Below are 60,948 nucleotides of genomic sequence, written 5' to 3' on the forward strand. Positions count from 1 at the left end.
CATTCCAATGGCCAATTACTCTTTCTGGTAAGAACTTTCTCCTCACCTCAAGCCTAAACCTCCCCTGGCACAGCTTGACACTACATCCTCTTGTTCTGGTGCTGGTTGCCTGGGAGAAGACCAAGCCCCACCTGGCTACAACCTCCCTTCAGGTAGTTATGGAGAGCAATGAGGTCTCCCCTGAGCCTCCTCTTCTCCAAGCTAAACAACCCCAGCTCCCTCAGCCTCTCCTCACAGGGCTGTTCTCAAGGCCTCTCCCCAGCCTCATTGCCCTTCTCTGGACACGTTCAAGAGTCTCAATGTCCTTCTTAAATTGAGGGGCCCAGAACTGGACACAGTACTAAAAAGAGAGAGGCTGAGAGAGCTGGGGTTGCTTAGCCTGGAGAAGAGGAGGCTCAGGGGAGACCTTATTGCTCTCTACAACTACCTGAAGGAAGATTGTAGACAGGTGGATGTTGGTCTCTTCTCCCAGGCAACCAGCACCAGAACAAGAGGACACAGTCTCAAGCTGCACCAGGGGAGGTTTAGGCTGGAGGTTAGGAAGAAATTCTTCATAGAGAGATTGGCCATTGGAATGTGCTGCCCAGGGAGGTGGTGGAGTCACAATCACTGGAGGTGTTTAGGAAGAGACTGGATGGGGTGCTTGGTGCCATGGTTTAGTTGATTAGATGGTGTTGGGTGATAGGTTGGACTCGATGATATTGAAGTTCTCTTCCAACCTGGTCTGGTCTGGTCTGGTCTGGTCTGGTCTGGTCTGGTCTATTCTATTCTATTCTACTCTACTCTACTCTACTCTACTCTACTCCAATTTCAGGTCATTTCCTCTTGTTCTATCACTTGGTACTAGGGAGAAGAGATGATCACCCAGCCTACTACACTCTCCTTTCAGGTAATTGTAGAGGCCTTCCCCATCTTTGTACCCAAGTCAGATGAAAGAAATTTGTGCACAGATTTTTGGTGGAAGCACATTTCCTGCTTTTTGTAACAAGAGAGACCAGGAGCAGAATGCCAAAGAAAAACAACTGCAAGTGACTCACTAGGTGCTTTTTCTTGCATGGTCCCAGTCCTCACAGCAGAATCCCTCCATCCTCTATCTTGACTCACTACAATTGCTTTTCACCTGTAGCATCAGCCTACCGTGAAGCATGAACTATTGTGTGTGCCAGAGAGAATGATTCTACTGGACAGACTTGGGGGGGTGGAAAAGAGAAGAAAAGGCTCAGAATATGCAAGATGATGCCATGCTGTAAAACAAAAAAACATCCCAAGGAGACGACAAACAGTAGCTCAAGTGGACAGGGAAGCAGCGAAAACTAACCACAAGCTTGTACTTCTGGCCTGGGAAAGGGAGCTGGGCTGATGTGGCATTTCAGGACAGGCCAACATCATTGCAAGCACAACACATTGTAAATGATGAAACAGAACACTTCATGGAAGCTCTGCCTCCCTTAGAGACACTGTGTAGGTCCAGGCCTTGCTGAGGCTGCACAGCAGCAACATAGCTCCACTCTGAACTCCCAAATCCACAGCTGTGGGCAGTTCAAGAATCGCTGCAGGTGAGGTGCTGCTGTTACAAACAGCAACGTTCAAGGATTTAAGCACATCATGATCAAGAGGCAGACATGCCATGCATCAAGGGGAGCAGCAGCAGCAACCCATGAGACATTGAATGGGTGTGCTGTCCCAAGGTTGCAGCCTTTAAAGCACTCCTCAGTACCTGCGGAATGAAAAGCTGCAGCAAGGGCAGCAAGAAAGCACTGAGGTGCTCACAGTTAAGGTCACTGGATGGCAATAAGATGCTCCCACTGGAACAGTAGGAAAGAGTATTTTCTTTTTCAGAATGCCCACAGACTGATTTTCTGGCCTCTCCATGCATGATTGGGGGTCTCACATTTCTGGATGATCTGGATTAGTGTGACTTTAATCTGCTGCAGCACTCATTCCAACACCAGCTCTGGCAGCAATCCAGGCAGAGGACTGAACACCCCATCCCCCCCCTACCCCCATGCTGTCTTTGGGAGCCTTCCTTTCCTCATACTCTTCATATACTCAGTGACAGAGCTTTTTCTGACTCAGAAATAAGCCTGCCTTATAGTCCTATTTCCTCTGAGAGCCTGAAAGAGTCACACAGCCATCTGCCACAGGTATCATTCTTCCCATTTTATCACATCTCCATATATCCATTACATCACTTGCAGCTCTGAAGGCAAATGGCATCCTGGGCTGCTTCAAAAGAAGTGTGAGCAGCAGACAGAGTGGTAATTCTGCCACTTTACTCTGCCCTGGTGAAACCTTACCTAGAGTACAGAGGTCTGCCCTGTGGCCCTTAGCACAAGGACATAGACCTGATGGAAAGAGTCCAGAGGAGGACCACAAAAATGATCAGAGGGCTGGAACACCTGATGAGGATTGCTGACCTGATGTCTCAGCTGGCAGTCCTCACCAGTGCAGCTATCTCAGTCTGTTGCCTATACATTAGCTGCATCATCCCTGTTACAGTATCACCAAGGTTGCTGTTCTGCAGCTTTTTGTGCTTACCGAGAGCTTCTGGGCACTGAGAGGCTTATGAAGCATCCTGCTTCACCCCAGCCTGTTCAGAGTGGAATGCTTTGTCCAGAGCCCAAAACCTGACACCATTTGTAGATGCAATGCTTCCTAGCTCTTAATGAAGAGAAAGATTTGCCTCTGCAAGCACCCAGTCCTCTCAGAATTACCCACCACGATGCGCACAAAACATGCTCAGATTCATTCCAGAGCTGGGGCTGCTATGAAAGAGTCCCTTTAGAGATAAACTAAAAGCTTGCCATCTGTAAATAAAACAATCTGCACCTACAAAGCCAGACATCTTCACTAGGAATAAAGTGCCTCAAGCCAAAGGCAATAAAATATCTCAGTAGGACTGTTGGAGTTTAAATTCTGCCTTTGAAGTACCACACAGTACTGTTGTTATGTGTGCTAATGAATAGCTCAGCATTCTCAGACTAATTAAGCACTATAAGGAATTAGAGCTGCCATGTGCCAGCCACTATTTTCTGTGGAGCCACTGGCAGTGCTTTTGCTGTAGTTTCACTCTCTGCAGCCACAAAAAATGGCCTTGCTGAGGGTTTCCACGGGAGGAGGGAAGAAAGAAAGTGGAAACAGGTGTACTGGGTAAAGAATGAAACCTCTGCAATTTATTTCTGGGGAAAGAATGAAAAAGTCTGCAATTCATTTCTGAAGAGTGCTGAGTACCAGTTTCAGCAGCAGCTAACTCAAGTCTCCAGCAGCACTCTGGGATAAGCATGTGGCAAATGAGGATCAGACAGGAGCGTGTTAGAAATGTGAGGTATCTATTCTCTAACCCCTCTTGCTCCTCTTTGTTTTGTTCATCTGAAAGAGACAAAGGCCAGAGAAAGCATTTAGGTGTACTGCAGTCAATAACAAACAATTCCTTTTGAACACAAACCCCTGCACCTCTATGCTGTCTGAAGAAAACAGACTGCACAGGACATCTTTCACAGGAGGTGCAGGGTATAACCAGGTGGATCAAAGCCAGGAGCCAAAGCCAGGATAACAGCAGAGAGAAAATAACTGTGATAAGCTATTAACAGCAGCTCAGTGGCTTCTAAGCTTAGCCTCACATTTGCCAGCAGGAAAGGTTCTGGAGACTGCTTCATTGAATGTGCTACCTTAAGCAGTACAGCCTCATTCATTTGGGCATCTGTTTCACCTGCTAAAGAGCAGCATTTTGGGTCTTGTATGGGCTTGAAGTGACATCACACTACACAGCAGTCTTGAGAACACCTTATGGAGAAGGATGTGCCTAAAGATACTAAAGCCCCTCTGCTCTTGTTTCGTTACTCTAGAGGCAGCTCTCTTGCCCTCTAAATGAACCCTCACTCTCCATTCCTCGGCTTGAAAAGCTTGTGAAGCTTTGGTGAAGCACTGCAACTTCACATCTTGTGAGGCACTGCAACTAGAGGGACAGCCTCAACCTACATGTGGTCCCTGAGACTTCAGTGGCAGGAACTGTCCTGCTCAACCTCCCTCAGCAGGAACCAAGCTCAGTAGCTTTACCCTCCACAAGCAGCCAAGTACCTCAGCTCTACCAGCTAACAAATCCAACTGTCTTTTGGAAAGATGGACACAGTTCAGATTCCAGCTCTTCTCCTCAGAAAGCCTTCCTTCCACGCACACAACCTAACCCAGTTAAAGAAGTTCTCTTTGAGAACCAGGGGTACTGCTCCCTAGTCTCTGCTCTGCAGCCTGTGCTGTTGCCATGTCCCAGGTGGCCTGTGCAGACTCAAAACAGCAGTGCTGCTGCAGGGTGCCCCAGTTTCCCATGGCAGAGCATAGTTAACCCTGCAGCAACTCTGCACCTTGAAGTCTGCTGATTACCAGTATCACAGTACAGTAGGGGTTGGAAGGGACCTCCACAGATCATGGAATTCAACTCCCCTGCCAAAGCAGGATCAGCAAGGGTAGTCCACAGGAATGCACCCAGGTGGGTTTTGAACATCTCCAGAGGAGGAGACTCCACAACCTCTCTGGGCAGCCTGCTCCAATGCTCCATCACCCTCACTGCAAAGAAGTTTCTCCTCATATTGAGATGAAACCTTCTGTGTTCAAGCTCATACCCATTGTTCCATATGTTATTACTGTGCACCACCAAAAAGAGCTTGGCCCCCTCCACTTGACACCCACCCCTCAGATATTTATAGACATTGATCAGATCCCCTCTCAGGCTTCTCTTCTGCAGAACTGCACTGGGCACCTGCCTGGGTAACAGCAAAGAAGGAAGAAGGATTAGCACACACTGCTCTTTGGGAGAAATGTAAGAACTACAACAACAAAAAACCCCAAACCCCCCTTACCCCCCACCCTCACAGCCTTGTTTGTACTTACACTCTGCTCAGTTCCAAGAAGTCTGTTTTCCACCCAGCATGCTGCTGTCAGGACACACACAGTCTCACAGTCGACTCCCATTTGTCAGGATTATTGTTTCCACCCAGAGAGATCCTGCCTCAGGAATACACATTCTCTTTACATAGCCAAGCTCTCTGCAGTAAACTAAATAACTTGCCATCACCATAAGATGAAGGTCCTTCTGCCTTTTCCCATCTCTTCCCTCCCTCCACGCTCCTTGTCAGGTCTTACTGCCTGCCAGTGTCATCCACAAGCCAGCAGGAAGGAATGCCGGCTAAGGCGCAGGTGAAATCTCTGCCTCGGAGCTTTTCTCCTTCTCTGCAAGGCTTCTGGGCACAGCCCAAGTTAATCAGGGGTCACCTGTTCCACAGAACGCCTGAAAGCTCCTGTCTCTCTTTAGAAACATGGGTTTCACTAACACGGCAAAAGGCTCAGTCGTTTCCTGCCCAGAAAAGAAACGGAACGGGTTGGCAGGGGTCTCACAGGCACCTGCAAGGATGAGCAAAGTTGTGGTGGTGCTAAAGAAGGTCAGTCACAGGCAGTTTCTGAAGAGTACAAGGAACTTGGTCCCATTTCCACCCCCACACACACCCCCAGCAACTACAGTGAGGAGCTTTCACAAAGAGCTGCAGAAGCCAGGTTAGAGAAGACGGCTCTTACATCAACCACCCTTCGCACTCACAGCCCCAGCTGCAGGTGAGTTTTCCCTCTGGTCACAGCCTGCTGCAATTTTCCTTCCACAGGGATTCTCTGGTGTCTCAGGCTTTGAGCATACACCATGGGTGCTGTCTGTGGAGCCACAAACAACAGCCACTCCCCATCACTTGCTTTCAGTGAACTCACAGGAAGCCAGTATCTTTACAATGTAAGTGTCAAATAAAATCACACTTGGCAAACAGATCTACAAATGGTAGAGGGAAAACATAGACACAGAGAAGGGAAAAAAAACAAGGATAAACCAAATGTGCATGAGCTCAGATGCCCAGGCCTTGTTTCCTTAGAAACCAGACTAAGGACAGGAAAATCCTGTAACCAACAGCAATGTCTGTAGCAGAGCATCAAGATTTCATAGTAAAGCTTTGTGCTTTAGAATATAAGCTCAAAAAAAAATACCCCCCCCCCCCCCTTTCCTCCAGATTATACAGCTGCAACACACTGACAGGAGTAAATAGTGCCTGCCTTGTGAGGTTCAGACACTGAAATTATCAGTGACAAGTGCATGGCTTGCACAATACTGATGAGCTTGTGGCAACCATGAGCCTTCCAGAGAACTGGCAAGGGGTTGCAGTGTTATCAGCACCCAGGGTAAAAAGAAAGGACTCTCAGAGAAATTATCTGCATTTACTATTCTGTGGAATCACAGAAAAAAGAAGAAGAAAAACTCCACCTACGTCTTGAACAAACAAAGGGAATTCACAAAGCAAAGGGGCTTGGTGGAAACTCCACCATATCTACAGGCCCACCTGTGGAATAGCTGCAGAACAGCCCACCAAGAGCACCAACGTGCAGCACACGTGCAAGGCTATGTCCTGAGAAGCCAGATCCTTCACCAAAATTCACAGTTTATAGTACAAAGACAGTTCTGGGGCAAGTGTTGCATGGGATGGTTACTAATGGAAATTCAAACAGAATAGAATTAACCAGGTTGGAAGAGACCTTTGAGATCATCAAGTCCAACCTATCATCCAACACCACCTAATCAACTAAACCATGGCACCAAGCACCCCATCCAGTCTCTTCCTAAACACCTCCAGCGATGGTGACTCCACCACCTCCCTGGGCAGCACATTCCCATGGCCAATCTCTCTTTCTGTGTGGAACTTCTTCCTAACATCCAGCCTAAACCTCCCCTGGCACAGCTTGGGTGGTCGGACTGCACATAGACTTCAAACAGCAAAAATCCATACTGCAGGTCTAGCATTGCATAGGAAACCAGTGAGATATCACAGTATCACAGAATATTAGAGGTTGCAAGGGACCTCCACAGATCATGGAGTCCAACCCCCCTGCCAAAGTAGGATTACCCAGCATAGTCCTCACAGGAATGCATCCATGTGGGTTTTGAAAGTCTCCAGAGAAGGAGACTCCACAACCTCTCTGGGCAGCCTGCTCCAGTGCTCCATCACCCTCACTGTAAGGAAGTTTCACCTCATGTTGAAGTGAAACCTTCTGTGTTCAAGCTTGTACCCGTTGTTCTTTGTGTTGTTACTGTGCACCACCAAAAAGAGCTTGCTCCCCTCCACTTGAAACCCACCCCTCAGCTATTTATAGACATTGATTAGATCCCCTCTCAGCTTTCTCTTCTCAAGACTAAGCAGCCCCAGACTCTCAGTCTCTCTTCATAGGGGAGATACTCAAGTCCCCTAATCATCCTCATGGCTCCCCCTTGGATCCTCTCCAGCAGGTCTCTGTCTCTCTTGAACTGAGGAGCCCAAAACTGGGTGCAATATTTCAGGTGTGGTCTCAGCAGGACAGAGCAGAGGGGGAGGAGAACCTCCCTAGACCTTCTGGCCACACTTCTCTTGATGCACCCCAGGATTCCGTTGGCTCTCTTGGTGACAAGGGCACATTGAAACATGAAACATGTGACTCCAGTAACACTGCTGTAGAATATGCCAGAGAAGACTTATTCCTGCAAGGACTCAGGCATAGTTTTAGATACACATTTGTATGTGGATGTCTCAATATGCAAAGCAGAAGAGATGGGTTGAAGAACTCCCAAACACATGGAAGTAGGAAGTTGTTTTTTTCCAGATTAGTCCTTAGACATTGCAAAGGTGATGCTGGTCCAAGGGAGCCAAGGATCTTCCCTCCTCGTGGTAGAGCTAGGGAAATTCTGTCTCAGAAAAAAAGAGAAGGGGAAGTATTTCTGACCACATTGGCTGGTCAGAGGTCTGGATCACAAGAGGATTGAATGGTCATTCAACAGGGTCTGGAGCACAAGCCCTATGAGGAGAGGCTGAGGGAGCTGGAGGTGTTTAGCCTGGAGAAAAGAAGGCTCATGGGAGACCTTATTGCTATCTACAACTACCTGAAGGGAGGTTGTAGACAGGTGGGGGCTGGTCTCTTCTCCCAAGCTACCAGCACCAGAACAAGAGGACACAGTCTCAAGCTGTACCAGGGGAGGTTTAGGCTTGATCTTAGAAAGAAATTCTTCATAGACAGAGTGATTGGCCATTGGAATGTGCTGCCCAGGGAGGTGGTGGGGTCAGCATCCCTGGAGGTGTTTAAGAAAAGGCTAGAAGAGGCACTCAGTGCCATGGTCTAGTTGATTAGTTAGGGTTGGGTGATTGGTTGGAGTTGATGATCTTGGAGGTCTCTTCCAACCTGGTTGATTCTGTGATTCATTCCTAGCCCTCTGGGCACAATCTGTGACTCTCTGGATAAAATCTTAACCTGTCAGGGGTGGAGAGTATTTGTGTCTTCAGAAATCCTGGCAGTGGCTGGAAGAAAGGGGTTCTGCCACTACTATTTCTTTAACTCAAGAGAAGGTGCCTGGTTGCCTGACAGTGCAATCCTTGAGCCAGTGGAAGCAGAAAAAGCCATGAAACCTGTTCACAAGCTGATTATTATGCAGATCAGCAATCGTTATCCTTTCTCTCATTACCTCGAATGCTTTCTGCCATCTGTTGGTAACAAACCTGCATCTGGCAGATTACCAGAGGAGCCCTAATCAATGGGTAATTGGGGTGGAGGATTGTGTGGACAATCCTGGCAATGAAAACACAGGAAAACTTACAGGGGGGGAAGAAAGTTTGCCTGTTCACCAGCCTGAGATCCCACACTCAGTGTTTGTTTCTCCTACCATTTTGACTGCATTCCCTCTTGTTGGGAAGAGCTTGGAGGAGGGGGGGACACACTCACAGAGATTTGTCTCAGGCAATGGGATGAATTATATCAGCCTCTGTAACAATACCTCAAGCAAAACGTCAATTTCCAGCAGCTTCTGCCAGCGAGTGCTGCCAGGAGAGGCACAGAGCAGAGCAAGCACCAACACGCATGAGGCTGCATTTCCACGGTTGCCTCTCAGAACCATCTGTTAATGAGACACAGAGGATGCTGCTGACTCTTTTAAGTAATGGCTCCTAATCTAGTCATTTAGTGCCTTCTGATAAGGAGTGATCAAAACACGTCCCCTGCAGTTTTTCCTCTCTCCAGACATGCATCCAGGGTCCTGCTCCATCCCACAGAGTCCTTCCAAGTCTTGATTACAGCAGCTTAGATAAAACATTTGTGTTATTCCTTTGGCTTCCAAAGGAAACAAAGCTTTTTTTTTACAACCACACTTACTGGTGCTGAGCTCCCAACAGAGACATAATGACAGATTTTCAACTGAAATTCAGAATGAGACAGATTTCTACATGTTTCGAGGAAAACAGCAGTTGGGTAGAACAGAGAAATCCAGGCAGTGCCTCCACCCAGGGAAAGCAAAGGGGAATTTGTGGCCCTGCATTCCCTTCGTCAGCTTTCTGGTCAGGCAGAAATGCTTTGAGCTGCTCTGCACACATGGAGCTGTCAAGTGACTCCCTCTGCTGCTGTCCTCCTCTGCCATGAGTACCTGGAGAGTAGGAGGTGGAAGTTTAAGTGGCCATCATAAAGACCTCTGTAAGAGTCAGACTTTGATTCACCTCTCAAAGAATGAATCAAAATAGAGGCCACATCAAAAGCATCAAAAGCAGCATTGCCAGCAGATCCTGAGAGGGGATTCTGCCACTTTGTTCTGGTGAGACCTCACCTGGAGTACTGCATCCAGCTCTGGAGCCCTCAACACGGAAAGGACATGGACCTGATGGAGCAGGTCCAGAGGAGGGCCATGAAGATAATCAGGGGATTGGGACACCCCTGCTATAAAGACAGGCTGAGGGAGCTGGGGCTGTTCAGCCTGAAGAAGAGAAGGCTCCTGGGAACCTTCCAGTGCCTGAAGGATGTAGAGAGACAATTTACAAAGTCCTGTAGTGATACAATGAGGGGCAATGGTTTCAGAGAAAGTAGATTGAGGTTGGATGTTAGGAGCAGGTTCTTTACTGTCAGGATAGTGGAACACTGGAGCAGGTTGCCCAGGGAGGCAGTTGTCATCCCTGTCAAGGTGAGGCTCGACAGGGCTCTGGACAACCTGATCTAGTTGGGGATGTCCCTGCTTACTTCAGGGGCATTGGACTGGATGACCTTTGGAGGTCCCTTCCGACCCAAACCATTCTATGATTCCATAAACCCAGCAGTGTAGTGGTTTGGAGAGAGTCCATCCATGCTGTCTGCCCTTCTGCCACTCTGTATAGACCCACAGGAAAATTTCAGCCAGAAAAAGTGTTCAAAGCATTTGACCCTTTCTAATCACATCATAATGGTGCTCAAGATGTCAGGATAGCTGAGTTTAACAATGACACAATGAAGAAACAAGGCTAAGTGATGTCCCAAAACTAGGCTGAAGGGGGTCAGAAAGGCAGTGGCTATATACCTACTAAGAGATTCTGTGATAGGACAAAGGGTAATGGATATAAACTACAGCACAGGAGGTTCCACCTCAACATCAGGAGGAACTTCTTCACTGTGAGGGTCACAGAGCACTGGAACAGGCTGCCCAGAGAGGTTGTGGAGTCTCCTTCTCTGGAAACTTGCAAGACCCATCTGGATGTGTTCCTGTGTGACCTGTGCTAGGTTCTATGGCCCTGCTCTGGCACAGAGGTTGGACTGGATAATCTTTGAAGGTCCCTTCCAATCCCTAGCATCCTATGATCCTATGTTTTCACTGTGCCTTGCAGGCCACTGCTGTGTTCTACCTGCTTATACTGGCCCCAGCAGCTGCCAGGGTACATACATGAAGTCTGTTGCCCAGACACCACCCTGGGAGTATTGCATTTGTTGAGCCATGGGAGGAACGAGGAATTCTTGTAGTAAGAAGTGGCCCAAAGAAAAGAAGGAAGTAGAAATTCCTATAAATATCCAAATGCTGCCAATGCCCACACATGCCAGGCGGGGATCCAAAGTAACTGCTCTGGGGCGATAAGAATCCCCATTAGGCACCTGAACAAGGGAGAGGAGCCCTGACACCCAAGCTGGGATGTTAACGAGGTTGTGGCACAAAAACAACAGCCCCAAGTGATCTAATACCCAGGCTGCTGTGACTCAAAAGTGAGAACCTTCACTGTTCAAAGGGGCTAGAAGGAGACAGAGGAACGCAGCTGAAAGTTGTTCTCAGAAGTACGTTCCCAAGAGATAGAGATCTTGTTTCCTTCCTGCTATTAAAGGCAAGGGATGACTTTGCTATGCACTGGATTGCATTAGGGCAGGGAGAAACGCCCCCATTTATCCAAATCCAACAACTGTTTGGCTTTATTTATTATTTCTCTTTAATTCAGCATTTCAGGGGCATGGCTGAAATCTCCACCTGACAACTGCAGCCTGCAGGCTTGGTTGCATGCACATCCCCACAGACAGGAGGCATCTGGACACAGTAACTTCTTGTAGGCTACCAACTTGGACTGCTAGCAAGACCCAAGGGTTCCATACAGTTTGTGACCTAAATTAGATAACTTGAACCTTTCAGAGAGGGAGCAGAAATAGAGTGGGTAGAGATTTGTCACACTGCTTTTTGGAAGGGTTTGGTTTGGTTTGAAATGGGGATACTATGTGATCTCCATCTTGAAAGGGGAAGAACTACTCAGTCTCTTCTGTGCAAGATTGGATAGATGTTTGTCAGTGGAAAGAAGGTTTTCTCCAGCCATCCTAAGCCTTCCAAACTCATGAATGGTATTAGTCAGAATGAAAGGGACACAGCTGAAAGCCAAACCTCCTTCAGATGTCATTTGCGGTACCAGAAATACAGTGGAAAACATAAACCAAACCAAACCCAGACTCAGTTCTTCAGCATGACCATGCTACTATGGGCAATCTCTTTAGATTTTAATCTCCAGTTTTGGATCCTGTTGCTCCACTGCTTAGACAGCTCTGAACAGCTATACTGAGCAAGTGAGGGGCGGCATTCATTCAAAGGCATGACGATTGTCCTGCTGACACCTTAGTAGTGACTCATCTGTGTAAGCATGTAAGAGCATTTGAAGGATCCTCAGTCTTTCAACATACAGACAGGTTAGGTTAGCCAGAGATGACACTCAGCAGCACCTAGGAGAGCTGTTTATACAACAGTAACCCTCCTGAATCCAAAGTAAGCTCTGTCTTGCTCTCTAGCTCCTCCTCATTCCACCAATCTAGGAGAGGTTTGTAGAGCATCCTCTGTCTGTTGCAAATCTAATCTCTGAGACACCTCTTCCCTCCCTCACAGCCTTCTTTCTGGTCTCTGACTCTGAGAACAGTAGTATACCCTTCAGGAAAGAGAGACTGGCCAGAAGCAAGAATTTTCACAGCCTGTACTAACTGCTATCCTGGACAAAAGACTGCAAGCTACATTTATCACACTACTTTGGCAGGGCTTTGGTCTGTGCCCCATGGCTCATCCTACTGAAATCTGGAAGCCAGTGATTGGCCATTGGAATGGGCTACCCAGGGAGGTGGTGGAGTCACCATCACTGGAGGTGTTTAAGAGACTGAATGAGGCACTTGGTGCCATGGTTTAGTTGATTAGATGGTGTTGGGTGATAGGTTGGACTCGATGATCTCAAAGGTCTTTTCCAATCTGGTTGATTCTTTCTATTCTATTCTTGTTCCCCTCTCCATATAATTCTCTTTCTTTTTCTCTCTCTTTCTTTCTCTCTTTCCTTCTTTCTCTCTTTCTCTCTTTGATAGCTTTCAAGCTTGGTGGCAGGGACTTTCACTGTTCACTCCCTACTAACCCTTCCTGTACTTAGTATTTGTGTCAGAATGAAACAGTTCTTTGCTAGAGCAGTGAGCAGAGAAGGAGAAGGAGTGGGGAAGAGAGGTGGCTGTTGAGCTGGTGCCTGTCCCAGGACAGAAGAATGAATACAAAACAGTACCTTATGTCATGCAGCACACAAAAAAGTGGCTCCACCACCACTGTTGGTTCAGTGTCTCACGAAGGGGCAGTCAGCTCCAGAAGTGTTGTGACTTCTGAAGAATGGGATAAGAGAGTACTTTGAACTTCTGCCCAAGACGTTACCTACAGATTTTGGCTGACTTATGCAGAGCACCCAGCAAGCTTGCTCTGGCCTAGCATTGTGCAGATGTGTTGAAGTACTGACAGCAACACTATGTTGTGTGCAGAAGCTCTTGCTACTTCCTCATTTAAACCTAAGCTCAGGCTGAACTTCCCAAGTTGTTGATTTTTCTCCAGAGCATAACACAGGGCAGCACAAGGCAGGCAAATAATCCACACCTTCGCTTTTCGCTCAGGTGCCAAGTGAGCAACTTGCTGTAACTCAAAGCTGCTGAAACATGGTACTGAATCACTCAGCTCCAGGTACCTCTCCATAAGGATACAAGAGCCACTCAAAATTCTTCTGAAAGCTCCCTACTGCTTCTGGTTTTCCTCTGTAGCGTGGTTACAGCTTTCAAGGAGCAACCTCTGACTCTACACCAGCAAAGCAACAATTGCCAGAGCTGAGGCTTGCTGAGTGCTGAGTACTGCTGTACGTTGCCCTGTTTCAGAGTCTCCTGAAAGCAGCTGTGTACACAAATATTAGTAGATCAAGAATCAAAGGCATTTGTCAGTCAACAGCCAATAACCAATTCAAGAAGATGCTACTTACAAACAGAGAAGTCCACATTACCCAATTTACACCCACCAAGCCTCACAGGGGAGAACATTTCTGTGCTTCATGTGTTCCTTGAGAAGGCTAAGAAATAAAAAGGAAGTTACTTTACAGTTTATACTTAGTCACTACGAATTTCCAAGGGAATGAAAACAAACTCTGGCTTATTATGGAATGGGTTTTGGTATGCTCTGCTTTCATTAGATGTTTCCTGTAATTAAATATTATTCCCCCCCCCCCCCCCCGGAAAACTTGCCACTGCAAGCCTTTGAAGCACATAGTGAGGATTACCAAAAGCAGCCCTTCAGAAGAGCATAGCTGCAAGACAACGAGGTCCCAGCGATTCCATTAACTGGGCTGAGCAGGCAAATGCTTGCCACAGACTGCAGAAGGTACAGAAGTGCTCCTCTCCCAGAAAGGCTGCTCAGCCCAATGCACCACTGCAACACAAACACAGCTGTTGCTCTGAGACAGTCATGCTGTGTCACACAGGCAGATATTAAACAAAGAATTGGGACATGGAGCAAAGCAAGCCTCAGCTCTGTTCCCTCCTCAGCCGGCAGCGTTCTGCTCAGCTCTTGCCAACAGCGTGAGCTGATCTAAGCTTACAGCTCTGTTATCAAGCATGGCAAGCTATGGTTCAGCTACACATGGAAGATTATTTCATTTAGATCAGCTAGGCATATTAATGTTATCCTGAGAAACAAAGTGGACAGCAGCTATTTTGTGGAAGCATGCTGATTAGCCAAAGACCAAGGATTTTGACTACCCAGGCCCTGACCAGAGAATGATTATCTTGTTCGCACAGTGGAAAGCATGAAGCAACCATCAAAGCCAGCTGGGGCAGCTGAGAAGATTTGTCATGTAGGGAAAAGTCTTAAAAAGCTAATCACAGAAACATTCAGGTTGGAAAAGAGCCTCAGGATCACCAAGTCCAACCAATAACCCTACTCTACAAGGGTCACCCCTAAACCATATCCCCAAGCACCACATCCAAACCACCTTTAAACACACCCAGGCTTGGTGACTCAACCACCTCCCTGGGCAGCTCACTCCAATCCCTGACCACTCTTCCTGTGAAGAGATTTTTTCCTAATGTCCAGTCTAAACCTACCCAGTCACAGCCTGAGGCCATTCCCTCTTGTTCTGTCACTAACTACCTGTGAGAAGAGACCAGCACCAGCCTCTCCACAGCATCCTTTCAGGTAGTTGTAGACACCAATGAGGTCTCCCTTCAGCCTCCTCTTTTCCAAACTAACAATCCCCAGCTAACTCAGTTGCTTCTCATCAGATTTATTCTCCAGGCCCTTCCCCAGCTTCCTTGCCCTCCTCTGCACTGGCTCCAGCACCTCCACATCTCTCCTGTAGTGAAGTGCCCAAAACTGGACACAATACTCAAGGTGTGGCCTCACCAGAGCAGAGTACAAGGGAACAGAATTAACCAGGTTGGAAAAGACCTTTGAGATCATTGTGTCCAACCTCTCACCCAACACCATCTAATCAACTCAACCATGGCACCAAGCACCCCATCCAGTCTCTTCTTAAGCACCTCCAGTGTTGGTGGGGATGGTGACTCCACCACCTCCCTGGGCAGCACATTCCAATGGCCAATCTCTCTTTCTGCGAAGAATCTTGTGTGGGGTGTCCCTGCTCATGGCAGGGGGGTTGGAACTAGATGATCCTTGTGGTCCCTTCCAACCCTGACTGATACTATGATACAATCACCTCCCTACTCCTGCTGGACACAGCATTTCTGATACAAGCCAGGATGCCACTGGCTTTCTTGGCCACCTGGACGCACTGCTGGCTCATATTCAGTAGCCTGTCAATTAGAACCCCCAGGTGATGTAGCAGCCCTCATGTCTCTCTTGGTCTGTGACACTCCTAAAGCGCTGGCCTGATATACACACCCTTGTATGAGAAAAGAGGAAGAGAGTTGAAACATTAGCTATCAAAACACAGCAGATCTACCCCCAGAGACCACTCTGCACACCTTGCTTTCAAGAAATGTGGGGGAAAGAAAGGAGAATCTAGAGATTAAAATCATCTTCCTCATGAATTCTGTTCCACAGTAATAATGTGTTAGAAAATCCCTTCAGTATGTCCACTCGATGAGATGAAAAAAGACTCTTGAATAACTCACTGGAAAACACAGATGTCTGCTTAAGCAGAGTCCAACAGCCTCCAACTTCACTTTCCACACCAAGTGACCAGAGAGTGGGTTTCAATTGCACAAAGTGGAGAATTCCTGCTTTTGGTGACCAAGCCTTCTCATGCGAGCCACCACCTGCAATGACCAATCCACCATGGACCATGGAAGGAGGGGGTGGCTGTGGTTCAGCTTCCCCTGAATGATTTCATTGTGAAAACCTCCACCAGCAGCATTCTGTGGCAGTTTTAGGCTGTGCCTAGGAAAATTTGCCACAGATTGAGCAGAAAAGGTGGTAGAATGCAAATAAATTACCATTGGATGGAAAGGGGAAAATAATGATAAGGTCTAAGTAATCCTATTGGGCTGATAACTAACAAAGTTAGTTATATAAACTAACTCTCTTTTCAGCTTCTTTGCTCTAGCTGGTACTAGCTGGTGCCTTTGCTTGGCTGCTGCTGACCTTGGCTGTGTTCTTGTTGTGGCTAAGTGCTAATAAGCTACTCATTGCTCTTCTCTCTCTCTCTTTTACTTTGTATAGGGTGGGGGAAAGGAGCAGGGAGGGGGAAGCTATTAGTAGCCCCCTGGTTTTGTGTGGATTATAAATTGTAAATGTATGTAAATATTGCATCTTTTGTACATTCTCACTGCATTTCATATTTCTAGAGTGTAGTTTTGCTTGTAAATACAGCTTCGTTTGCTTCCATCTGAGCTAGTCTGGATATCTTATTTCAGCCCACCACAGCAAACTACCACGTCAAACAAAAGGGTAGAGCAAATCCTCTTCTGAAAGCCACCCAGCCTACAGCCAACACAGGAGCACAGCAGGAATAAATGAAATCCAGCAAAGCAGGGAAATGCCAAAACTCCAACCCAGCAGGTAAAGCCTCTCCATCCCATTCTAAAACGAGGGTCTTTATGAGATGTTTGGAAGTGTGTGCTGGAAATGGAGATGGCCTGATGTTGTGCAGATGCATCATCTCTTCTTACCCCAACGCCAGCCAAGCTCTGCAGCTCAAGTGCTGAATTAAAACAGCTCTGCAACCATCATCACAGGGGCCATGAAGCACTGCAGCAAGTCTGAACCCAATACTGACTTGCTGCAAGTTGGAAACTGTCCTCTGCTGAGCTGCCCCACAATGACAGAGTCTGTAGGATCAGTTATAACTGTGCTTGTAACCTCAGAGTGCTCCTGTAGCTTCCTAGTTCCTAAGCAACCAGTCTTACTCAAACAAGCTGCCTCCAATACCTCTGGCTATTAGAGGAAATGCCTTAGCCCCTTTTCTCTCCATCCCAACTGGTTTCAACAGGTAGACTGAACAAGTTTGTTTAATCTTTCTCCCCTCCTTCCACCTGAAGGCAGCTGCAGGCCAGGCTGATTTAAAGCTTATACACCAAATAAGTAGCTTGATGCCCATCCAAAAGATCTGGGAGTGAAAAAACCCAAACACTGAGTTGAGGGGAAAGCATGATGAGTCTTCAAAATGACAGCAAGGGCACAAAGCTCAACTCACAGAGAGCTCACGAGGTATGAAGCCTGGACTGGGCATGATCAGAGACAGCAGATAGTTTAGGAGATGAACCCACAGAAAGACCACTGCAAATTTAAGGCCCCCCTGTAATGTTTCACTTTCAAGCCCAAAGCTCTTCAGTTTTGCCAGCATTCCTATTCCAGAGGAAATGAGCTCTTTTCTTCTGCAGTGCCTCAGTGAGAAAAGGACAAATCAAACAATATCACAGTTCTGGGGAGGATTCTCTGCAGTCAGATACATAAACTTCAGCCAAATTAATAGAAACCACCATTCTCTCTCCTTCCTAGGGCACACCATCCTCTGTGGCCAAAAAGGAGAGAAGGTCCTGACCAGCATCTCTCTGCTTTGAGGAGGCCATAAGATTCTCTCCTAAATACCAGTCAGACGGTACTCCATTCATTCTGGAGAAAAAGCTTTAATCTGTCTGCATGGAAAGTAATAATAATGAAAAAAAAACCTATCAAAAATCCCCTAAGAATTGTCTATTTCAAATTTCAGCTCAGAATCACAGGGTCAGCCAGGTTGGAAGAGACCTCCAAGATCATCAACTCCAACCAATCAACTAGACCATGGCACTAAAGTGCCTCATCCAGCCTTTTCTTAAGCACCTCCTGGCACATCGACCACACCACCTCCCTGGACAGCCCATTCCAATGGCCAATCTCTCTTTCTGTGAAGAGCTTCTTTCTAAGATCAAGCCTAAACTTCCCCCTGCACAGCTTGAGACTGTGTCCTCTTGTTCTGGTGCTGGTTGCCTGGAAGAAGAGACCAACCCCCACCTGGCTGCAACCACTCTTCAGGTAGTCGTAAACAGCAATAAGGTCTCCCCTGAGCCTCCTCTTCTCCAAGCGAAACCACTTGTTGTAAGGAAGAGGCCCATTAGCAGTCTGATTTCCCACATCTCAGCACAGGGTTGGTGGGCAAAATGATGGAAGGAACAAGAGACATTGCATGAGATCCCACTGGAAGTTGTGTGCATGCTCTGGTAAACACAGACGGTCTGCACACTGACAGCGACAGGGCAGCTGTCAACAGGAACCACCCATTCCGAGAACCACAAGCTGATACATGACTACAGTCTGAGTCAAACTACATCTCCTTTTGATGGAGTACAAGATGTTCCTCCTCCCACTTGCCCCCATTTTGGGATCATGCCCCCACAACTCGGAGACAACAGCAAATCTCTGTTCATGCATGCCGGTGTCCGGGGTCATGTTGCAAACCCGGGTTCACTGGTGCTTTGAACAACAAACACTAGATGTGAACTCTGGAAACTGAGAAGTTGCCTTAATGCTTCATAGAGAGAGAGAGATTGCCCATTGGAATGTGCTGCCTGGGGAGGTGGTGGAGTCACCATCACTGGAGATGTTCAGGAAGAGACTGTATGGGCTGCTTGGTGCTGTGGTTTAGTTGATTAGATGGTGTTGGATGATAGGTTGGACGTGATGATCTCGAAGGTCTCTTCCAACCTGGTTGATTCTATTCCATTCCGTTCCATTCCATTCCATTCCATCTCTGACACTGGAACAGGGTGGGGAGAAAGCAAGCAAAACTGGCCAGACTCAAGGCCACCAGATCTTGCATTTCCAAGCCAACGGAAGATCTCTCCACAGGTTACTAAGTCATCCGGGTCCGTAGGAACTTACCTAGAATGCAATTAAACAATTTGCCAATACTCATTTCATAGAATCATAGAAGCAGTCAGGGTTGGAAGGGACCACAAAGATCATCTAGTTCCAACCCCCTGCCATGGGCAGGGACACCTCACACTAGATCAGGCTGGCCAGAGCCTCATCCAGCCTGGGCTTAAACACCTCCAGGGACAAGGCCCCAACCACCTCCCTGGACAACCCATTCCGGGGCTTCACCACTCTCATGGGGAAGAACTTCCTCCTCACGTCCAGTCTGAATCTCCCCACCCCCAGCTTCATTCCATTCCCCCTAGTCCTGTCACCACCTCATATCCTGAGAAGTCCCTCCCCAGCCTTCTTGTAGGCCCCCTTCAGATACTGGAAGACCACAATGAGGTCACCTCGGAGCCTTCTTTTCTCCAGACTGAACAGCCCCAACTCCTTCAGTCTGTCCTCATAGGGCAGAGTAACTCCAGCTTTTCATATTCAAAACCTGAAAACCAAGTGATCTGCAACTCAAAATTGCCTTTTAGTTAGATACAATTTTGCAAGCATCTTTGCCTCTAATAACTACTTCCCAAGTCTGCCTCCGCTCTCCCCCTCCAAAGGCACCAAAAATCTGCTTCAGTTGCTGGCTGTTGTGTGCCATTCATTCTTCTGCTATGGAACACTGTGTCCAGTTCTGGGCCCCTCAGTTTAGGAAAGATGGTGAGTTGCTGGAAGGCGTCCAGAGAAGGGCAATGAGGCTGGGGAGGGGTTTGGCGCACAGCCCTGTGAGGAGAGGCTGAGGGAGCTGGGGTTGCTTAGCCTGGAGTAGAAGAGGCTCAGAGGAAACCTTACTGCTCTCTACAACTACCTGAAGGGAGGTTGTAGCCAGGTGGGGGTTGGTCTCTTCTCCCAGGCAACCAGAACCAGATCAAGAGGACACAGTCTCAAGCTGCACCAGCAGAGGTTTAGGCTGGAGGTTAGGAAGAAGTTTTTCATAGAAAGAGAGATTGGAATGTGCTGCCCAGGGAGGTGGTGGAGTCACCATCACTGGAGGTGTTTAGGAAGAGACTGGATGGAGTGCTTGGTGCCATGGTTTAGCTGATTAGATGGTGTTGGGTGATAGGTTGGACTGGATGATCTCAAAGGTCTTTTCCAATCTGGTCTGGTCTATTCTAATTCTATTCTATTCTATTCTATTCTATTCTATTCTATTCTATTCTATTCTATTCTATTCTATTCTATTCTGGATGATTCAGAATTAAAGAATTGAGGATTGTTTATATTCTTTCCCTTGACACCTTGAGCCCGGCTGCAGCAAGCCTCAGAATTTAAATGGACAGCAATGACATCTAGTGGCTCGGTAAGAATTTGCCCTTCTGAATTTCCAGCCTGGTCACTTAGAGACAAAACCATCTCTCAGTGTTTCAGTTTGCTATTTCAAGCTACGTCTGAGACTCCAAACTCCTGTTGTCTCCCCCAGCTCACAGCAGATCCCCAGTCCCTCACTTGAGGTCTAGGAAAGGTAATAGGCACAGGTTTGCTTTTGGCATTACTTGCATAGCTAAACTTCTTCACCTTGTGGGTTTGACCATCTGAAACCTGGACATTCCAGCATGAACACAGCTGCAGATACTTGTTCTGGTTACACGGGGCTGGGGCTCCCACCCAGCCTTCTGGTTACACTGTTCTCCAGCTGCATTAAACTAAAGGGTAGGGGTGACTCACGCAAACAAGGACAAGACCTAAGGCCACATCATTTGTCACAGCTGGTATCAAGTTTATTCAGAGCTAATAAAAAACCCACATAGACCTTTGATTTCCAAAACCCATCTGTGCTGAAATTGCAAGGGGGAAAGATAAAAATGCTATTCTGAAAGCAGAGTGGAAGAGCTCTTGCAGATTGGGAGTGACCTCACAGATTATAGGAAACCAGTAAGCAGTTCACTTCCCTCCATCCCCCCCCACGCCAAACACCCTCTTACCTTTATGCCTGCTGCTGCAAAACTGTCAAGAAGCACAGGTGAGTGGCTGCTGAAACTTCTGAAGCGTGTGACGACATAAGGAAAGTTCAGAAGACCTTAATGTAGCTTCCTGTACTACTGGCACTAGTCACAGAATCACTGCTGGGGTCTCTGCAGGCATTAAGACTCTCCACAGCCTTGAGAGCAAAGAACCTGAAGGATTTTTCAGCCAACAATGGTGTACCTGGTGCACCAGCCTGCAGCCCTCAGAGAATGTGGCATACTTGTCATTAAAAACACCCAGCCTAGTTCTAGTTTTGTTAACTGAGACAGGTACTAGCACCCAGGACTGCAATCACTAGGTTCTTGAAGTGCCTTCCTCTACCACCCCACCCAGGCAAAGACTTGAGGGGTTTATTTACTTGCTGTGCCTTCATTCCCACAGGCACAGGCCTCTTCCAGTCTTAAGGATGAGCAGATCTCCCTGGAATGGTCTGTAGGCAAATAATATTGCTACTCTTCAGAGCACAACTAGTGATGTGACTGCTCTGTAGCACTAAGAATGAAGGACTCTACTCATTCTAACACACCAGGAAAGCATCCTGGGAAGCCCTCATGGCAAAGTGGAACAAAGTATTAACACCACCTCAAAGAGCATAGCTTGAAATTATTCCCTGAATCACAATGAGCTGCTCCTTATGTTTCTGATGAAGAGCAGAAACAGCTACAGGTTTGGGCTGGGGGCTACTGCTGGAAGGGACCTCTGGACACCATCTAGCCCACCCCTCCACCAGGGCAGGCTGACATAGAGCAGGCTGCTCAGGATGGCATCCAGGTGGGCTTTGAATGAATCCAGAGAAGGAGACTCCACTACCTCTCTGGGCAACCTGTTCCAGTGCTCCACCATCCTCAGTGCAAAGAAGTTCCTCCTCATGTTTAGATGGAGCTTCCAATGTTCAAGTTTGTGTCCATTACCTCTTGTCCTGTCACTGGGCATCAGTGGGAATAAAGGTGGCTGTCAGGAGCATGGGGCCAGTCTTAAGTATTTAGAAACATTGATAAGATCCCCACTCAGTCTCCTCTAGGCTAAAAAGCCCCAAGTCCTTCAGCCTTTGTTCATGACAGATGTTCCAGTTCCCTAATCATCTTTTGTAGCCCTTTGCTGTACCTTCTCAAGCAGTTCCACGTCCTTGAACTGGGAAGCCCAGAACTGGGCACAGTGCTCCAGATGAGGCCTCTCCAGGGCTGAGCAGAGGGGCAGAAGAACCTCCTTATTCCTGCTTGCCACACTGTTCTCCATGCATCCCAGGGTACCTTTGGCTTTCTTGGCCACAAGGGCACATTGCTGGCTCATGATCATCCTGCTGTCCACCAGGATTCCCAGGTCTTTTTTCACAGAGCTGCTTTTCAGGTCAGCCCCCAACTTGTGCTGATGCATAGGGTTATTCCACCCTAGGCACAGGACCCTGCACTCGCTCTGGACAGGCCACCCTCTGCCCAGCTCTCCAGCCTGTCCAGGTCACACTGGATGGCAGCACAGCCTTCTGGTGTGTCAGCCACCCCTCCCAGTTTTGTGTCATTAGCAAACTTACTGAGGGTACACTATCCCCAGGTCATTGCTGAATATACTGAACAGGACAGGACCCAGGACTGACCCCTGGGGGACACCACTTGCTATGGACCTCCAGTTAGACTCTACCACTGACCACAACCCTCTCAAGCCCTTTCAGCCAGTTTTCAATCCACCCTACTGCCCATTCATCTAACCCACACTTCTTAAGCTCGCCTGTGAGGATGCTGTGGGAGACTGTCACAAGCCTTGCTGAAGTCAAGGTAGACAATGTCCACTGCCCTCCCCTCATCCAGCCATGCACTCATAGAAGGCTATCAGTCAGATATGACATGCCCTTGGTGAATCCATGTTGACTGCTTTTGATAACCACCTTTTCCTCTACCTGCTTTGAAAGGACACCCAGAACAAGCTGTTCCATCATCTTCCCAGGGATGGAGATGAGGCTGACTGCCTGTAGTTTTCTGAGTCTTCTTGTCTTGCCCTTTTGGAAGGCTGGAGTGACACTGGCTTCCCTCCAGCCTTCAGGCACTCCGCCTGTTCTCCAGGACCTTTCAAAGATGATGGAGAGCAGGCCAGCAACGTTGCTTTATCAAGACACAAACAACCTTAAATATCACACTGCTTACACGAGAAGATGATTCAGGAGTGGCCAGTTGGAACAGGTTTAATGCTGAACTTCAAAAGGCATCACATTTAGTTTTCATCACAAATTCCTCTGGCAGAACCATCGACTTCTCCAAAGCAAAAGGCTCTCCAGAGCCAAAGCAAACTACAGCACGTGGGGTTCTGAACCACTGCTTAATGGAATCACTGAAACAGTGGTTTCTGATAAGCCTGCAACAAACACTCCCAGGTGGTAATGAGACTGCTGGTCCCATGGTTCCAACAATGAAACGAGGATTTCAAAGCCTTAATTCTTCCTGCTGTCAGCTCTGGCATTTTATTACTCATGTTACTTTACACAGATAAAATTGATTGTTTCCAGGCTCCCAACAAAACCACCAAGGATTTTTCTGGAGCTCTCAATGGTTATCAAAACTTTAAGGTGAACTCCTTAAGGAAGCTAATTCATATTCTCTTTCAGTTGTATGAAGACCCATTTCTACAACCCTACAGAGAGGGTAAGTGACTAGCAGATTGGGACAGGTACTGAGGACAAGCAGGTGCATTCCTATGAAAGCACTGAAAATGCTTTTCAGAAGACACTATTTTCTATCACCTTAAGTACAAGCAGCACACTTTGTAATTTAGATCACACAGAATCACATTAGGGGATGGGAGGGACCTCGGGAGATCATCCAGTCCAACCCCCCTGCCAGAGCAGGATCACCTACACCATGTCACACAGGAATGCATCCAGGTGGGTCTTGAATATCTCCAGAGAAGGAGACTCCACAACCCACCCTGGGCAGCCTGTTCCAGTGTTCTCTCACCCTCACAGTGAGATCATTCCATTTCAGATCTTTCTGCCAGTTACCTCTGAGATTCAGCCCCCAAAGAGCAGAACTGCACTGAAATTTCAGTTTCTTCATAAATAAATCAAGGAAGCCTTGCTAAACTGCAAAAGTAATTTATTTGTTCCCTCAGCCACAAGGTAGTGATTGCCACCTTCTGGGAAGAATTTTCCAAGGCAGAGTAACAGACAGAAGCACTGACCTGCAGCCTCCTCCAGAAAGCATCACGTACTGTCAGCGAGGCAAAAGGCTACCTGGTCACAAGGTACTGCCTGCAGATGGCAAAGCAGACTGAAGACTAACAGAGCTGCTCTGTAGTCTGCCCTTGAGAGAACCTATGAGCAGATCCCTACTAGAGTACTCAAGTGCAGCCTGAAGAGGACCACAGCAGGACAATACAAGCAGGCTGTGCTCCTGCTTGCAGAGTACCAGATGAAACCTTCTGAGTGCATGTATCAGTCTGGGTTTGAGGTGAGGGCAAAACCAAGACACACCATACAAAGCCATGGTAGAAACAGGATGGAGAGAGGGAGGCAGGGGTGAACAGGCTGGGAAGCATTGCCAGAAACAGTACTTAGAGAGAATTCAGATGTACAGGCTTGTCTGTAAAGCTTGGGGGGAAAGAATTATACACCTTGAACTGCAGGCAAATGACTTCAGCACATTATGAGACACTCCTGCTTGAGAATGATGCACATTCTTGTGTTACATTGTGTAGAAACATGTATTTGTGTAACATGATGTTTACAAAATACATATGCAAGAGCATTTGTTCTTTCATGTCCTCTCCATGTACCTGGTTGCAGACTTCCAGCCAGAAGGAAACAGAAGGCAACTCTAGCTTTGAAAGTGACGAATGAAGGTTACACTGCTTAGTGCTCCTCACTACCTTCCCCTTTGGGCTTGTCTTAACCAAAACAAACACCCCACAACAGACAAATCACCGGCTGGTCTCAGCTCCTCCTGGACAACAAGGCACACCATTAGCTTCACACAGAGAACCTCAGAACTGCAAGCAGCAAATGTCTGCTAAATGTATTCCATTAGGTTAGCTCTAACTATCGCTCAAATCCTTAGACAGCCATAGCTGTACCTCCCCATTTTTCAAGCCTAGTTCACTGTCACCCTGATGACAAGACCCCCCTGCTGGTGCCTCAGAGTTTCACAGAAGCTACCGTGTTCCTGCTTTCGGAGGCTGTATCCCCACCACAGCAGCTCCCCAAGTTGTGACCAGGAGCACCGTGGCGCGCTGGCAGCGGCAGGTTTGGAGGATTACAGCCAGCTCTGCATCTCCTCTTCGTATTTGTGAGGGTCAATGAAAGGTTTGTCGATGGAGCGGATCATCAGCTCGCCGCAGTACACGCACTCGGCTGCCACGATGTCGTCGATGTCGGCTTTCACCTGCTCCCGGCTCTGCTGCCCCTTCCCCAGGCTGGCGCTGTCTGCCTCCTTGGGACGAAGGTGGCTCTTGGAAGGCTGACTGGTAGCTGCCAGCTTCTTCTGAAGATCTTCAAGTTTTGCCTGCTTATAGGCAGGGAGGTTCGGGAAAACAGCCTGGAGGAGGCAGTCATAGTGAAACATGTGACCACAGAGGAAAAGGTAAAAGGGGCGGTTCAGGAGGGGGAAGTCACAAGCGGCACATTTCTCCTGAGGCTCCACGGAGCCATACTTATTTCTCATCTCCTGGATGTCCTCTCGGATTCTCTTGGCGCTCTGTGTGGCTTCCTCCATCTCCCTTTTCAGCTCCTCGATGTGCTTGTTGTAGTCCTCCAGGGAGTTGCAGATTGCCTCCTTGAAGTGGTCAATAGTGACAAAGTCTGGAAAGAAGGGCAGGACGTCTTCGATCTTCAGCAGGGCACAGCTGGAGAGGCAGGCCATGGCCTTCTTCACATCCTTCTCCTCCTGGACAACATGGCGAGCAATCTTCAACCACAGCTTCTTCCGCAGCTCCTCATCATCTTCAGGCAGATCTGCACAGGACTTTGCAAGATCAACATCCACCTGCAAGTTGGAAAGAGATGGAAACCGAGTTAAGCTTCCCTCTTTGATATCCACCGCTCAACTTAAGAGCCTCCTGTCCATTACAGGCGGCTCCAATAGCTTCTCCTGCCTTTTCACTGCCTAGGCCTGCAGTGCTGGCTTCCTCTCCTCTCTACCAGTATTCCCCCCCAAAGATTTGCTTGCTACCCAAAGAGACCAAAGTTCAGCACTACAATTAGGGCAAATCCATGTTACAGTAACTTTGCTGGCCACACATTTCAGCAAAGACACAGCAATGTCAAGAGAAAAAAACCAATCCCGCATCTCCCTGAGGGTCAGACTAAGCTGACAAAGGCATGGTCTGATAATTATCACAGCAGGGATAGGAATTAAGAATCCTGGAAAATGGCTAGACAAGTTCTGCACAAATGCAGATATGTTAAAGGTATTTTATGTTAGAGACTAAGCTCAGCCAGCACTTGTCCTTGTGTCCTCATGCCCCTACCCTCAATTATGGTTTGGAACAGTCAGCTCTCTACTTAAAGTGCAAAAGCACAGAATTACGTTAAGTGAGGCAGGTCTTTCCTCCCAGACTCAGCAGCCCAGTTCCTGTACTGAGGAATCTGTCCACCTCCTCTCAGTGCTCATCTGTTCAGGATCACAAAATCACAGAGTGGTTCAGGTTGGAAGGGACCTCAGAGATCATCTATTCCAACCCCCTGCCATGGGCAGGGATGCCTCTCAACTAGACTCAGCTGCTCAAAGCCACATCCAACCTGGCCCAGGGAGGAGACATCCACAACCTCCCTGGGCAACCTCTTGCAGAGTCTCACCACCCTCATACTGAACAAAATCTTCCTAAGACACAGTCTAACCCTGCTCTCCCTCAGCTTCAAACCATTCCCCTTGTCCTGTTTCTAGACATCCTCATGAAAAGTCCCTCTGCAGCCTTCCTGTAGGACCTCCTCAGGTACTGGCAGGGTACCTTGAACAAGGCAGATCCCTTATAAATGACCACACACAGGCACGGGGGCACACACACACACACCTGCAAGGCGAGATCCACGGCCTCCTCGTACAGCTCCATCACCTTGTAGATGTGGACACAGGCACGGTGGTGGCCGTGCTCCGCGCACAGCCGCAAGGCGTACTTCAGGTCATAGTGGATGCGGTTTGGGTTGGTTCCTGCCTGCTCCAGGTAGGAGAGCAGCGAGTCCGGCCGGCACAGGGCGTAAAGAGACAACAGGTAGTTGTGAATGGCTTGCTGGGTTTCCTCCAGCTGATAGACACAGAACTCCATGTACCTAATGGCTTCGTTGATCTGCTGCGTGCTGGCACTCTGGCTATAGTTGACAAGGGCTGGAATGAGGTTCCTGGCATCCAGTCTAGAGCCCATAGAAATCCAAGCATCAACTACCTTCTTGGGAATATGCTGGATAAGGACTGGAGAGAACTTGTAGAAGAGCTTCTCATCCCTGTGCCTGGACAGCACGTTTAGAGCTTCGTCGTACTCATCGTGCTGGCAGTGATGAGCCACTACACGCTCATAGTCCTGCATGATGACTGCAAAGTAGACCATGTGCTCGGTGTCCCCGTGGCTCGCCAACAGCTCATAGATGGATGCCCTGTTATTAAACAGACACTCCTTGTTCCTAGGGCTGCCCAGGAAGGTGCGGAACTTCTCCCGCGTATCCAGGTAGAGAGTTCGCTGCGAGGGATCTCCCTCCAGTATGCCCAGCCAGTTCAGGTACAGCTCCGTTAGCCACGTGGTCAGCAAAGTGGTCTGTGTCTTCTCAGAAGGCTTTAGGTTACTTAGCTTCTTAAGCAGAAACTCCATCAGGGCCTCCTCTTGCTTGGCTTCAATGAACTTGAGAGCAATTTCCTCAAAGTAGTTCTGGGTCAGCGCGTAACATTTGGCGCTCTCTAGGTACCTCTTGTTCTGGAAGCAGTGCTCTGCCTCCTTTGCCAGCACGATGTCCAGGCACTCCGGACGGTCCTTACAGTACTCTTTGGCTAAATCGAATTTGTTCATGTTCATATACATCTTCCACACGTCTCTAGACTCCCGCTGGACGTGGTAGCGGAACACGACCTTCTCCGTGTGGATCCATATCTGCTGGACCGTGGGATCTTTGATCATGCGTGTCAGGAAGCCAAACTTCTCCAGGAAGAGGTCTTGGAAAACCACCTGCCCGTTCAGGGTGCACACAGCCTTCACCCGGTCGGGCAGCAGCAAGAGGAAGTGGAACTGCGTGAGCACGATGGAGATTGGCTTGTTGACGGTGATGTCGACATCAGAAGGGTAAACCCAGACCCGCTCATCGCTCAGGATGGAGTCGGGACGGCTGTAATCCAAGGTACCGTACAAGACACCGTTCCCCATCATCCAGGCGAAGGAGCGCGGGTTGGAGCGCAGCTTTGGGGTGTAAAAGGCTATCTCACTGAAACCCAGGTTGGCTGGAAACTCCCGGAAGCTGGGCAAATGGTCAGCGTGCATGGCAAAGATGGAGCCGAAGCCCTGCTGCTCTGTCCCTTCAGGTATTTTGCCGACAAACTGGAAGAGTCTCTTTCGGGTGGTGGCTATAATAAAAAATTTCCCTTCTATCCCTCGCTCAATCTCCAAGCAGCAGACCGGGGCCGGTCCTGACTCCTCCTCCAGAGTGTAGACCTGTCGGAAGTACTGGTCGGGATTCGTGCTGAAGAGGCTTCCCTCGCTGACGGAGATTTCAGCCTCGAAGATCTGCCCCTGGGCTGTCCCCACCAGAATAGGCCCAGTGTTGGTCTCCGAACCAAGGAATTTGTTCCAGCCCACGCTTTCAATCAGGTGGCCCTTCCAGCGGGAGAGCGCTCGCACCTTCTGAACGCTTCTGTTCAGGTAAAGGCATTCACTGGTGTTCAGAGCAATCAGCAGATGAGAGCCTGCCAGCGGGACAGGGGCATGGGAAGGAGAAGGAGAGAACAAATTAAGCATGTGCCTAAGCAAGCCAAGTCCCTGAGGTTTCTAATCTTCGCATTTGATAAGCTCTGATATCAACATACTTAACCCAAGACTTTCCCAGGCATTCAGAGGAACGTGGGGGATTTCCACACATTCCACACGTTGCAATTTAAATGCCTCGTCCCAGATGCTCCAGCAGGCAGGTACTCCTCTGTTTCAATGAGTGTTCTAAGGATAAACAGTTCCCAGAGCTCTCTCCTAGCACTGGCAGATAGTGACAGGTATGAGTATCTCTGCCCAAACATTTGGTTTGCCTTTTAAAATCAGCCAAGGCTGCAGCGAGCTGCAGGTGTTTTAGGGTCCACTGTGCAAATTCTTATACACACACACAGAGCACAGGCTGACTGCAAAGATTCTCTTCTGCTGGTTTGAGCAGCCCTGCTCAGAACAGCCCAGCTGCACACGTTCGTTTCAGACAATTCAGAAGCAGCAACATGCACACAACGAGCCAGGGCTTTTCTTACAGCACAGGGACAAATTAGCAGGCAGGGACCCTGGGCAACAGAGTCCTGCCCACTGAAGAACCACCAGTTCTTATCTGCAGCACAGAAAGAGAACTCCCTCACCAGTGCTTGCTATGCACGTTCGATCGCATCGGCTGCCAACCACTGCCTGTAAATATACACAGTCCACTGTCTCACCTGTGTGGTCCAAAAACATCTTGTAGACTTTGGCTTCATCTTTGCGTCCCAGCTCTACCTGGTTAGGTTCATCTGGCTTCCCAAGATCAATCCTGCAAAGGGAAACCATGAAAGCATGCTTCCAACAGAAGTTTGTGTAGGCGTAATTGCTTACTGTTTTCCATACTCAGTTCATGACTTCTTATCCACTTTGGAACTGCAAGCTCTCTGACAACAAGGCAGGGGAAAACAAGCAATAACTTGAAGGCTTCTGGCAACATTACCTGAGAAGGGTGTCTTTCCCAAGGCTCATACAGAGCTGGTTAGAGGAGACCACCAAGCTGTTAATTTTCTCAGGAGGAGAAAAATCAATCCTTTGCTTGTTAAATATTGGTGTTTCCTTCTCCAGCCGTGCATTCACATAACCTGGTGAAAGAACATAAACATTTAAAGCCAAAACAAGACAAAATCCCACAACAATCACCCCACACTGCAAAAAACATCTAGCCTAAAGGACTACAAGGACCACTGTCTGCTCTGAGTTTAACTGAAAAGGGAGTGAGCTCCACAGAGCGTGAACACACAGAGCAGCACTCACGGATAGAATCGGATAGAATCGAATCTAATTGAATAGAATAGACCAGGTTGGAAGAGACCTTCATGATCATCACATCCAACCTATCAACCAATCCAACCCACCTAATCAACTAAACCATGCAACCAGCACCCCATCAAGTCTCCTCCTGAACACCTCCAATGATGGTGACTCCACCACCTCCCTGGGCAACACATTCCAATGGGCAATCACTCTCTCTGTGTAGAAATACTTCCTAACATCCAACCTAAACCTCCCCTAGCACAGCTTGAGACTGTGTCCTCTTGTGCTGGTGCTGGCCACCTGGGAGAAGAGACCAACCTCTGCCTGTCTACAACCTCCCTTAAGGTAGTTGTAGAGAGCAATAAGGTCTCCCCTGATTCTCCTCCAGGCTAAGCAACCCCAGCTCCCTCAGCCTCTCCTCATAGGGCTGTGCTCCAAACCCCTCGCCAACTTTGTTGCCCTTCTCTGGACTCGTTCCAGCAACTCAACCTCCTTCCTAAACTGAGTTCCTAAACTGGACACAGGACTCGAGGTGCGGCCTAACCAGTGCAGTGTACAGGGGCAGAATGACCTCCCTGTTCCTGCTGGCCACACTGTTCCTGATGCAGGCCAGGATGCCATTAGCCCTCTTGGCTGCCTGGGCACACTGCAGGCTCATGTTCAGTCTACCATCAACCAGTACCCCCAGGTCCCTCTCTACCTGGCCGCTCTCCAGCCACTCTGACCCCAGCCTGTAGCTCTGCATGGGGTTGTTGTGGCCAATGTGCAGAACCTGGCACTTGGATGTGTTCAATCTCCTGCCCTTGGACTCTGCCCATCTGTCCAGCCTGTCGAGGTCCCTCTGCAGAGCCTCTCTACCCTCCAGCAGATCAACTTCTGCCCCCAGCTTGGTGTCATCTGCAAATTTACTGATGATGGACTCAATGCCCTCATCCAGATCATCAATAAAGATGTTAAAGAGCACAGGGCCCAGCACTGATCCTTGGGGCACACCACTAGTGCCTGGCCGCCAGCTGGATGTGGCACCATTCACCACCACTCTCTGGGCTTGGCCATCCAGCCAGTTCCTAACCCAGTGCAGTGTGCTCCTGTCCAAGCCATGGGTACGTACAGCAGGGAAGATAAGCAGCAATGTGCTTTCCTGTCTTACCACAGAACTGCAAATCTGTCACAAGGATTTGTGGGCACACAAAATTAGAGAGAGGTCCATAAGATTGTCACACAAACTGCATGAAGAGCTGAAAATTACAGCAGAATCACAAAATAGTTTGCTTTCCTTGGTTGACACTTCATTAGTTCAAGACAGGAATGAATGGCTGGCATTACATAAGACACAGAGAGAGCTCTGGTTTAACAAGCCCATAAAGCTACCCAGGTGACCACTGTGGCTTTAATTAAAAGCTATTTCTCCCTTATTCCATGCTGGTATTGAAGGAGCCACCATAGCTGACATCCACCATTCACAAGCTAGAGCTGTTTTTAAAGCCATGGTGAATTTTTCTGTATCCACATAGCAGATTTCATCTTAGAAAGAAGTCTGATAGATCATTTGCTGCAGGGAACACAGCTGAAATCACAATGATGCTTTTACTATAACCTCATCTTGCCAACCAGAACACTCCCAGCTGCAACTTCCCAGATGTTACTGGAAGGCATGTGAACTACTTATTAGAGCCCAAACAATTACCAGGACCTGCTGCCTGCTCCAATCTCAGCATAAATTGCTTCTTGAGCCAAAAACAAACGATTGCCTTACTGTTCCGTGGCAAATTCCAGGATGGGACCAGATTAACCTAATCCTCAGATCCTTTCATAAACCATGCCTGAAAGCTAAGACATGCCTAGGTAAGACTCTGATGGCTGAAGATTGACAAGACACTGCCATCTTACAGGACACATGCTATGTTCTTAAGCCCAACCAAGGAAACCTAAAAAATCAATGAACTGAAAGAGAGAGCAAATTAGCTCCTGTGGCTTATTAAGTATTCAGCTTGGGAAATGTGGCATCCACAGGAAGCCATGTTGAGGGACTATTTAGGAAGGAAATTTAAGTGAGAAAAGAAGAGAATGGGAAGGCAAGGTCTGACTTGAGGCAAGTGACATGCTTCTGGAGAAGTATGTTAAAAGAACTAACTAAACAAATACAATTTAGAAATGCCCTGCTTTAAAAACCTCATGATCCTGAGTACAGATGGGCAAAGCACAAGATGCAGCTCCAACTCCTCCCTTTGGCTACGACAAAGGCAAAAGCCCAGCCACTGGCAAGTGGTCAAGAAGCTTTTAAGAGAGGTGAACCTGTGACATCATGTGGCAGCACAGAGAAGCAGCATGGCAGATTTAGTTTTTATTGAAGATGGGCAAAGCTCTGCAACCAAACACATATCTTAATATCTTCAGTGATGATGTGGATGAGGAGATTGAGTCAGTCATCAGCAAATTTGCAGATGACACCAAGTTGGGAGAAGATGTTGGTCAGTTAGAGGGTAGAAGGGCTCTGCAGAGGGACCCTGACAGGCTGGACAGATGGGCAACAGGATGGCATTCAACAAATCCAAGTGCCAGGTGCTGCACTTTGGCCACAGCAACCCCATGCAGAGCTACAGGCTGGGGTCAGAGTGGCTGAGAGCTGCCAAACAGAGAGGACCTGGGGGTGCTGATTGACAGCCGCCTAAACATGAGCCAGCAGTGTGCCCAGGTGGCCAAGGTCACTGGTTAGGCCACACCTGGAGTCCTGTGTCCAGTTCTGGGCCCCTCAGTTTAACAAGGACATCGAGACACTTGAACATGTCCAGAGAAGGGCAACGAGGCTGGGGAGAGGCCTTGAGCACAGCCCTGTGAGGAGAGGCTGAGGGAGCTGGGGTTGTTTAGCCTGGAGAAGAGGAGGCTCAGGGGTGACCTCATTGCCCTCTACAACTCCCTGAAGGGGAATTGTAGCCAGGAAGGAGTTGGGCTCTTCTCCCAGGCAACCAGCACCAGAACAAGAGGACACAGTCCCAAACTGCACCAGGGGAAGTTTAGGCTGGAGGTGAGGAGAAAGTTCTTCACTGAGAGAGTTGTTAGCCTTTGGAATATGCTGCCTAGGGAGGTGGTGGAGTCACCATCCCTGGAGATGTTCAAGAGGGGATTGGATGTGGCACTTGGAGCCATGGTCTAGTCATGAGGTGTTGGGTGACAGGTTGGACTTTATGATCTTTGTGGTCTCTTCCAACCTCGGTGATACTGTGATACATGAGACTTGCAGAGGCCATGGCATTCTCTTCCTAAACATGAAGAGCCCTCATGTGCTCTTCCTATGGGGGAGAAAACTACATAAGAGCTCAGATACTCCAGTGAGCTGCAAAACAAGGAGGCATTCATGTGAACCCAAAACCAAGTGATGATGCTCAGTAGCAAACTGCTGGAACATCTTATCACAAAGTTCCATCCGTATCTGTCCCACGAGACAAGTTTTCCCAGCGACTGGACTCCCCATATGCAAGAAGTGTTATATAGCCCTCTGACAAAGAAAACATCAGGCAGCCTCAGTCTGACCACACCACCTCAAGCTAGGAAGCAAGACAGGTTGATACACTGCGAGGGCAACCCATCCGCTTCACTCCACAGGCAAGCGAAGGAGCTCTAAAGCAAGCAGATCCATGCAACAGTTAGCCTGGACAGGAAGGTTAAAACTGAAAGAGATATAGAAAGTTAAGGTCATTCATGGTCAAAGTAGCTAACTAGGAGTGTATAAACATAAAAGAAAAGGAAACCTGAGATAGTATCTCATATGGGGAAAAGACTGCTTCCATCCTAACGAGCACAGGCCCTGCACTCTCTAGACCACTTCAAGGCACACTCAGTAGCTATAGCCTCTCCCAGATTATCCTGGAAAACTAATTTCAGCCCTCTTCCTGCTGAACAAGCCACTGTGGTAGTGGGAAGCAGCCTGCTAACACTACAAATCCTTTAATTGCCTATTGCACCAATGCCTTCTCCATGCCTCTGCCTCACCACTAGATCTGCTAGAAGATTCTGCTAAAGGATTCTCGCTTTAGAGGAAAGATCCACATGCTGGAACAGACAAAGCAACCACCGTCTGAGCAGGCAGCCTTTAGCTGGGCACATTTTCTTACACACTGATCCACACCTTAAACATTATCCATTTATGCAGATGTGTGTCCCTTAATTGCCAGATAAGCAAAACAGGCATTCTTCATTTGAGATTAGGCAGCTGCAACGCCGTGGTTTAAATGCGTTGGTCTGGAATGTGGTTGAACACACGCAGGCAAAGCTCCCAAGCTGCAGGTTCACATGATGTCTCAGCTAGCCAATAAACACAAATGCACATTTATAGACAGAGGAAGGATTGCTCTGATGGGAACAACCCCCCTACCACATTCACTCAGGCTACCTTGAATTTTTTTCAGGTTGCCACCAGGCCAAACAAGGCTGACTGAGACAGCAAGGAAACCCAAACACAGGCAAGAAAGGGAAGAGCTGACCCCTACACACAGGGAGGGGGGCAGAGTTGGGCTGGGCTGTTTTGTGTTGGGGTTGTTCCTTTCTTTCTTTTAATTCACAGTTCAAAGCCAGGGGATTGGATTCCAGCATTCTGGGCTCTGTAAGACTGTATCCATTATAACTGTAGGATCACATTCACTCACATGAGGATTTTAATTAGCACCCATCCCAGAGGGATGAACCTTTAAACTCACAGTTCTCTGTACAAAGGAGGTGCCTAGTTTATAACACACACTCCTTTCAAGCACTTCCCTCTTTCGCCCTGACCCCAATGCATCATAGTACCAGTCAGGGTTGGAAGGGACCACAAGGATCAGCTAGTTCCAACCCCCCTGCCATGGGCAGGGACACCCCACACTAGATCAGGCTGCCCAGAGCCTCATCCAGCCTGGGCTTAAACACCTCCAGGGACGGCGCCCCAACCACCTCCCTGGACAACCCATTCCAGGGCTTCACCACTCTCATGGGGAAGAACTTCCTCCTCACATCCAGCCTGAATCTCCCCACCTCCAGCTTCATTCCATTCCCCCTAGTCCTATCACTACCTGAGATCCTGAGCAGTCCCTCCCCAGCCTTCCTGTAGGCCCCCTTCAGATACTGGAAGGCCACAATGAGGTCACCTCAGATCCCTCTCTTCTCCACACTGAACAGCCCCAACTCCTTCAGTCTGTCCTCATAGGAGAGGTGCTCCAGCCCTCTGCTCATCCTCGTGGCCCTTCTCTGGACACCTTCCAGCACCTCCACATCCCTCTTGTAATAGGGGCTCCAGAACTGGAGGCAGTACTCCAGGTGGGGTCTCACTAGAGCTGAGCAGAGGGGGAGGATCACCTCCCTCGACCTGCTGGCCACACTTCTCCTGATGCAGCCCAGGATCAGATTGGCTTTCTGGGCTGCAAGTGCACATGCCCCTCCCTCTGTTCAGGTGAGATTCTACTGCAGCATTTCCCACCCTGACTTCTGGGCAAATCTGCCTTTAGTCTGTCCCAAAATCTCAGCTCAGCAGTATCAGTCACGTCTAGTGGGCCAGAGTAGGTCTTTTCACGCTGGAACTGCAGTGCTTGCAGTTTACAACACAGCAGTACTTTAGGTTGGCCACAAAGACACTGCTTAGGTTTCTACAACTTTCAGAAACACGACCTGAAATTCAGCAAGTACAGGGAACAACGAACTGCAACAGAGGAATTTCCAACCAAACCTTAAGGGCTGCTTTCAGGAGGTTAACAGTTTATTTCCATCTTTTTCCAAAATCAATTTGCTTGGATTTCAGGTTGCCCACAGCTTCTACCAGCCCCCATTTTGTTCAAAATCACCAATGTGGTCTGACCTAAGAGTAATTAAAGTCTTGATTAGGCTGTGCCTTTGCCATCAAGCAGTTTCCCAAACTTCCCTTGCCAGCAAACTGGCAGATTTCTCATCTCTAAGACAGCCATGACTGGAGACAGTGTTGCAGCAACCAAGAAGAAAAGCTGAGCCCTTCAAAATTTATTTTCAGCAACATGGCTTTTCCCAGCAGCCATTCAGGACACTCACTGTTTATCCACCACTGCCCTAGACAACAGTTGTGCATGTTAAAACAAACACAGGTAACATACCCCCTTCAGTACCTTGACTCAGAGCAACTCTGTGTTTGTACTCAATAACAAACTTAGGTGTGACAGAATTCATTAATTCTTACAGCATGTATAAACCTCAACACCTGGCTCCCCCAAAGGTTAAAAGGGGGCAGCATTGCACATGGAAAAACTAACTTGAAAGAATGTCTCCATGCACTTCCAAACTCGTAACTAAAATGTCAGCTCTGCAGAGCAGCTGGGACTGCTACGGCAGTACCAGGTAGCTGGCGGCCAGGCACTAGTGGTGTGCCCCAAGGATCAGTGCTGGGCCCCATCCTCTTTTAACATCTTTATTGATGATCTGGATGAGGGCATTGAGTCCATCAGCAGTAAATTTGCTGGGGGCAGGAGTTGATCTGCTGGAGGGTAGAGAGGCTCTGCAGAGGGACCTCGACAGGCTGGGCAGATGGGCAGAGTCCAAGGGCAGGAGATTGAACACATCCAAGTGCTGGGTTCTGCACATTGGCCACAACAACCCCATGCAGTGCTACAGGCTGGGGTCAGAGTGGCTGGAGAGCAGCCAGGTAGAGAGGGACCTGGGGGTGCTGGTTGATGGTAGGCTGAACATGAGCCTGCAGTGTGCCCAGGCAGCCAAGAGGGCTAATGGCATCCTGGCCTGCATCAGGAGCAGTGTGGCCTGCAGGAGCAGGGAGGTCATTGTGCCCCTGTACACTGCACTGGTTAGGCCACACCTTGAGTAGTGTGTCCAGTTCTGGGCCCCTCAGTTTAGGAAGGAGGTTGACTTGCTGGAACGAGTCCAGAGAAGGGCAACAAAGTTGGTGAGGGGCTTGGAACACAAGCCCTACGAGGAGAGGCTGAGGGAGCTGGGGCTGCTTAGCCTGGAGAAGAGAAGACTCAGGGGTGACCTTATCACTCTCTACACCTACCTGAAGGGAGGTTGTAGACAGGCAGATGATGGTCTCTTCTCCCAGGCAGCCAGCACTAGCACAAGAGGACACAGTCTCAGGCTGCACCAGGGGATGTTAGGAAGAAGTTCTACACAGAGAGAGTGATTGCCCATTGGAATGTGCTGCCTGGGGAGGTGGTGGAGTCACCATCATAGGAGGTGTTCAGGAGGAGACTTGACGGGGTGCTTGGTGCCATGGGTTAGCTGTTTGGGTGGGTTGGATTGGTTGATGGGTTGGACACAATGATCTTGAAGGTCTCTTCCAACCTGGTTTATTCTATTCTGTTCTAAGAATCCTCTCCTAACCTACATCTCCTTGCCACATTCAACAAACCTTGTGGGGTAGCACCTAACAGGGAACAGTTATTGAACTGAATGTTTAATTTATTATGGAATATACCTGCCATTTGTTTGCTTGCCCTTACATGAATGAAGCAACTCTCTGGTCATCACACTGTGGCTTTCCATTGATTCTACACTTCCCTGAATAGTACAACAAAGGTTCAAAGGCCTTTGCAGGCAAGTTTATTTAACAGCACCACAGGTTGCTTTCTTGGTATCCTTCTTCAGTGCTAACTTTGCCATCGTGTAGCCAACCTACAGGAACCACTCTAAGAACTGAAGTCTTTGGTAAACTGTCCCTGGGTTAGGAAACTAACCCCATGGAGGTACAGCTGTGCACACAGCCAGGAAGGATATTCTAACAGTTGGGTTCCTCAGAGAAGGGAGGGGGCTGAAATAAAGGAAGCAAGCTGCTGAGATGTTCTCAGACAACTGCCACAGCTCTGAATGGAATAGTACTGAGGTGTGGTTGTAATTTGTGACTACACAGGCACGACACTTCATGTACCCCAATGTATCATAGTACCAGTCAGGGTTGGAAGGGACCACAAGGATCATCTAGTTCCAACCCCCCTGCCATGGGCAGGGACACCCCACACTAGATCAGGCTGGCCAGAGCCTCATCCAGCCTGGCCTTAAACACCTCCAGGGACGGGGCCTCAACCACCTCCCTGGACAACACATTCCAGGGCTTCACCACTCTCATGGGGAAGAACCTCCTCCTCACATCCAGCCTGAATCTCCCCACCTCCAGCTTCATTCCATTCCCCCTAGTCCTATCACTGCCTGAGATCCTGAGAAGCCCCTCCCCAGGGAGGGTCTCCACCACACACCACTTCATGGCACTGGGGCTATGGCCTTATGAAGCCCTCCACAGACAGCAGCACCTAAGCTTTGCTAAGGCAACCTGCATCACCTCCGAGCTTCATCAGGAACCGAGTGTCCCCTGTGTCAAAACATTTCACACAGCAAACAGAGAAACAAGCTGCAGCTGAATGTTATGCCATGTACCCAGTGATACAGCTTTTCCTGGAGGCACTCCCCACAGCCTGAGGTGCCCTGCTTCCCACACCACCCCAAACTAACAAGCTACCACCACAGGATGTCAGGGGCTGGAAGGGACCCAAAGAGATCGTAGAGTCCAACCCCCCTGCCAGAGCCATACAATCTATCTCAGGCCACAGAGGAACACATCCAGACGGGCCTTGAAAGTCTGCAGAGAAGGAGACTCCACAACCTCTCTGGGCAGCCTGTTCCAGTGCTCTGTGACCCTCACAGTACGGAAGTTCCCCATTGTGTAGAGGTGGAACCTGCTGTGCTGCAGCTTACATCCATTGCTCCTCGTCCTATCACAGGGAGCAAGTGAGCAGAGCCTGTCCCCTCCCTCCTGACCCCCAGCCCCAGATACTGATGAAGCATCTTGCCTCCCGCCCCCTGAGCAGGAAAAACGCCAGCGGGGCCCCCCATACACCGGAGACCCCGTCAAGAAGCTAAAGGTGCTAGCAGGCCACCAGACAGACGGACACCGAGCCTAGCCCTCCACTGAGAGAGCTGAGAAGTGCTGCAACCGCAGCGCCGCTCTGCCCCGGGGCCCGAGCCAGGCCGCGCAGAGGGGTGCGTGGGCGCCGCCGCGCACCTACCGGAGTGTGGGATGCCCACGCTGGCGCGGCTCTGCTGCACGGAGGCGGAGCGGTAGAGGGAATCCTCGTACTCGTCCAGGATGGAGGCCATGGCCGCTGGGGTCGGCGGCGCCGCAGGCCCGCGCCGGCCGCTTCCGGCAGCGCTCAGCTGACCCGCCTCACGTGGCAGCGCTGCGCATGCGCCGCGTCGCGCGCCGCCCGCGGGAAGCGCCTCCCGGCCGCGGGGTGGCGGCGCTGCTCGCCGCGGGGACGCGTGGGGCAGCAGCGCGGAGCTTCCTGTCCGTAGGAATACCCTGGAAAGGGCTAATCAGGAACAGTGTGGCCAGCAGGAGCAGGGAGGTCATTCTGCCCCTGTACACTGCACTGGTTAGGCCACACCTCGAGTACTGTGTCCAGTTCTGGGCCCCTCAGTTGAGGAAAGATGCTGAGTTGCTGGAACGAGTCCAGAGGAGAGCAACAAAGCTGGGGAGGGGTTCGGAACACAAGCGCTATAAAGAGAGGCTGAGGGAGCTGGGGTTGCTTAGCCTGGAGAGGAGGAGGCTCAGGAGAGACCTTATTGCTCTCTACAACTACCTGAAGGGAGGTTGTAGACAGGCGGAGGTCGGTCTCTTCTCCCAGGCAACCAGCACTGGAACAAGAGGACACAGTCTCAAGCTGCACCAGGGGAGATTTAGGCTGGAGGTTAGAAATTCTACACAGAGTGATTGCCCATTGGAATGTGCTGCCTGGGGAGGTGGTGGAGTCACTATTATTGGAGGTGTTCAGGAGGAGACTTGATGGGGTGCTTCGTGCCATGGTTTAGTTGATTAGACGGTGTTGGATGATACGTAGGACAACGATCTTGAAGGTCTCTTCCAACCTGGTCTGGTCTGTTCTATTCTACGCTCTGGGCTGTGTGCAGACATATCAAGACTTGTGGGTCTAGTGTATATGTGTGTCCCCCGCATCCCTGCCATCCTGTTTGCAGCTGTGTGCATGATGAATCTGGAGGTGTTTAAGAGGAGGCAGGATGAGGCACTTGGTGCCATGGTCTAGTTGATTGGATAGGGCTGGGTATCAGTTGGAGTTGGAGGTTTCTTCCAACCTGGCTGATTCTGTGAATCGCCCCATGAGCACATCATCATGCTTTCCTGGTGTCGGAAAAGATTTACAGATTTTAATTAGCTTGGGTAGCTTGTGCCAACTCAGCAATTGAACCACACCCTTATTGAATCACAGAATTTCAGGGGCTGGAAGGGACCTCAAAAGATCATCCAGTCCAACTCCCCAGCCAGAGCAGGATCACCTATACCAGATCACGCAGGAATGCATCCAGGCAAGTTTTGAATATCTTCAGAGAGGGAGACTCCACAACCTCCCTGGGCAGCCTGTTCCAGTGCTCCATCACCCTCACAGTGAAAACATTTTTCCTTGTATTTATGTGAAGCTTCCTATGCCTCAACTTCCACCCATTGCCCTTTGTCATTTGGCACCACTGAGCAGAGCCTGGCTCCAACCTCTCAGGACTCACCCTTTGCATATTCAAAAACATTGATGAGGTCACCTCTCAGTCTCCTCTAAACTAAAGAGTCCCAGCTCCCTCATTCTCTCCTTGTATGGAAGCTGTTCCACTCCCTTAATCATCCTCATGGCTCTGCCCTGGACTCTTTCAAGTAGATTAGAATAGAGTAAAATTTAGAATGGAATGGAATGGAATGGAATGGAATGGAATGGAATGGAATGGAATGGAATAGAATAGAATAGAATAGAATAGAATAGAATAGAATAGAATAGAATAGAATAGAATAGAATAGAATAGAACAGAATAAACCAGGTTGGAAAATACTGTTGAGATCATCGTGTCCAACCTATCACCCAACACCATCTAATCAACTAAACCATGGCACCAAGCACCCCATCCAGTCTCTTCCTAAACACCTCCAATGATGGTGACTCCACCACCTCCCTGGGCACAGGAAGTGCACCAGGGGAAGTTTAGGCTCGAGGTGAGGAGAAAGTTCTTCACAGAGAGAGTTGTTAGCCGTTGGAATGTGCTGCCCAGGGAGGTGGTGGAGTCACCATCCCTGGAGGTGTTCAAGAGAGGATTGAACGTGGCACTTGGTGCCATGGTTTAGTAGTCATGAGGTGTTGGGTGACAGGTTGGACTTGATGATCTTTGAGGTCTTTTCCAACCTTATTCATTCTATTCTATTCTATTCTATTCTATTCTATTCTATTCTATTCTATTCTATTCTATTCTATTCTATTCTATTCTATTTATTCTAACCGAGTAGAAATTATAACAATGGCATTAACATAAAGACTAATCTCTTGTATAACAATTTTTGGTTTCATCATAGATAAAATTACTAGCAATGTGCATGTATATACCATATGTATAGAACCATTGAATCAATAAGGTTGGAAGAGACCACAAAGATCATCAAGTCCTACCTGTCACCCAACACCTCCTGACTACTAGACCATGGCACCAAGTGCCACATCCAATTCCCTCTTGAACACCTCCAGGGACGGTGACTCCACCACCTCCCTGGGCAGCACATTCCAATGGCTAACAACTCTCTCAGTGAAGACCTTTCTCCTCACCTCCAGCCTAAACTTCCCCTGGCATAGCTTGAGACTCTGTCCTCTGTATACTATATCCTATGTGTATACTCTGTGTATACTATATACTGTGTGTATACTATATATTGTCTATAGAATCATTGAATTATTCCAGTTGGAAAAGATCTCTAAGATCATCGAGTCCAACCATCGACCTAACACCACCATGGCTATTAAACCATGTCCTGAAGTGCCATATCTACACATTTTTTGGACAACCTTTCTGGAAAGAACAAATAAGTGGTGTTCCACAGGGTGTAGGACAGTTTGCAACACAGAGGGATCCATTACAAGACAGAGGAGGTCTTTCCAAACTCAGCTTGCACCTCAGGTGGCAGTGAAGGACCACCTGTAGCAGTGGCATGTAGTGGCACAATGCTGCATCTTTTTCTCTGCCCTTTTACTGGACAACTCACCCCCATAAACTGGGGCTCCAGTTTGTGTCTCTCAGCCTGAGGCCTTCTCCCCAGCACTGAGCCAGATATGCATGTCCCATGCTAGCTGGATCCTGGAGGTTCCCACAGCACTCCTCCATGGGGGTCACCTCCACCTGTTTTGCTGAAAACATACGGTGGCCCTTCCTGACTCAGCATGCCTGCAAGCACTGGCAGGAACCGAGACCCAGCCCCAGCCACTGCTGTTTACCCTCTTTATGTGGCAGCTGTGAGCCAAAACACCAAAACCACATTCCTTTGCTCTCCCATCATCCTGATCATCATAAACAGCAACAGGTCTCTTTCAGCTTCTCCAACGGCACGCACAAATTACTTTAGGTTTAGGGTAATGAGGTAGGAAGGGACTTCTTGGACTATCAGATCCATTCTCCCACTCTTGTAGATACCACATCATATAGGCCTTTCTGTATTCCTATCAAGCTCTGTCTGGAAGCGTGGGTATTTCCCCCCCCGACTGCTCCAGCTCATACCTGTTCCAAATGCTGATCATTCTCACGATTTCAAGCTTCAATTTCCAGTCTAACGTGAGCTGTGGCTAGTCTGAAGCTTTTATTCCTTGTTCAAACGCTGTCCTTTAGAGCACAGGGCATTTTGGAGTGTTAATTTCAGTTGCAAGACTCATCACCAATCGTTCAGATACACTAAATCCATAATTTACCAAATCAAGAAGGTCCTGCTTTTCCCCTCTGAAAAGAAGAGGCAATTGGTTGCCTGGAGCATCTGAGTAGTTCTCTGTATTGGTTGCAGCTTGAGTTCATGGTTATGGAACAGGGGTGAGCATAGTTTGACCCCTCATTTCAGATGAGGTCCCCCCCTTGTTGCCTTCAAGAGCAATGTTTATACTTCTTCTCTTTATAGTCACATTTTTATCAGTAGGAGACTGAAGTGTTGTTTGGTAAGGGGGAAATAAACTGTCTCAAAATATATTGCCCAGGGAGGTGGCAAAAGCCTCATCCCTGGAGGCTTTTAAGGACAGGCTGGATGTGGCTCTGATGTAGTGTGAGGTTTAAGTTAAGGTTCAGTTTAAGGACATTGAGATGCTTGAATGCATCCAGAGAAGGGCAACGAGGCTGGTGAGAGGCCTTGAGCACAGCCCTGTGAGGAGAGGCTGAAGGACCTGGGGTTGTTTAGCCTGGAGAAGAGGAGGCTCAGGGGAGACCTCATTGCTCTCTACAACTACCTGAAGGGTAGCTGTAGCCAGGAGGCAGTTGGCCTCTTCTCCCAGGCAATCAGCATCAGAACAAGGGGACACAGTCTCAGGCTGTGCCAGGGGAAGTTTAGGCTTGAGGTGAGGAGAAAGTTCTTCACAGAGAGAGTTGTTAGCCATTGGAATGTGCTGCCCAGGGAGGTGGTGGAGTTCCCATCCCTGGAGGTGTTCAAGAGGGGATTGGATGTGGCACTCAGTGCCATGGTCTAGTAGTCATGAGGTGTTGGGTGACAGGTTGGACTTGATGATCTTTGAGGTCTCTTCCAACCTTGGTGATACTGTGATACTGTGTGTCCCTGCCCATGGCGGGGGGGTTGGAACTGGATGATCCTTGAGGTCCCTTCCAAACTTAACAATTCCATGATTCTATGTCAGGAAATTAATTTCAGAATCAGTTTTAGAGATTAGCTTTGGGAAACCCTCTTGAAATTTGTGCCCAGATTTCTCAGTGTCCAGCTCTGGGGGGGGTGTTTCTGTTCAAAGCCAAAAATCATGATGTATCATTAGGATTGCAGGTACCATTGCCAGCTAGGTCTGATGAGAAACCTGTGTCTGATTTCAGGGTGATTGCATTGGAAGCCAGATTCTCACCTTATTTGGAAATGAAACATCAGCCTACAGCTAATCTGGGCCCACAAGCCTGCTCTGTCCATCTTCACTGTCATCTGCTGTCACTATTTAATTTGCAAACATGTGCAATAATTACAGCCCTATGTTCACAGGCTTGATGTTCTGAAAAGGAGGGGAGAGCAAGGGTTGCAGGCAAAAGATTGATCAGCTCTTTGAATCACCAGGAGCGTGTGGAGATTTAGATGACTGCATTTTGTGTGTAGTGGTGATAGTGGTATAAGTCTGTAAGAAGGCAGAGAATTAGTGATTGTGGTGATATGTTTGGATTGGAAACTTAAATCCTGGTCTTGGATTATGTATGGCTGTGGTCACATTTACAGTAATTTTTGGCTTAAACAGCATTTTCTCCAAGCTATGGACAGAGCTATCAACGTCTAGATGCTGTATTGCTGCGCAATTCAGCAGCCTTGAGGAACAGATTCTAGATAGTGGCATTAACAAACACATACTGTGTCCAAGGTGCAGATTCCCAGCAGATTAAGCCTGTCTAAATCTGGGCTTCCACAACAGTGTCTCTGTCATTCCAGCTGCCCTGTCCAGCCCACACTTTGTGCCAGTATTGGCCTGTGTATGACTGCAGGGTGAGACAGCTTATTGCCCTGAAGCAGATGACCCTGTGAGCCACCACTTAATCACAAGTGCTGGTGCAGAAGACAGGGCAGGAAGACATGGCTGTGGGAAGAGGTAAGGGCAGAACTAAGGCAGGTCAAGTTTAAATTACTTGAACTGTCCCTGAGGTAACCTAGTGAGACAGTTAACAATTTGAATCAAACCCTGGGCTTCCTCACAGATTTCCACTACAGACATGGTACTGATCATCACTCCACCTCACTGTATACAGAAGGAATGTTCTTATGTTGGTCTTCACCACGACCAACATAAAGAGGACACTGCATTCATAAAAGCCCTGGGCAGATAGCTGTATTTCCCCAAGTGCAACACCCTCTGTAACACCCCAGCAGAGATGGAACTTACAGACATCTTGGTACCTGTTGGGAGGAGAGCGCTGTGGATACCCGTGTCCCCCACCCAACCAAGAGACCATCTGCCAAGAGTGACACTTCCCCACTGACAGGCAGTGTCTTTGAGTGACCACCTGAATTTTTATGCACAGATTTCCTACAGTAAAAGAAGGTCCCGTGGGTACACAGCCCACTGTTACCCATGAGAACCTAAACTGGAACCTACATGGGAAGCCATACAACAATTATCATTTACACTGGAAGAGATCAAAGCTCAAAATGAGTTTACCAGAGCCCACCCCGAATCATTAACCAGCCTCCCAAGCTCACCAAACTCATTGTGAGAAGCAGACTTCCTGCAGACCAGCAAATGCTGGGTGGGACTGTATTATGCCAGAGCAGCAATCACAGACCTGCTTACCACAGCTCCTCTGACACCTTAAGAAGTTTTCCCACAAAGTGAGCTCTCAAGAGCCTGCTTCCCTTCAATAAGCACACAGCGTGCCCTCGTCGAAACTATCAGCCCTAGAATGAGCGCACAAGAACCAGAGAGAAAGGACAGGAAGATGCTTTTACAGCGAGAAGACCTTTTTCCCATCACCTGTGGCTAATACCTCACTTCAAATCCTCAGGAAAGATCTATAAAAGATAAGCTTGAGAACTGAAACTGGTAACCTGGCAGAGGCAGTGGTCTTGCAGCATTTTATGGTTTCCCTGGCGATCCTTTTTCAACCCATCCCCTCACTGTTCGCTGTTAACTGCCTGCCTTTCCCTCTTTCACATGGAGGATATGAACCTTATCACCTTCCTCTTGCTAATTCCCTCACACTTCCAGTTAAGCGTTAACACCTCTTTTCGAGTAAAGTGTCTAGCTGATTAGCATGACGCAATTAACTCAGAGCATTGTCTCCCAGCCTATCCTTACTTTGCAGCTCCTGTTTCAGATTCAAAGGAAGGGTTTTGAGTGCCTTAAACCTTGCCCACTTTTTCACACGCGTCAGCTGATTTATTAAAAGGTGTGCTTTCCTCCAGCAGATGGCAACGTGCTTCTGAAGTGGTTATAGGACCATCTGAGAGGTAGGACTCGCTCCTGTGCGAGTCTGACAGGAGATGAATTTGTCTTTGAGAAAAGAGCCAGGTACAATAGAGGTGCTTATCCTGCGTTGGAACTCCAGAGAAAAGTTCAATTCTCCCCCCTCAAACCACAGCTAACTCTGTCGAAGAAGCAAAACGGAAAAGGGCTGTATTTACAAGCAGAATGAAATGAAATTAAATGAATTCATACACAATATATTCAGTATTTACAGTATATACAAAAATATACAAGAAAGAATGTAACACAGTTAACCTCCCCCCTACCCCCACCCCCTTTTCCCCTCTTCCTCCTTTTTCCCAAAAAGGGTTAGAGAGAAAAGTAATTATTAAGGGAAATTTTGTTAGTTCAAAGCCGTTGTTAAGGGAAGAAAAAGTTCGATATTGCTTTTACTCTTTGCCTCTGCGCGTAGCCAGAGGGGCAGTGAACAGCTGAACCAGAACACCTCTGTCCGCTCTCCCATGGCATTGCTTTTATTCCCAAGGAGCAGCAAAGCAGTACAGAGGCCAGGATAGTTGGAGCTGTGTTCTCACATTGTATCTCTCCTTTTTTCTTCCCCCAGTCTTCCTCAAAAGTGTTTCAAAAGCACCTGTCTCCAGTGCTCGCCAGAAATATCCATTAGCTGCTGGAGATCATAAAGTGTTTTTATTGCCGTGTGGACTAAGAAACTGCAGAGCTCCTATCAATCAAGAGCAAATGCTAGGATCTTTCTTCCTTTGATTTCAGCTGTAGTAATTTTTTCCACGGAGTTGTGCGTTGGGGCTATTTCTGCAGCCCTGCAAGGCTGGTGGAGAAAGATAACAGAGAAGCATTTGACATCGCTTCCTACAGGCTGCAGTGTGACTAGACGAGGCACACCGCAAGGGAAAATCAGACTCAGGCTCTTGTCTTCACCCTTTTGTCTGTCAGTTCTTTAAAGTGGTAATTACCCTTGATTTTTCCCAAGGAGGATGCACACTCAGGTGCATGACAAAACGCTGGCTGACTCAAACCTGGTTGTCTCATTGCGATTATGAAGGCACCGGCCGGGAATCTCGGCTTCTTCAAGTGTAGCTCTTGGCATCACAGGATCTGGTTTGCTCTGGCACCTGCACCCCAGTTTAGCCCCCCTCTCAGTCTAGATCCCCACCCACCTGCCCCTGTGCGTGCCTGTCCTCATCATCCCCTCGTTTCTCCTTCTTCCATGCCTCCTCACACGTAGCACTGTGAAAGGATGCAGGAATGTGATCCAAGGGCATCGTTTGCGAAGGGAGTGTATGGACACACGCAGCCCACTTGTACAAACGCAGGTAAAGCTGAGGCTGGGTTTGCTCAGGGCCGTGTTAAGAGCAGCTGATAATTTTTTCTCTCTGCCCTGATAAGAAGGGAGCCCTGCTATTTTTAAAACCGAGGTCTGCCAGCTCCCACAACTTGCAATGTTTCTCTGAAGCAACGTGAGTAGTTTGAACAGCTTTGCTAAAGATTACAACGGTGGGTCCCACCCTGTGACTTCCAGGCAAATTGGTCCGTGACCACACATAATTATGAAGTTCCAAATGAGATCAGCCAAAAGGGTAACAAAATGATGCTGTCAGAGCTTCTGTGTTGCTCAGGAGGAGGAGGAAGTCAAGACCACGAGCTGCAAAACATCCCAGCATCACTATGTCCCAATATTGTAACACTGCAATTCAGAGGGGAAATTATGTGGAGCAGTTTGAGCTGATCCATAGCTTTGCCCCCACCACAAGAGGCAAGCCCCAGTTCCTTCATTATCTAAATTGGCTCAGTTGTTGGGTTTTAATTTAGTCCTGAGTCTTCTTCTGCTGTAATTCTACAAATGTATAGAGTTGTTTGGTGCTGACGCTCCCACAACCGCCTAAATATATGCATTGGTTTCCACTGTAAATCGCTGTGTACTCTAATGGATCAGCTTCCCTCTTTCATTCAAGAGGCTACAGATGATAGCACAGCCCAGCTGGGTAACAGCTGAACACTAGGAGTACCTGAGATCTATATTTGGTCTTCTGCACAGGATTCTCAGTGAATGGGAATTCACATCGCGAGGAGTAACGTCATAATTGGTCCTAATTATAATTTCTGGGAGAGTGGCCAAACATGGCCTTGCAAACTGGTATTTCCCACTCAGGAGGAGAGCTGGTCTTGGCCAAGGAACACATCAAGGAGGCAGTGCAGGATGGGGCTCTCTGGCCATCCCTGCTACTGACGGATGCAGAGCCTGTCAATTCAGCAGCTCTGGGAATGGGACAGACTTTCACTGCAAAAAAAAAAAAACCACACCCCAAAAACTCTTGCAAAAACCCCCAAAATCTTGCAAAACTAAACTGTCTGACTCCTCACTGTGTTGTGAAACTAAACCTGTGTCTTCTCTTAGCTGTAAGGAGCAAGGCAAGGCCTGAGAAGTGAAGCCGTGGGAACTGCCCTATTTGTTTGCTTAATCTCTTAGTTTAAATATAGATTAAAAATCACTTAAGCTCATCCACAAGTTAAGTGAGTGTGTCAACCAACGGCTGCAAGAAACTGCAAGGGGAAAAAAAATTCTAGAACTTAGTCACAGAAGGAAGAGATTTTAGAAAGGGAATGAGGGAAAAGGAGATTCAGTCCTTGGAGAGAAGCAGTAATGTATCCACTGCTGAGTAAACAGCATATAGGGAACAAGAGCTGGCAGAACTTCCCCCTGCTACTGCTTGATAACAGAGAATCATTTGGTGAATAAGCCCTCATTTAAATTCATTTCTTTCAATCAAATGCAAATGTCATAGTTCACAGAATGTTAGCCCACGCCTGAAGGGCACTAAAAAGTCTCTGCAGGACCCTCACTGGCCGCGCTGCCTGCCCTGGCTTTGCTGCCTGCCCTGGCTGCGCCGTAGCATGTCCTTGCCAGTCCCGTTGGAGGCAGAGCCACGCCTCACACGTTAGGCCTGTCCCGGCGCTTTCTGCCTCTTCTGGAGCACTTCAGCTGTCACCTGGCTCTGAGCTAGCACGGGAGAGCATGCCACTGGAAAAAGGCAAGCCAGTCACCGGAGTCAGCAGCCACTCGCTGCTATCTGGCACGCCTTTTAGCTGCAGCCTGCTTCGTAACCCCATCCTCATTTTTGTAACTCTAGAAATTCACGGTTGTGCCATTAAAAACACTGAAGGGGTTGATTAAAGAAAACTGATAGAGAAAACTGCAGAGAAAATGCCTTCTTGCTGTCCCCAGGAAGCTTGAGGACTATCTCCAAAGAGCAGACATTCTTAGTCCAACGAAGGCTCTTGAAGCCGGGGGTCTGCATTGCTTGTGACCTTCTGTCAGCCACGGGGAAAGGCATTTTAGACTGTGCCTGACTTTGAGATGTCTTCTCTAGTTTAGCATCACTATGGGGGAACCCCCTGGGTAACTTCTCAATGTGGATGCAAAACAGTGAGACGCAGGCTCGGAAACTGCTCATCAGCGGCTCCTTGCAGCAGGAAGCTGTCCAGTGCAGACAGGTCTCCCATGCTGAGAGCATAATGAAGGACATCACTTAACTAAATTCCTCCAGCAGGAGACAGCTCCACTTTCAAAACTGACGTAGCAATACTAGATGTCACATGCATTAACACCTTCCCTCCATGTTTTCAGTCATTATACGGGGGTGCAAGGGTTGCTGCTGTAGCATGGCCACATTTCTCTTTCTAAGTGGTGTGGTCCTACTCTTCTGTTTGCATAGCCATGGTTCTTTAGACAGTAAGCTCCCAAGGGCAGGGATGGAGCTACCTTGGAGGCACAGTGTAGTCTGTGAACTACTGGAGGTGCACATGGAGAAAGGGAGATGCCTGGGAACTCCTCCACATGTCCGCCCGGCTGGGAAAACACACTCTATGGCTTTTGCCAGCGTGCAGCAACAGCTTGGCTAAGCCAAAGGAACTCAGTAGTGGCAGCCACATGGCTAACAGAGGGGAAGTGTTTCTGTCCTTTGCTTTCTGCTGTCCCTCACCACTCTGGTCAGCACTGCTGCCAGCACTCCCGTCATGCCAGGAGTCCCAGATGCTCCAGGTGGTCGATGCAAATAAAAGCATCAGCACGGCTTCTTTTGAAAGGAGAAGGTGGTGCGTGGGGGCACCGCGGCTTTTCCCTCTGTATGTGAAAGATGGAGTCCTGAGAGGCACCCTGGTGCTTCCCAAACCCGGAGAGCAGGAGCTGCCCGCGCTCCCAAGCCCGGAGGAGGCGGCCGGGCTGGGCCGGGCTGGGCCGTGCTGTGCCGGGCGGGGCGAGGCGGGCCGGGGGCGGGCCTAGGGAAATGGGGGCTGGTTTTGGGCACCGGGCGGCAGGTGTAGCGATGAGGAGCGGTGCGAGGCGGGCCGCAGAGAGTGGCCCCGCACGGCAGCGCCTAGCCCCGACAGCAGCTTGCCCGCCCGGGCATGGCAGCAGCCCGGCGCTGAGCTCCGCCGAGCCCCTGGTGCCGGTGCCATGCCTCCTCAGGAGCTCCTGGACTACTCTCCCGCCCTGCGGAGACACAGCCCAACCCGCGGCAGCGGCCCGGAGCTGGGCATCAAGTGCGTGTTGGTGGGCGACGGCGCCGTGGGCAAGACCAGCCTGGTCGTCAGCTACACCACCAACGGGTACCCCGACGAGTACCAGCCCACCGCACTCGACACCTTCTCCGGTAGGCGCCCGCCCGGGCTCCGCGGGGGCCCAGCCGGCCGGGATGAGGGGGGCGGCGGGGTCAGCCCCTCCCCGGGGAGCGCCGTTCCCGGGGAGCGCCGTTCCCGGGGAGCGCCGTTCCCGGGGAGCTGGCCAGCGCGGCGGAGCAGCCTCCCCGGTGGGTGAGGCGGCCGCTGCTCCCACGGGGGCATTGCGGGTGTGGGTGAGCGCTGCCCGTGGCTCGGAGCCCAAGGGAGCTTTGTGCAGCCCGGAGCGAGTCCCTCGGGCGTTTAGTGAGATTTAGCAGGTAGAAGTCCTGCTTTTTGCATCTCTGTGTGTCCGCAGGAAGCGGGGCAGGTGGCTGTCAGTCACAGAATGGCTTGAGTTGGAAGGGACCTTAAAGATCATCTAGTTCCAGCCCCGCTGCCACGGGCAGGGACACCTCCCACTAGACCACTCTGAAATTGGGCACCTTCCTGGTTTTGTGGTGGTGTTATGACTGAATAGAAGGGGGATTAATTTTGTGGTGTTGATGGTGGGTTTTAGTTTCAGCTGAATGTCACAGCGTTGCCCTGTAGCTTCAACCAGTAATCATCAAAACCGTCCTTTTCTTCACATGCCCGCTGAAGTTAGGACTGAGCAGAGGTTGTCGAGAGGTTGAATAGCTTTACAAGCCTGGTTGGAATTGCCTCCCCCATCAGCTGATTAGCCCTCATTACTTTTCCCTTTTGTAAATGCTATCTTTGTTCTTGTTCTCTACTCTTGTTCTTCTGGGCTCCAGTTTCTAATATCATCCCCAGGAAATTACAAAGCCCTTTGAAAGATTTCTGATCTTCATCTGATATGAAGAAGCACAACAGTACATGACAGTAAACGATGGTAGATTAGAGCTGGGCTCAAGTCAGACCAGGAATGAGACTTCTAATGTGTCACTGTCTCAGGGGTTCTTAGAGGGAGTGTTTTGTCTGTCTGAATGTCCACCAGTTGCACACTCTTACACTGGAAACTGTTGATTTGCCTTGACCCTCTACAAGCTCTTCCACTGTCACTTGAAGGAAACCAACTGGGAACGTGCTGCTGTTCAGGATCCAGCAGCCGTTTGGGAACAGATGTAAGGAGAACTTCAGTCCTCCAAAGGAAAGATTACTGCTCTCTCTGTTCCCTTCACAGAGATGTGTCCAGTCTGCACTAAGAGAAGCTTGAGATTGTCCTCCTCATTTTTTGAAAAGGCAAACCCACAGTAAAATGATCCAGAAAGCTGAAGGCAGTATGAGTTCAGAGACTTTCTGATTAGCAGACAGTAATGTGAAGAGAGCTGCATGTGGGTTCAGCTCCACTCTGAGGGTCCAAATACCAAGCCTGATTTCTAGAAGTGCATAGCATTTGGAGCTGAGGGAAATTAAAAAAGCATTAAAAATGGGTCTTCCAAAAGTTCACTTTCTGCTTATTGGGAGGGAATGGGAGAATAGAAAAGTTTCCCTTCCCACCCCTACTCTTAACCTGGATGAACTCGAACAGAGTCCCTCCCTGGATTCACGAAGCTCAGTCTGAGATCCATCAAATTCTCTGCACTCTCTTGGAATACTTGCAGATGAAACTGCCAGCACAAGTGAGTGTCACAGCTTACACCCTAAGCCTAATTCTGGGCAATGGGCTGTAATGGCAGTCACAAGACAGGGGGAAGCATTGAGTTATCAGGGGAAGGATCGGCTCTGGGACTGTGACCCAGCCACATGGTGCTACCTCCTGCTGGGTGTCACTGCCACGTAGAGCAGCCATGAGTGAAACACGTACCCAGTGACCTTTCTCCACCAGGCTATCCTGTTCTGCCAGCCCCTTTGCTATTGTACCGAAATCCAGCCTCATCCCGAGGGTGTGGACCTTGTGAGGGCGGAATTTGGAGGACTGTCGCAGAGTTGCTAGCTTTGCTTAGGCTAGCAGCAGCTACAAAAACCCTTGTGCAAGCACTGGAGCAGCAGGTAATATATGTGATGCCTTTCCTCTGAAGACTGCAAAACATCTCAGATGCTAATTCCTTCTCTCAAGGCACTCGGGAGACAGAAGAAACCAGATACTAGAAAGGCAAATGCCCAGTGCCTTGAAGATCAAGTCAGGATCTGGCAGGTTCTTTGATCAGGAACAGGTTTCTCTTCCTCCTTTGGGGCAAAGATATGGTAACAACCCAACCTTTCCCAGTCACAAGGAAGCAATGACTTTTAGCTATGCCGCGAGGAGTGGCACTGTGGTGGGAACATCCCCACCCCTTCGTTTTTCCTTCAGTCTCAACTCTCTCACCAAACTTCAGTTCATCTTTTGTCTGTGACTCCCTCTTTCTCCCTCCACTGCTTTCAGAGAGGCGGAGTGCTCTTCTCCAAGAGCTTGTCTTAAACTCTCTAAGTCGGTTGTTTCTATCACTTTTCTCACCTGCTTAATTACTCCAAAACTCACAAAAGACTGATCCTGCTTCTGCTTGGGGGGCTTGTTTGTTGTTTTGTTTTGTTTTCAACAATAAAGCCTCCTCCTGGGCACAGGGAGGGCATTTAGCTAGCTTCTGTCAAGTGCCAGCCATTGTCACCTTAGCCAGGATGTCTGCCTCTATTCACCAGAGCACAGCCCCTCCGCCCTCAAGACTTCCAAGTGATTTCCAGCTCCCCTAACCCCTTTCTGCTTTTACCTTGGTTCCTTGCCAGTCTTTTTGGTGTCTGTGCACTTAGACATCTAACAGTTTCATTCCAGATTTCCATCAGAGGTCCTGCCAGCCCTCAGTCTGAGTCAGCTGATACCACATGAAGGCTTACTGTGATTAGGGAGTGAAGTGGGAGCAGACCTTACATGTGTAACTCAGCAATTTTTCAGCGTGTGGATAGCGTCTGAAGGGGATTTCACTCATCACTGTTTCCTTAATCGCTCCTTCATTACAACGCTGGGGTTAGGTCTGTGCTTTTCCTTAGCTAGGACACTCACAGAAATACTTAAGGCCTAATTTCTAGTCTGGATGGAAAAAAAAATCTCCAGTAGCTTGTTTAATAGAGACTGATTTGAACTTCCACCCTTGGCCTAGGAACTGGGAGCAAGCTGCTGAAGTTCTCAGTTCGAGTTTATCCTTACCTGCTTTCTCAGGTTGTGGAAGAAGAGCAATGAAATGTTCTCAGGGTGCCATTTGGCTAAGGACTCTTCTCTAGGGAAGCAGTTGTCCAGTAATATGCAACTATACTGGAAAAGAGCCCAAAACACCTGAGGGCTCACCAAACCAGAAAGTCTATTGCTGGTCTCATAGTGTTCCCAGTGCAAGCTTCAGCTGTCTTAATAAGGTTTGGGAGATTGCTCAGCAAGGAGGACAGAGCTGAGTGATTTCAACGAGTCTGTTCAGTGGGATACAAAGCAGAGTGTTGTGGGGAAAAGTGTGTGAGTGTACCTGTGCATGCTGGACAACTCCCTTAGGCACATCCTTATTCTCTTTCTTTTACAGTGCAGGTCCTGGTGGATGGAGCCCCAGTCCGGATCCAGCTGTGGGACACTGCTGGACAGGTAAGCTCTATCAAAGCAGCTGTCAGCTCTAGTCCTGTGGGAAAGGGGCTGTTTGCAGGCTTTTGAGGAAGGCAGTGTTTAACTGGGAAGGAAATGCACTATGCCAATGTCGGCCCTTTGCCGGTGTGGCAGTGACAGACAGGTGAATGACAGACTCACTCAGCTCTGAAACTTGTGCCTGAGCCATGGCATGACCACAAGGTCAGGACAGTGCCCTGTCTCTGAGGGTGCTGGTGGCCTAGTTAATGTGTGAAAAAGCCACTGCAGCATCATGTTGTCAGCAGATCAGTCCAGTGAAGACTTTTTTTTCCCCCCCCATCCATTTTCTGCAGGAGGACTTTGACTGTTTGCGCTCGCTTTGTTACCCCGACACTGATGTCTTCCTTGTCTGCTTCAGTGTGGTAAACCCAAGCTCCTTCCAGAACATTACTGAGAAATGGATCCCTGAGATACGAACTCACAACCCCCGGGCACCAGTGCTGCTAGTGGGGACGCAGGCAGACTTGAGGGACGATGTCAATGTCCTCATCAGCCTGGATCGCTACCACGTGAAGCCTGTGCCTCGGCCTCAGGCAGAAGGTCTAGCTGACAAAATCCGGGCTGAGGCCTACCTGGAATGCTCAGCACTGACCCAGAAGAACCTCAAAGAAGTTTTTGACATGGCCATTGTCAGTGGTGTTGAGCACAAAGCACGTCAGGAAAAGAAGATGACTGCCAAAGGCATCAAAACTCTCTCCAAATGCCGCTGGAAGAAGTTCTTTTGCTTTGTCTGAAGCTCCTTTGAGGAGGGACAAAAGGAAACACCAAATGCCACCAATGGCTCTACACCTTCTAGGAGTGACTGCTCCTATGGCCCCAGCAAGGAGGGCATGATAAGCTGCTGGGCTTGGAAACCTGGCTCTTGCTGGGTTACAGTATCAGATGCCTAGGAGACATGAACTGGATTTCCATTGTGCCGGGATGTGGAGTGGTCCAGGCAGCTCTAAGTACCTGCTGGACATGTCAGTAGCATCCCAGATTAATGGAAGCCTTTAACACACCAAGACTCAGTACCCCAGAGCAGGCAGGTTCCTTACATTGCTCAAAATGACCAGGTTTCTGTCTGAAGCTTTGAGTCCTGACACAGCATAGTAAATGTGGGGGACTTGTGAAGTCTGCCTACGCTTGGCTGGTTTACAGGCTTGGCAGAGAGCAGGCAGGGGCAGTTACAGGTGACTGCAGTGTGGTCAGACATGGGCTGCAGGGTTTGTAGCATGAGACTTGGGGTCCCTCTCCCATCTGACTTTTTCTTAAAGGTTGTCTTGTGAGTACCCTTGGAAAGATTTTTCACAAGTAAAGGCAATTAGCAGGATGAAGAGAAAATACACTGGGAGCTACAGTAATTCTTCAAGCATAATGTTCTCTGAGAGGGCTCCACAGTCCAGTGGGTTGCAGTGCTGTAGTCCTGTCTTAAGAGGCAGTCATGAACTTAGGGACCTATTTTGAAAGGCCTTTTGTCGGTGTGCTGTTTTGAGAGAAGGAACAAGTGAGGAACAGTGACGAGTGGCTCCATCTTTCCAGCAGAGACAAAACTCTATCAGTGAAGGGTTTGTAACAGTACCAAGGGGTGAAATGTGGATGGAGAGCCATGCATGTAATGAAAGGAGAAGAGAGAAGGAAGAAAAGACAGGAAATAAAAATGAAAAAGAGATGGAAGAGGGGGAAAGGGAGATAGGCAAGGAAAGCAGAATGAGCATTGTTAAATGAAAGCTGTGATTCTACTTAGTTGAGATGCCAGTATTCAGGGAATCTTCTAGGGACTTGGGAGATTTACTGGTGATCTCGATTTCAAAGAGTATAATACTGTCCATACCTTAAGTTCTGAATCAAAAGGAGGACATTGTAGTGAGAGAGAGAGAGAGAGAGAGAGAGATTGTTCCTCTCAGTCAGCAAAATCCTCTGTTCCAGATCTACATAGAAGAATGGAATTTACATTTTGCTGTTTTTCCTGAGGCTGCAGAACAGGAACAGAGGGCTCAGGGCTTCTTTCTGTTGTGCTTCCTTAAGTCACTGCTTGATCTGCTGAAATCACAAGCAGAGGAAATCCATGTAAGTCCTTACCAGACAAAAATATTTGCTATCTTTGCTCTGTGCCCCTCTCACCTCTTTGTCAGGAAATTGACTTCGCCATGAATCTATTCAGATTTTATTACAGAACTTGCATCAATTTCCAAGACTTCTTTCACAGAGACATTTCGTTCTGGTTTATGTAGCAGAGAGCAGGACAGGGCTGTCAGGCAATGCTTTGAATAATCAGGGGGGGTCTCTGCATCTGGCCAGAGCCCAGCACTCTGGGGACACTGGAGTGATGTGACAGGTGTTTGCCCTGCACCAAAAGCAAGCATCCCTGAGCTAGCAGGCCTATAAAAAACAAATGCAAGTAATGCAGCATGGCTCTGGATCCAAGCAAGCATCTCTCACAACCATCTCTCTTTGTGGCCCAGCTCATGTGAGACAAACCTGCTATCTCCCTGAGTGGTATTGCAGTATGAAAGAGGGCAGGCAGCTCTTGCAAAGAGAAGTGGCCTACAGCCTTGGACCTACTTTCAGGGTAAGGCTTAGAGCTGAATGTTGAAAGGACTCCTCACCAGCTGAAATGTTGTCTGTGTCCAGTGAGGAGTCCTAAGAGATGGAGAGTACAGAGGCAGTAGCTAAAAGTGACACGTCCTACCTACCTCTAGGCAGGGCACTACTTCCTGAGCAAAGCTCTCGCTCAGCAGTGCATCCCTGTGTGTGTTTCCTACCTGTACAGGCACCTTTGCTGCACCACAAGTTCAGTTTGTCTGTTGGGGCTTAGATGCTTTTCTTTAGCCCGTGAGACTGAGGGCTGTGGGGTGACCTGCCAAGGAGCACACCATACCCCCATGGAGCACACCCACAGGTAGAAAGAACACCAGTCTTCCTCCTGCCAAGGACAGCAAGGGTTGTCCTGCAGTAGCTTGGTATGAAACAGGGATTTCATGTGGGAAAAGCAAGTGTACTGAGAGCTGCTTTCTTCCTCTGTGATTGTGTCTAACATTTGTTCAAATAAATGTCTGTGTCTGCAGTTTGTGTTTGTAATTCTGTCAGTGCACAGTAAGCTGTGCTTTAAGAAGGAGTTATCCTGTTTCACTGACAAGTAGCACAAGAGAGAAATTGCCTCCCTTCTCCCTCCACATTGTAATCCCCCACACTATGAAAGGTAAAAAACCCAAACCCTCAGAGCTGTAACCTTTCAAGATCCTTCTGTTGCCTCAGTTGATATTCCTCACCCTCAGCAGCTGCTCAGGTTGGATGCAACTGCTGAGGGGCATGGAGTAGCAAACATGCAAGACTTTCAGTGCCTCTCTCCAGAAGCCACCATCCAGGGACTAGTCAGGAGGCCCTCCCAACATCCACTGAGACAAGCCCAGGTAGGACTTGCAATTGAAGCCTTAATAACTGCACACTGCTCTGTCATTAGGCTGGTGGGTAATTTAGTGACCAGCTTTAGTTACCTTGGCAGCTAAACACTGCTCAAGTGCTGAAAATCTTTAACCATGCCACACAGGACACAAAAGCTCAGAGGAATCAGCCTTTTCTTTTTGGCCTTATCATCAGCATCAGAGGTTGGTCTGTCTACATTAGGGACCTCATAGCCACTCCAAAGGCAGAGGGCTGGGAAGTGAGACTGCTGGGGATGTTCAGCAGAGAGGTAGGAAATAAAATGGACAGACCCCACAGTGTAGCAGGGGTAATGACAAAATGTGATTCAGAAACAAGAAGGGAATAGGAGATTACTGTTTGAGAAAGCTTGAGACAACACTGTCCTCCTGGAGTTTGCTGCTTGCTAGATGTAAAGCAACCTGTGAGATTTATTTGGAGGCAGCTCCCAACTTTGCAGCTTCCCAGCATTAAAGCTTCCAGAAGAGCCTGTGAATGGAAATAGCAGCAAAGTGTGAATTAACTTTACAGGGGGTGAGTCACCCCACTGAGCCATATCCTGTCATGTACACAATAACCACCCTAAAACTCCCTGAAACTTGTGAACAAAGCTGAGCTCCTGGGGGTGGGGGTGAGTTCATCTGCCATCTGCCTAGATGGAGTGTCCTACCAAAGCCACCTGATACGCTTTTAAAGCCTTGCTCTAGTCCTAGCTGTAGTGCAGTGCTGGACCTGTGCTACTACCTGGCTCTGGTACAGTTTGGGCTTGTTTCTGCCTTGCAGTGCTGCTTGACCAACCTGTATTTTCAGGTGGTGCTGAGAGCACAGGAGAGTTCCTGGGAGACTGTTGCTAACACAAACCACCCCACTAGGCTGGATGAAGCTAGCCAAGCCCATTACCAGGCCAGCACAATTTCACACAAGTGCCACTTACTTTAATGCCAGGAAGAATCTTTATGCTTAGTTGATCTGACTTGCTCCATAGTGCAAAGCTCAGCATCAGATGCTAAAAAAAGCCCCAATAAGCCAGCAGTGTGCCTACAGGGTAGAAACTCCAGTGCCTTCTCTCCTGCTCAGGTCCCTGACTAGGATCCTGGTCAACAGAATCCTTTCATAGCCCTGCATCCAGGAGAGTAGCTTCTCAGGGCTTTCCAGCAGCAGAAGCAGCCTTACAAGTGCTTTGGTACAGGTACACACCACGTTGTGTAATTCTGCGTGAAGCTCATGTGCTAACTGCCACTCCGCTGCCATCTCTGGAGGAGCTGAGCTCAAAGGTTAGCCATGGTTGGAACACGGTGTAGAAAGGCCCCTTTTATTTCCTTTCTGTGTTGCTAGCACACCCTAAATGGGCTTAGCTGTGCCAAGAAGGTTCCCAGCTGGCAACACTTTCCCGAGCTTCCCCTGAACCCAGCTGGCAACGCTTCTCACTGAGCCCTGACTGGGAATTAATCCCCAAAATAATACCAAGTTTCGTCTGACTCAACACAGCCTCCTTCCAGTGCCAGAAGGGCAAGTTTGAAAGGTCCCATTAGGACATCTTTATGCCCTGTAGATCGTGTCCTATTTACTTAAAAGGGACAGGCTGAACTGTTATTACCCGTTCAGGAGCCCACCCAGTCCTGCTTCAGGAACCCAGAGGTGGTTAAACCCTGCTGAAATGCAATTAGCTGGGAATGGCCTCATCATTTCCTGAGAGGAGCATGATCACCTTAACAACCTTATCGCTTTCTTAACAACCTCCAATTGAATCCTCAGGTGCTAACTGACTTCTTTTTCCTTCAGATTGCTCTGAGTTTAGTGCTGGTTATCGGTCAGACAACCATTTCCAGCCTGGGAGCAGAGTCTGGTTTGTCTTTTCTCAGCTGTAGTAGCAGCTGAGTAGTCTTCCACTTTGCTCCTAATGCCTTCCTGCTCCTGGTTTGGACTAGCCTGGTCCTCTCTGTGGCCTTGCAAAGAGTGGCATGGGAGCACTGGAGGAGCAGGAGTGGGCAGAGGCACTGCTCAGACAGGCACTGGCACCACGAGAAATATTTGTCCTCTCTCAGCCTGTGCTTCAAACAGGTTGCTGCTCTCCCTGTGCCCAGGAGGCTGCCCTTGGCCCTCTTGGTCTGTTTGCACATCTTGGCTCACCCCTTCGTCGCTGCCTCTCCTGGAGCCACGCTAAGTTGCTCTCTAGTGGGCTTGGGAGACCAAGTGTCCATACAAAGACACCACTCGAATTTGACAATACAGCTCCAAGACTGTCCTCACTGTGCTGGAGGATGCTGATCAAGATCCAGTTCCCATTCTGCATCTGTTCCCAGAAGAGGAATCAAAGAGCTGGCTCAGCCAACACCTGGGCCTCCTGGAAGCTGCTTACTCATGTCTCTGTGGAGTCCAGCCCTGGGCTCTCCGTTCCCACCGTACAAACACGGCATTGTACTTGCAAAGACCTATTGCACAAGAGAGCAGGGTATGTTTCAACGGGTCCCTGAGACAGGTTCCCTCTGCTGCAGCCCCACGTGATCCCCGTTCCCAGGGTGACACCATGCCCTTTCCAGCTCCCAGACTGAGCTGCTCGGCATCCGAACTCGCCAGACCTGTTCTGGAAGAGCAGGAGGAGATGTGGGTCCCATCCTCCCCCTCCATCCCCTTATCCCCAGCGCTGCCCCTGGGGCAGTGTTGTGAACTGAAATACTCTGGTTTCTGCTGCTATGGAGGAACATCAGGTGCAGGGAAATTTGGCTGGAGGACAAGTTTCACCACGAGTCACTGAGCCAGGCTTTTCTTTCCCATGAGATAATCTTGGGCGGGGCAGACAATCTCTTAAAATTAAAATACAATGAAAATACACGGGCTTCCCAGGGCTTAGGGTAAATCTCCCTTTCCTTGTTCCCTCAGAAAGCAAGCCAGGCACTGCTGAGACCTTCCCCAGGCTGCAGTGGCAGCCCAGGAGCCAAGCCGTGCTTTCTGGCCAAGGTTTGGTACCCACTGCTCCCGCCAGCCCCACCTGGCAGCGGGAGCCCACCCATAGGACCTGCTTGTGCTGGCAATGAGAGTGGGAGAGCTCAGCCCCCCATGGAGGAGCATCCACAGTCCTGTGCAAGTCAAGCACAGGCAGCAAAGCCCCCTTCCCACAGCATCCCAGTGGCTGTGTGCTGGTGGACCTCGCTAGTGGGGATGGTGCCGATGATGTCCAAGCAGCCTCCCACATGTGAACACTTGAGCTGATGTCATCACCACTGTTAAACTCAGGAATGGGGGCACTCAAGTTACGCTCCTGCCTTCCTCTGGCATGCCTACAGTGCCACAGGATCAGAGGATGTTAGGGGTTGGAAGGGACCTCCGAAGATCATCGAGTCCACCCCCCCGCCAGAGCAGGAGCATAGAAT

The 60,948-nt window shown here is 49.0% G+C and overlaps 2 protein-coding genes across 3 annotated transcripts; one reads left to right on the forward strand and one right to left on the reverse strand.

The window, feature by feature from the left end:
* Positions 1-23,956: 23,956 nt before the first annotated feature.
* Positions 23,957-39,185, reverse strand: VPS18 (VPS18 core subunit of CORVET and HOPS complexes). Its single transcript, XM_068161442.1, has 5 exons — positions 39,055-39,185; positions 29,739-29,880; positions 29,476-29,567; positions 26,885-28,755; positions 23,957-25,857 (listed from the first exon to the last, which is right to left on the reverse strand). The coding sequence occupies exons 1-5, from the start codon at positions 39,143-39,145 to the stop codon at positions 25,129-25,131; spliced, it is 2,925 nt and encodes a 974-aa protein (XP_068017543.1). The 5' UTR covers positions 39,146-39,185; the 3' UTR covers positions 23,957-25,128.
* An 11,112-nt stretch (positions 39,186-50,297) lies between these two features.
* Positions 50,298-57,221, forward strand: RHOV (ras homolog family member V). 2 transcript variants are annotated; one of them, XM_068161444.1, is made up of 3 exons: positions 50,298-50,630; positions 54,083-54,136; positions 54,469-57,221. In XM_068161444.1, exons 1-3 carry the CDS (start codon positions 50,304-50,306, stop codon positions 54,907-54,909), a joined length of 822 nt encoding a protein of 273 aa, XP_068017545.1. In that variant the 5' UTR covers positions 50,298-50,303; the 3' UTR covers positions 54,910-57,221. The 2 variants fall into 2 exon arrangements, with proteins under 2 accessions (XP_068017545.1, XP_068017546.1); XM_068161445.1 differs by having other exon boundaries at positions 50,349-50,630; positions 54,078-54,136.
* The last annotated feature ends 3,727 nt before the right edge of the window (positions 57,222-60,948 follow it).

Source organism: Melanerpes formicivorus, unplaced genomic scaffold (genome assembly GCF_026170545.1).
Source record: "Melanerpes formicivorus ecotype bairdi unplaced genomic scaffold, bMelFor1.0.p_v2 SCAF_58, whole genome shotgun sequence".
NCBI classification, from domain to species: Eukaryota; Metazoa; Chordata; class Aves; order Piciformes; family Picidae; genus Melanerpes; species Melanerpes formicivorus.

What these genes read in the sequence shown, in the direction of transcription:
- VPS18 (XM_068161442.1), bottom strand. Translation starts at nt 39,145, where the DNA reads ATGGCCTCCATCCTGGACGAGTACGAGGATTCCCTCTACCGCTCCGCC. An exon ending in GATGTTTTTGGACCACACAG is followed by an intron (nt 28,756 to 29,475) that starts GTGAGACAGTGG and finishes TCCCGCTGGCAG; the next exon opens with GCTCTCATCTGCTGATTGCT. An exon ending in CCGTGGATCTCGCCTTGCAG is followed by an intron (nt 25,858 to 26,884) that starts GTGTGTGTGTGT and finishes TCCAACTTGCAG; the next exon opens with GTGGATGTTGATCTTGCAAA.
- RHOV (XM_068161444.1), top strand. Translation starts at nt 50,304, where the DNA reads ATGAGGAGCGGTGCGAGGCGGGCCGCAGAGAGTGGCCCCGCACGGCAG. An exon ending in CGCACTCGACACCTTCTCCG is followed by an intron (nt 50,631 to 54,082) that starts GTAGGCGCCCGC and finishes TTTACAGTGCAG; the next exon opens with GTCCTGGTGGATGGAGCCCC. An exon ending in TGTGGGACACTGCTGGACAG is followed by an intron (nt 54,137 to 54,468) that starts GTAAGCTCTATC and finishes CATTTTCTGCAG; the next exon opens with GAGGACTTTGACTGTTTGCG.